Source organism: Heterodontus francisci, chromosome 40 (genome assembly GCF_036365525.1).
Source record: "Heterodontus francisci isolate sHetFra1 chromosome 40, sHetFra1.hap1, whole genome shotgun sequence".
Classification (NCBI taxonomy): domain Eukaryota; kingdom Metazoa; phylum Chordata; class Chondrichthyes; order Heterodontiformes; family Heterodontidae; genus Heterodontus; species Heterodontus francisci.
The window spans coordinates 11,762,524-11,834,063 of NC_090410.1; the positions used below are offsets into that span (position 1 = coordinate 11,762,524).

General features: G+C 47.4%; 1 protein-coding gene across 1 annotated transcript; it reads left to right on the plus strand.

The window, feature by feature from the left end:
- Positions 1-1,800: 1,800 nt before the first annotated feature.
- LOC137353080 (forkhead box protein A2-like) lies at positions 1,801-30,497 on the plus strand. The gene is made up of 2 exons (XM_068019050.1): positions 1,801-2,306; positions 20,534-30,497. Exons 1-2 carry the CDS (start codon positions 2,235-2,237, stop codon positions 21,716-21,718), a joined length of 1,257 nt encoding a protein of 418 aa, XP_067875151.1. The 5' UTR covers positions 1,801-2,234; the 3' UTR covers positions 21,719-30,497.
- Positions 30,498-71,540: the final 41,043 nt, after the last annotated feature.

Consider the following 71,540-nt stretch of genomic DNA (forward strand, 5'->3'; position numbering starts at 1 on the left):
ATATGTAACAGTCAGATAACAATTCGCATGATAGAGACTTCGGCATTAACTCTGCTTAGCCCCTTGCCTCACTTGGTGAATGAATTGCTTGCTGGGAGTCTGAACTGCACAACGCAGGAAGCTCGCAAAGCAAATCCAATCCCTGTTCTGTGCCGAGGGAGCTGACCTCAGCCAGGGCAGGAGGAATGACAATGGGTCTCTTTGGCCCTGGTAAAAACCAGTCAGCGTTCCAGCTGGTAGTGAGCAATGTTGGAAACTGTGTGGGTGTGTATAAGGATGGGTTTGTAATCAGGTATAATGGTCAGCTGTGGCTCAGTGCAATACTGAGGGAGTACTGCACTGTCAGAGGTGCTAGCTTGCAGCTGAGACATTACACTGAGGCCCTCTCAGGTGGATGTAAATGATCCTGTGGCAATATTCTGAAGAAGAGCAGGGGAGTTCTCCCCGGTGTCCTGGCTAATATTTATTCTTAAGCAACCTCACAAAAAAAAAAGATCTGATCTTTATAAAACACTGACTCGGCCTCAACTGGAGTACTGTGTCCAAATCTGGGCACTACACTTTAGGAAGGATAGAGTTGTAGAGTTATACAGCACAGAAACAGGCCATTCAGCCCATCATGAAGGCATTAGAGAGAGTGCAGAAAAGATTCACAGAAATGGTTCCAGGGATGAGGGATTTCAGTTAATGTGGATAGGTTGGAGAAGCGGGAGTTGTTCACCTTAGCAAAGAGAAGGCTTAGAGGAGATTTGATAGAGGCATTCAAAATCATGAGGAGTCTGGATAGAGAGAAACTGTTCCCATTAGCAGACGGGTCGAGAACCAGGGAACACCGATTTAAGGTGATTGGCGAAAGGGGACATGAGGAAAAACATTTTTTTTATGCAGCGAGTGGTTAGGATCTGGGATGCACTGCCTGAGAGTGTGGTGGAGGCAGGTTCAATCGAGGAATCCAAAAGGGAATGGGATAATTATCCAAAGAGAAAAAATTTGCAGGGCTATGGGGAAAACGCAGGGGAGTGGGACTAGGTCAGTTGCTCTTCCAGAGAGCTGGCACAGACACAATGGGGTGAATGGCTGCCTTCTGTGCTGTAACCATTTTGTGATCATCACATTAGTGTTTGTGGGAGCTTGCAGTGAGCAAATTGGCTGCTGCGTTTCCTACAACAAATGACTGCACTTTTCAAAAAGTCCCTTCATTGGCTTGTAGAGCACTTTGAGACGTCTGGTGGCCGCCAAAGGGGCGCTATATAAATGCAAGTCTTTTGCACAGTAGTTGGATAATCTACTGACACTCAAGTGTGCAAGTTTACACCCAACCCGCTTCCACACTCACCGCTGGGATCATTCTGGGAGTGGAATCAGTGCTCCAGACCAGGCGGATGTGAAAGACTCCGGCGGGGTGGGTGGGGGTTCTGTTTGCAAAGTTTATCCGTCTTGCAAAGCAACATTTGGCGGAGGGAATCGAAGAGCTTGTTTGCTTTTTTGGGGGGAGGGTGGGGGGGAGGTGGATGTGGAATGCAAACAGGGATGGTCTTAATTCATATTTGGAAATGGTTGAACGCACTCGACAGTACTGCACGTCCTACAGCAGGCAGCCAACGTGCAGTGGTCAATAGTGTTCCCAGCCCGGGGCTATTGCCAGTCCAGACTTGCCTGCCCTGCAGTCTCTGGGACGGTTCAGGTTGGGCAAGAGGCAACTTTCTACTGCAGGCACCAGAGGACGCTCCCGTTGTTTAACTTGTCCATTCAGTCCTTCTCAATTGACCTCCCGCTGAAGCAACACAACTTGGCATCACAACTCAGTTAATCAGTAACTTCCCAACAGTCACACATACACACACTTGTATTGCAGAGGTGCTCCCTCAGTGGCAAGAGAAAAGCAGAGCTGCAAACACAGGTTAAACTGCTGAAGGGGGAACTCTCCAACTTAACAAAAACCTACCACTTGATTCTGGGCAAGCCTGAAGCTTCGGACTATATAGGGAGCCCTGGAACTCCAACCGGATCCTTTCAACTCGGGACTGTCACTCCTCTCCCCTTGGTATATTTCTACTGAAAGGGGGTTGCTTTCGTCTCGGAGTGTCTCTACCTGCTTGAGGTTCCCCACAACTTGCTGCAGTCGGGGACTGGAATACAGTTTGGGAGCCAAAGGATTTTTATTCACCGCTCCAATCTCCCTCCCTCAAGCGCCTTGCTTGAGCTCACTTTTACCCCAAAAAAGCAAAGGAACAATGTTGGGCTCGGTGAAAATGGAATCACATGAAGTGTCCGATTGGAGTAGTTTGTATCCAGACCCTGGAGAGGTCAGTATAACGCATTGCTTACCTGTCATAGTCAGGGTTGAGATCCTGACTGTCATTTTACTAAATGTTCTTCTATTTAATTTCTTTATGTGACACGGAAGGACCGAGGAAATGCTCGAGTAGCCTCTGAATTTGAGAGTTAGAGATTGTTTCTGCTGATGCTAATTCAAATCTGACCAGTTACAGCTCCTGCCGCTGTTTGGGAAGGCAACAGGCGCAGTGAAGATGGAGCATGTGACTGAAAATGACACCAAATCATCAGTCTTGAATATTCTCCCTCAAAAGTGCCAGATTCAAAATAGTTTCGATCTTAATGTAACAGACACCTCGCCGACTCCAGGCTGCAAATCACAACTTTCACTTTCAGGGCTTCACACGCACTGGCTGAAATTAAGTGTTAATTGATGCGGTTTCGCTGGAAAGATGAGCAATGTTCAGAGTGGTTTTTGCGTGTACATACATCAGTGTGTCAGCATGTGCATTTAAGTGTTTTAGTGTGTGTTTAAAGCAGAGTTTGTGATTGAACTTATATCAGTGTGTCAGTGATTGTATTTATATCAGTGTGCATGTTTAACGCAGGGTGTTAATGTATTTATATCGGTGTTTCAGTGATTGTTTATATCAGTGTGTCAGTCTATATCAGTGTGTTTGACAGTGTGTCATGTGTGTATGTTTATATCACTGTGTGTGTTTACAGCAATGTTTCAGTGTGTGTGTGTTTTAAGCAGTGTGTCAGTGTGTGTTTATATCACTGTGTGTGTTTTAAGCAGTGTGTCAGTGTGTGTTTATATCACTGTGTGTGTTTTAGGCAGTGTGTCAGTGTGTGTTTATATCACTGTGTGTGTTTTAAGCAGTGTGTCAGTGTGTGTTTATATCACTGTGTGTGTTTTAAGCAGTGTGTCAGTGTGTGTTTATATCACTGTGTGTGTTTTAGGCAGTGTGTCAGTGTGTGTTTATATCACTGTGTGTGTTTTAAGCAGTGTGTCAGTGTGTGTTTATATCACTGTGTGTGTTTTAAGCAGTGTTTCAGTGTGTGTTTATATCACTGTGTGTGTTTTAAGCAGTGTGTCAGTGTGTGTTTATATCACTGTGTGTGTTTTAAGCAGTGTGTCAGTGTGTGTTTATATCACTGTGTGTGTTTTAAGCAGTGTGTCAGTGTGTGTTTATATCACTGTGTGTGTTTTAGGCAGTGTGTCAGTGTGTGTTTATATCACTGTGTGTGTTTTAAGCAGTGTTTCAGTGTGTGTGTTTTAAGCAGTGTTTCAGTGTGTGTGTTTTAAGCAGTGTGTCAGTGTGTGTTTATATCACTGTGTGTGTTTTAAGCAGTGTGTCAGTGTGTGTTTATATCACTGTGTGTGTTTTAAGCAGTGTGTCAGTGTGTGTTTATATCACTGTGTGTGTTTTAGGCAGTGTGTCAGTGTGTGTTTATATCACTGTGTGTGTTTTAAGCAGTGTTTCAGTGTGTGTGTTTTAAGCAGTGTTTCAGTGTGTGTGTTTTAGGCAGTGTGTCAGTGTGTGTTTATATCACTCTGTGTGTTTTAAGCAGTGTGTCAGTGTGTGTTTATATCACTGTGTGTGTTTTAAGCAGTGTGTCAGTGTGTGTTTATATCACTGTGTGTGTTTTAAGCAGTGTGTCAGTGTGTGTTTATATCACTGTGTGTGTTTTAGGCAGTGTGTCAGTGTGTGTTTATATCACTGTGTGTGTTTTAAGCAGTGTGTCAGTGTGTGTTTATATCACTGTGTGTGTTTTAAGCAGTGTGTCAGTGTGTGTTTATATCACTGTGTGTGTTTTAGGCAGTGTGTCAGTGTGTGTTTATATCACTGTGTGTGTTTTAAGCAGTGTTTCAGTGTGTGTGTTTTAGGCAGTGTGTCAGTGTGTGTTTATATCACTCTGTGTGTTTTAAGCAGTGTGTCAGTGTGTGTTTATATCACTGTGTGTGTTTTAAGCAGTGTGTCAGTGTGTGTTTATATCACTGTGTGTGTTTTAGGCAGTGTGTCAGTGTGTGTTTATATCACTGTGTGTGTTTTAAGCAGTGTGTCAGTGTGTGTTTATATCACTGTGTGTGTTTTAAGCAGTGTTTCAGTGTGTGTGTTTTAGGCAGTGTGTCAGTGTGTGTTTATATCACTGTGTGTGTTTTAAGCAGTGTGTCAGTGTGTGTTTATATCACTGTGTGTGTTTTAAGCAGTGTTTCAGTGTGTGTTTATATCACTGTGTGTGTTTTAGGCAGTGTGTCAGTGTGTGTTTATATCACTGTGTGTGTTTTCAGCAGTGTGTCAGTGTGTGTTTATATCACTGTGTGTGTTTTAGGCAGTGTGTCAGTGTGTGTTTATATCACTGTGTGTGTTTTAAGCAGTGTTTCAGTGTGTGTTTATATCACTGTGTGTGTTTTAGGCAGTGTGTCAGTGTGTGTTTATATCACTGTGTGTGTTTTAAGCAGTGTGTCAGTGTGTGTTTATATCACTGTGTGTGTTTTAGGCAGTGTGTCAGTGTGTGTTTATATCACTGTGTGTGTTTTAAGCAGTGTGTCAGTGTGTGTTTATATCACTGTGTGTGTTTTAGGCAGTGTGTCAGTGTGTGTTTATATCACTGTGTGTGTTTTAAGCAGTGTGTCAGTGTGTGTGTTTTAGGCAGTGTTTCAGTGTGTGTGTTTTAGGCAGTGTGTCAGTGTGTGTTTATATCACTGTGTGTGTTTTAAGCAGTGTGTCAGTGTGTGTTTATATCACTGTGTGTGTTTTAAGCAGTGTTTCAGTGTGTGTGTTTTAGGCAGTGTGTCAGTGTGTGTTTATATCACTCTGTGTGTTTTAAGCAGTGTGTCAGTGTGTATTTATATCACTGTGTGTGTTTTAAGCAGTGTGTCAGTGTGTGTTTATATCACTGTGTGTGTTTTAAGCAGTGTGTCAGTGTGTGTTTATATCACTGTGTGTGTTTTAAGCAGTGTGTCAGTGTGTGTTTATATCACTGTGTGTGTTTTAGGCAGTGTGTCAGTGTGTGTTTATATCACTCTGTGTGTTTTAGGCAGTGTGTCAGTGTGTGTTTATATCACTGTGTGTGTTTTAAGCAGTGTGTCAGTGTGTGTTTATATCACTGTGTGTGTTTTAGGCAGTGTGTCAGTGTGTGTTTATATCACTGTGTGTGTTTTAAGCAGTGTGTCAGTGTGTGTTTATATCACTGTGTGTGTTTTAAGCAGTGTGTCAGTGTGTGTTTATATCACTGTGTGTTTTAGGCAGTGTGTCAGTGTGTGTTTATATCACTGTGTGTGTTTTAGGCAGTGTGTCAGTGTGTGTTTATATCACTGTGTGTGTTTTAAGCAGTGTGTCAGTGTGTGTTTATATCACTGTGTGTGTTTTAAGCAGTGTTTCAGTGTGTGTTTATATCACTGTGTGTGTTTTAAGCAGTGTGTCAGTGTGTGTTTATATCACTGTGTGTGTTTTAAGCAGTGTGTCAGTGTGTGTTTATATCACTGTGTGTGTTTTAAGCAGTGTGTCAGTGTGTGTTTATATCACTGTGTGTGTTTTAGGCAGTGTGTCAGTGTGTGTTTATATCACTGTGTGTGTTTTAAGCAGTGTTTCAGTGTGTGTGTTTTAAGCAGTGTTTCAGTGTGTGTGTTTTAAGCAGTGTGTCAGTGTGTGTTTATATCACTGTGTGTGTTTTAAGCAGTGTGTCAGTGTGTGTTTATATCACTGTGTGTGTTTTAGGCAGTGTGTCAGTGTGTGTTTATATCACTGTGTGTGTTTTAAGCAGTGTGTCAGTGTGTGTTTATATCACTGTGTGTGTTTTAAGCAGTGTGTCAGTGTGTGTTTATATCACTGTGTGTGTTTTAAGCAGTGTGTCAGTGTGTGTTTATATCACTGTGTGTGTTTTAGGCAGTGTGTCAGTGTGTGTTTATATCACTGTGTGTGTTTTAAGCAGTGTTTCAGTGTGTGTGTTTTAAGCAGTGTTTCAGTGTGTGTGTTTTAAGCAGTGTGTCAGTGTGTGTTTATATCACTGTGTGTGTTTTAAGCAGTGTGTCAGTGTGTGTTTATATCACTGTGTGTGTTTTAGGCAGTGTGTCAGTGTGTGTTTATATCACTGTGTGTGTTTTAAGCAGTGTGTCAGTGTGTGTTTATATCACTGTGTGTGTTTTAGGCAGTGTGTCAGTGTGTGTTTATATCACTGTGTGTGTTTTAAGCAGTGTTTCAGTGTGTGTGTTTTAGGCAGTGTGTCAGTGTGTGTTTATATCACTGTGTGTGTTTTAAGCAGTGTGTCAGTGTGTGTTTATATCACTGTGTGTGTTTTAAGCAGTGTTTCAGTGTGTGTTTATATCACTGTGTGTGTTTTAGGCAGTGTGTCAGTGTGTGTTTATATCACTGTGTGTGTTTTAAGCAGTGTGTCAGTGTGTGTTTATATCACTGTGTGTGTTTTAGGCAGTGTGTCAGTGTGTGTTTATATCACTGTGTGTGTTTTAAGCAGTGTTTCAGTGTGTGTTTATATCACTGTGTGTGTTTTAGGCAGTGTGTCTGTGTGTGTTTTAAGCAGTGTGTCAGTGTGTGTTTATATCACTGTGTGTGTTTTAAGCAGTGTTTCAGTGTGTGTGTTTTAGGCAGTGTGTCAGTGTGTGTTTATATCACTGTGTGTGTTTTAAGCAGTGTTTCAGTGTGTGTTTATATCACTGTGTGTGTTTTAGGCAGTGTGTCAGTGTGTATTTATATCACTGTGTGTTTTAAGCAGTGTGTCAGTGTGTGTTTATATCACTGTGTGTGTTTTAAGCAGTGTGTCAGTGTGTGTTTATATCACTGTGTGTGTTTTAAGCAGTGTTTCAGTGTGTGTGTTTTAGGCAGTGTGTCAGTGTGTGTTTATATCACTGTGTGTGTTTTAAGCAGTGTGTCAGTGTGTGTTTATATCACTGTGTGTGTTTTAAGCAGTGTTTCAGTGTATGTGTTTTAGGCAGTGTTTCAGTGTGTGTTTATATCACTGTGTGTATTTTAAGCAGTGTGTCAGTGTGTGTTTATATCACTGTGTGTGTTTTAAGCAGTGTTTCAGTGTGTGTGTTTTAAGCAGTGTGTCAGTGTGTGTTTATATCACTGTGTGTGTTTTAAGCAGTGTTTCAGTGTATGTGTTTTAGGCAGTGTTTCAGTGTGTGTTTATATCACTGTGTGTATTTTAAGCAGTGTGTCAGTGTGTGTTTATATCACTGTGTGTGTTTTAAGCAGTGTTTCAGTGTGTGTGTTTTAGGCAGTGTGTCAGTGTGTGTTTATATCACTGTGTGTGTTTTAAGCAGTGTTTCAGTGTGTGTGTTTTAGGCAGTGTGTCAGTAGGTGTGTTTATATCACTGTGTGTGTTTTAAGCAGTGTGTCAGTGTGTGTTTATATCACTGTGTGTGTTTTAGGCAGTGTGTCAGTGTGTGTTTATATCTCTGTGTGTGTTTTAAGCAGTGTTTCAGTGTGTGTGTTTTAGGCAGTGTGTCAGTGTGTGTTTATATCACTGTGTGTGTTTTAGGCAGTGTGTCAGTGTGTGTTTATATCACTGTGTGTGTTTTAAGCAGTGTTTCAGTGTGTGTGTTTTAGGCAGTGTGTCAGTGTGTGTTTATATCACTGTGTGTGTTTTAAGCAGTGTGTCAGTGTGTGTTTATATCACTGTGTGTGTTTTAAGCAGTGTGTCAGTGTGTGTTTATATCACTGTGTGTGTTTTAAGCAGTGTTTCAGTGTGTGTGTTTTAAGCAGTGTGTCAGTGTGTGTTTATATCACTGTGTGTGTTTTAAGCAGTGTTTCAGTGTGTGTGTTTTAAGCAGTGTGTCAGTGTGTGTTTATATCACTGTGTGTGTTTTAGGCAGTGTGTCAGTGTGTGTTTATATCACTGTGTGTGTTTTAGGCAGTGTGTCAGTGTGTGTTTATATCACTGTGTGTGTTTTAAGCAGTGTGTCAGTGTGTGTTTATATCACTGTGTGTGTTTTAAGCAGTGTTTCAGTGTGTGTGTTTTTTAGGCAGTGTGTCAGTGTGTGTTTATATCACTGTGTGTGTTTTAAGCAGTGTGTCAGTGTGTGTTTATATCACTGTGTGTGTTTTAAGCAGTGTTTCAGTGTGTGTTTATATCACTGTGTGTGTTTTAGGCAGTGTGTCAGTGTGTGTTTATATCACTGTGTGTGTTTTAAGCAGTGTGTCAGTGTGTGTTTATATCACTGTGTGTGTTTTAGGCAGTGTGTCAGTGTGTGTTTATATCACTGTGTGTGTTTTAAGCAGTGTTTCAGTGTGTGTTTATATCACTGTGTGTGTTTTAGGCAGTGTGTCAGTGTGTGTTTATATCACTGTGTGTTTTAAGCAGTGTGTCAGTGTGTGTTTATATCACTGTGTGTGTTTTAAGCAGTGTTTCAGTGTGTGTGTTTTAGGCAGTGTGTCAGTGTGTGTTTATATCACTGTGTGTGTTTTAAGCAGTGTTTCAGTGTGTGTTTATATCACTGTGTGTGTTTTAGGCAGTGTGTCAGTGTGTGTTTATATCACTGTGTGTTTTAAGCAGTGTGTCAGTGTGTGTTTATATCACTGTGTGTGTTTTAAGCAGTGTGTCAGTGTGTGTTTATATCACTGTGTGTGTTTTAAGCAGTGTTTCAGTGTGTGTGTTTTAGGCAGTGTGTCAGTGTGTGTTTATATCACTGTGTGTGTTTTAAGCAGTGTGTCAGTGTGTGTTTATATCACTGTGTGTGTTTTAAGCAGTGTTTCAGTGTATGTGTTTTAGGCAGTGTGTCAGTGTGTGTTTATATCACTGTGTGTATTTTAAGCAGTGTGTCAGTGTGTGTTTATATCACTGTGTGTGTTTTAAGCAGTGTTTCAGTGTGTGTGTTTTAAGCAGTGTGTCAGTAGGTGTGTTTATATCACTGTGTGTGCTTTAAGCAGTGTGTCAGTGTGTGTTTATATCACTGTGTGTGCTTTAAGCAGTGTGTCAGTGTGTGTTTATATCACTGTGTGTGTTTTAGGCAGTGTGTCAGTGTGTGTTTATATCACTGTGTGTGTTTTAGGCAGTGTGTCAGTGTGTGTTTATATCACTGTGTGTGTTTTAAGCAGTGTTTCAGTGTGTGTGTTTTAGGCAGTGTGTCAGTGTGTGTTTATATCACTGTGTGTGTTTTAAGCAGTGTGTCAGTGTGTGTTTATATCACTGTGTGTGTTTTAAGCAGTGTGTCAGTGTGTGTTTATATCACTGTGTGTGTTTTAAGCAGTGTTTCAGTGTGTGTGTTTTAAGCAGTGTGTCAGTGTGTGTTTATATCACTGTGTGTGTTTTAAGCAGTGTTTCAGTGTGTGTGTTTTAAGCAGTGTGTCAGTGTGTGTTTATATCACTGTGTGTGTTTTAGGCAGTGTGTCAGTGTGTGTTTATATCACTGTGTGTGTTTTAGGCAGTGTGTCAGTGTGTGTTTATATCACTGTGTGTGTTTTAAGCAGTGTTTCAGTGTGTGTGTTTTAAGCAGTGTGTCAGTGTGTGTTTATATCACTGTGTGTGTTTTAAGCAGTGTTTCAGTGTGTGTGTTTTCAGCAGTGTGTCAGTGTGTGTTTATATCACTGTGTGTGATTTAAGCAGTGTTTCAGTGTGTGTTTATATCACTGTGTGTGTTTTCGGCAGTGTGTCAGTGTGTGTTTATATCACTGTGTGTGTTTTAGGCAGTGTGTCAGTGTGTGTTTATATCACTGTGTGTGTTTTAAGCAGTGTTTCAGTGTGTGTGTTTTAAGCAGTGTGTCAGTGTGTGTTTATATCACTGTGTGTGTTTTAAGCAGTGTTTCAGTGTGTGTGTTTTAAACAGTGTGTCAGTGTGTGTTTATATCACTGTGTGTGTTTTAGGCAGTGTGTCAGTGTGTGTTTATATCGCTGTGTGTGTTTTAGGCAGTGTGTCAGTGTGTGTTTATATCACTGTGTGTGTTTTAAGCAGTGTTTCAGTGTGTGTGTTTTTAGCAGTGTGTCAGTGTGTGTTTATATCACTGTGTGTGTTTTAAGCAGTGTTTCAGTGTGTGTGTTTTAAGCAGTGTGTCAGTGTGTGTTTATATCACTGTGTGTGTTTTAAGCAGTGTGTCAGTGTGTGTTTCTATCACTGTGTGTGTTTTAAGCAGTGTTTCAGTGCATGTGTTTTAAGCAGTGTGTCAGTGTGTGTTTATATCACTGTGTGTGTTTTTAAACAGTGTGTCAGTAGGTGTGTTTATATCACTGTGTGTGTATTAAGCAGTCTGTCACTGTGTGTGTGTTTAAAGCAATGTTTCAGTGTGTGTGTTTTAAGCAATGTGTCAGGATACAAGAATAATAAATTGGAGCAGGAATAGACCCTTCGGGGGAGAACTTTGTCAGCATTGTGCTGCTTCTGGAGATGATACACAGACTTGTGTCAATTCTTTGAAGGAAGACAGCGCGTGGCCCTCTACCTGTGCATGCACGATGATATCAATGACAAACACTACATGGGTATGGCTCACGGACTGAATGCCTGTAGGGAATTGACACAAGTCTGCCTAGTGCTGCTATAAGTAATGTTTCATGAATGAATTTCTCCCCCTTAGTACCCACAAATCTATCAATCGCAGTCTTGAATATACTCAATGACAGAGCAGCCACAGCTCTCGGGGGTAGAGAATTCCAAAGCTTCACAACCCTCTGAGCAAATGAATTTCTCCTCATATCAATCCTAAATGCTGAGCCATTATTCTGAAATTGTGACCCCTAGTTCTAGTCTTCCAAGCCAAGGAAACATTCTCCCAGCATCTACACTGTCAAGTCCATTAAGAATTTTATATGTTTCAATGAGATTGTCTCTCATTCTTCTAAATTCCAGGGAATTCCAGGGCCCATGCTACTCAATCTTTCCTTATAGGACAATCCCATCATCCCAGAAACTAGTCTAGTGAATCTTCGATGCACTTCCTCCAAGGCTGGTATGTTCTTTCTTAGGTAAGGAGACCAAAACTGTACACAGTTCCCCAGGTATGGACTCACAAAGGTCCTACACAATTGCAGTAAAATTTCTTCACACTTATACTCTTTGTACTAAATGCTAACATACCATTTGCTTTCTTAATTGTTTGCTGTACCTGCATGTTAATTTTCTGTGATTCATGTACAAGGACACCCAGATCCCTCTGAATACCAACATTTCCCAGTCTCTCACCATTTAAAAAATATTCAGCTTTTCTATTTTTCCCTTCCAAAGTGGATAACTTCACACTTCCACACATTATACTCCATCTGCCATTGTCTTGTCCACTCACTTAACCTGTCCATATATCTTTGCAGACTCTTTGAATTCAAAACATACTTTGTATCATCAGCAAACATGGATCATAGAAAGTTTATGGCACAGAAAGAGGCCGCTTGGCCCATCGAGTCTGTGCCAGCCAAAAAACATTCCCCCCCATTCTAATTCCACCTTCCAGCATTTGGTCCCTCGCCCTGCAGAATACGGCACTTGAGGTGCATATCCAGACTCCTTTTGAGTGAGGTGAGGGTTTCTGCCTCAACTACCCTTTCAGGCAGTGAGTTCCAGACCCCCAACACCCTCTGGGTGAAAAAACCTTTCCTCATCTCTCCTCTAATCTTTCTACCAATCACTTTAAATCTATGCCCCCTAGTCACTGATGTCTCTGCTAAGGCAAATAGGCCCTTCACCTCCACTCTATCCAGGCCTCTCAAAATTACATTACATTCGGTTCCCTCACCTAAGTCAATGATATAATTGTAAATAGCTGAGGTCCCAGCACTGATCCTGTGGTACCCAACTAGTTTACAGCCTGCCAGTTCAAAAATGACTCATTTATTCCTACAATCTGTATTTGATCCATTAACCAATCTTCAGTCCCATAAACTCTGATTTTGTGTAATAACCTCTTGTGAGGCACCTTATCTAATGCTTTTTGAAAATCCAAATACACTATATCCACTGGTTCCCTATTGTCTACCTGCTGGTTACAACCTCAAAAAACTCTTAACAGATTTTTCAGACATGATTAACTTGTATAAATCCGTGTTGACTCTGCTTAATCATTATGATTCTCTAAGTGCTCTGTTACCTTGTCCATAATAATAGATTCTAGCATTTCCCCTCCTCCTGATGTCAGGCTAACTGGACTATAGTTCCATGTTTTCTCTCTCCCTCCTTTCTTGAATAGCAGGGTTACAACTGCTACCTTCCAATGCATGGAGAATTTACTAAATTCTGGGGAATTCTGGAAGATTACCACCAATCCATCCACAATCTGTGTAGCTATGGCTTTTAAAACCCTAGCATGCAGGCCATCAGGAGCATGGGATTTGTCGATTTTAAGTCCCATTAATTTCTTCACAAATCATAAAATGCCTAAATTCCTCATTTTCACTAGACCCTTGGATCCGCGTTGTTTCCAGAATATATTTTGTGTCTTCTACTGTGAAGACAGATGCAAGGTATTCATTTAATGATTCTGCCATTTCCTTATTCCCCACAGAGTAGAGTCATAGAGGCATTACAGCACAGAAGGCGGACATTCGGTCCATTGAGTCCGTGCTGGCTCTCTGTAGAGCAATCCAGTCAGTCCCATTCCCCCGCTTTATCCCCGTAGCCCTGCAAATTTATTTCCCTAAAGTGCCCATCCAATTTTCTTTTGAAATCGTTCATCTCCGCTTCCACCACCCTCGTAGGCAGCGAGTTCCAGGTCATTACCACGCGCTACATATAATAGTTCTTCTTCACGTTCTCCCCTCCTACCACCCCTGCATCTCTTACCCAAAACCATAACTCTGTGTCCCGTGGTCCTTGTACCATCAACAGCTTTTCTTTGTCTACCTTATCTAAACCTGTCATAATCTTGCACACTGCTATCAAATCTCTTCTTAATCTCCTTTTCTCGAAGGAGAACAACCCCAACTTCTCCAACCTAACCTTATTGCTAAAATCTCTCATTCCTGGAACCGTTCTGGTAAATCTCCTCTGCACCCTCTCAAGGACCCTCACATCCTTCCTAAAGTGTGGCGACCAGAACTGGAAGCAATACTCTAGTTGTAGCTTAACCAGAGCTTTATAAAAAGGTTCAGCATAACTTCACTGCTTTTCTACTCAATACCTCTATTTATGAAGCCCAAGATCCCATATGCTTTGCTAACTGCTCTCTCAATATGTCCTGCCACCTTCAAGGATCTATGCACATTCCTCCAGGTCCCTCTGTCCCTGCACACTCTTTAGAATTGTGCCATTTAGTCTATATTGTCTCTCTCTATCCCTTTTGCCAAAATGCAAGACCTCACACTTCTCTGTATTAAATGCCATCTGCCACTTGTCTGCCCATTCTGCTAGCCTATGTCCTGTTGCAGTTGATTGGTATAATCCTCACTGTTTGTCACATCTCCAAGTTTGGTATCATCAGCAAATTTTGAGATGTTACTCTGTATTCCAATACCCAAGTCATTTATATATATCAAAAAAAGCAGTGGTCCCAGCACTGACCCTTGGGGAACACCACTATCTACCATTCTCCAGTCTGAAAAACAACCATTTACCACAACTTGCTGTTTTCTGTCCTTAAGCCAATTTTTTATCCAAGCTGACACTGACCTTATTCCATGAGCCTCAACTTTGTTAATCAGTCTTTTATGTGGTACTTTGTCAAATGCTTTCTTAAAATCCTCATAGACAACATCCATTGCTTTCCCTTCATCAACCTTCTCTGTTATTTCATCAAAAAATTCAATTAGATTAGTCAAACATGATTTGCCTTTTACAAATCCATGCTGGCTCTCCTTAATTAACTCAAACCTCTCCATGTGCCTGTTGATATTTTTCTCTGATTATTGTTTCTAAAACCTTACCAACACTGATGTTAAACCAACTGGCCTGTAGTTACTAGGAATATCCTTGTACCTTTTTCTTGAATAAGGTTATCACATTTGCCACTCTCCAGTCTCAGCTCCTCCCCCATATCTAGGGAAGATTGGAAGATTATGACAAGCCTTTCCGCTATCTCCACTCCCATTTCGTTCAGCAACGTTCGGACCAGGCAACGTATCCACTCTAATCATAGCCAGTCTTTCCAGTACATCCTTCCTATTAATTTTCACCCCATTCATTACCTCTGACACCTTTGCTTCTACTTGTGTTTTGTCAGCATCCTTGTCCATAGCCTTGCCCTGCGCTTCTAAGCACATATCACCTTCTTTGTCCCTAATTGGCCCCACTCCACCTTTTACTACCTGCTTACAATTTACAAGCCAGTAGAAGATTTTTGGGTTCTCTTTTATGTTAACTGCCATTCTATTCTCATACTCTCTCTTTGCCAGTCTTATTTTCCTCTTCACTTCCTCTCTTAACTTATTGTATTTGGCCTGATTCTCGCTTGTAGAATTCACCTGACATGCATCACACACCTTTTTTTTTGTTTCATCATATTCTCTATCTCCCTCGTCATCCAAGGAGCCCTGGCTTTGGTTCACTTACCTTTCGCCTTTGTTAGAATGTACCTAGCTGTACCTGAACCATCTCTTCCTTAAAGATCACCCATTGTTCTGTTACTGTTTCTTTTGTCAATCTTTGCTTCATTTTACCCTGGCTAGATCCCTTCTCATCCCATTGCGGTTAGCCCTCTTCCAATTTAGAAGTCTACTTTAGATTGTTCCTTGCTATTCTCCATTACTAATCTAAACCTTATGATACAATGATCACTGTTATCCAAGTGCACCCCCACAGACACTTGGCCCACCTCATTCCCCAGCACCAGATCCAGCAATGCCTCCTTCCTAGTTGGCCCGAGAACATACTGGTCAAGGAACTTCTCCTGAACACATTTCAGAAATTCCTCCCCTCCTTACCCTTTAATCTAACATTAACCCAATCAATATTTGGGTCATTAAAGTCCCCCAATATCACCACTCTATAGTTCTTGCATATCTCTGCGCAGATTTCCTTGCAGATTTGCTCCTCTATCTCTCTCTATCACTATTTGGAGGCTGAAGAATATCCCCAGTCGTGTGATCTTACGCTTTTTGCTTCTCAACTGTAACCAAATTGATTCTGTCTTTTCCTCCTCAAGGACATCCTCTCTTTCCAACAATACAATGTCTTCCCTAATCAGTACTGCTGCCCCACCTCCCTTTTTCCTTCCCTATCTTTTCTGAACACTTTGTCTCCTTGAATATTAAGCGCCCAGTCCTCACCATTTTACAACCACCTTTCCATTATTGCCACAACAGCATATTCCTATTTGGCCATTTGTGCTTGTAGCTCACCAACCTTATTCACCACACTTTGTGCATTGACACACATGCATTCAAAATCTGTCCTTGTATTCCTCGTTGTCCTTCTTAGTGTGCTCCTATCTGCTGCCTTCTCTGGTACTATCCAACACTGTCACTCCTTTATGCACCTTATTGCTCTTTTCTACTTCTATATGCTGTGTTCACCCCCCTGCCACTTTAGTTTAAACCCTCCCCAACCACACTAGTGAACCTCCCCACGAGGACATTGGTCCCAGTCCTGTTGAGGTGCAACCTGTCCCTTTTGAATAGGTGCCTCCAGCCCCAGAACTGACAATGCCCCAAGAATCTGAAGCCCGCCCTCCTGCACTATGCCTCAAGCCACACAATAATCTTCCTTATCTTCCTGTTTCTACTCTTGCTACTGCATGGCACTGGGATTAATCCAGAGATTACTACCTTTGAGGTCCTACTTTTTAACTTCCTCCCTAGCTCCTGTAGGATCTCAATACCTGCCCTCTCTATGTCAATGCTACCGATGTGTACCACAACCTCTGCCTCACTCCCATCCCCCTGCAGAATATTCTGCCGCTTTCCGTGATCATATATCAGTGTGTCGGTGTGTGTGTTTATACCAGTGTGTCGGTGTGTGTGTTTATATCAGTGTGTCGGTGTGTGTGTTTATACCAGTGTGTCGGTGTGTGTGTTTATACCAGTGTGTCGGTGTGTTTGTTTATACCAGTGTGTCGGTGTGTGTGTTTATATCAGTGTGTCGGTGTGTGTGTTTATATCAGTGTATCGGTGTGTGTGTTTATACCAGTGTGTCGGTGTGTGTGTTTATATCAGTGTGTCGGTGTGTGTGTTTATACCAGTGTGTCGGTGTGTGTGTTTATATCAGTGTGTCGGTGTGTGTGTTTATACCAGTGTGTCGGTGTGTGTGTTTATACCAGTGTGTCGGTGTGTTTGTTTATACCAGTGTGTCGGTGTGTGTGTTTATACCAGTGTGTCGGTGTGTGTGTTTATACCAGTGTGTCGGTGTGTGTGTTTATATCAGTGTGTCGGTGTGTGTGTTTATATCAGTGTGTCGGTGTGTGTTTATACCAGTGTGTCGGTGTGTGTGTTTATACCAGTGTGTCGGTGTGTGTGTTTATATCAGTGTGCGCATTTAACACAGTGGGCTGAATTTTACAGGCCCCCACCGATGTCGGGGGTCATGCCGGGGTGGGGGAGGAGCAGAAAATGCCTCCGGCACTGGGAAGGCCCGGTACGATATTGCCGGCAGCAGCGAGGCCTCATGGTGCCCACCACCCCCACCCCCCCAGTTCCTCGGCGACAGGAGCCAAATTTAAATATGTTAATTCATTTAAATGAACTATTATATTACCTTCTCACTCCTGCCGTCTGTCCCAGTAGCCAGGGTTCCGAGGTGGAACACTGGTGGGGAGGGGGAGGGGGAGCGGCGTCTGGGTCATTTCATTGGTGTAGGGGACGGTGGGAAGGGGTAAAGTGTACAGTTTATGATCTTTGTGGGGGGGGGGGAAGGTCAAATCTATGGTTGTTGTGGGGGGTGGGAGAGGGGCAAGATCGATTTATTTCATTTTATAAGTTCAATTCTCCTTTAAATATTTAAATGTCACGATAGGGCTCGAAATCCTTTAAAAATGGCACCAGCTGCCTTTGCGCAAAGGCAACTAACACCATTGCAAGGAACGGACCGCCCGCCCCTCCACGTCATCGGCGGGGGAGGGGAGGGGAGGTGGGGGGGGGGGGGGGGGGTGGGACGTGGGGTGGTCCGCCCTGGCCAGTCATGCAGATTAGAATGTAAATAGCTGAGGCCCAAGCACTGATCATTTTTTTTTTCCAAAATATACTTTATTCATAAAAATTACATTCCCAAACAGTTTAAAACAGCATCAAGTCAAAGAATACAGACAGTGCAAAGGTGATCAGTTACCTTCAATACAATCATGAGTTGCCTCACAACCCTTCCATTTCATTGTCATGCCATATACATTTTTACATTTACAGCACACAAAATTTTCCCGATACAGTTCGAGGGGTTTCCCATGGATCCAGCCCCTCAGTTCAGCTTGGTGGGGGGACCTTACACTGTGGTCTTTCCCCATTGAGCCTTTGCTGCGGCCGCCCCAAGCTTTAGTGCGTCCCTCAGCACGTAGTCCTGGACCTTGGAATGTGCCAGTCTGCAACATTCGGTGGTGGACAACTCTTTGCGCTGGAAGACCAGCAAGTTTCGGGCAGACCAAAGGGCATCTTTCACCGAATTGATAGTCCTCCAGCAGCAGTTGATGTTTGTCTCGGTGTGCGTCCCTGGGAACAGCCCGTACAGCACAGACTCCTGTGTTACAGAGCTGCTTGGAATGAACCTCGACAAAAACCACTGCATCTCTTTCCACACCTGCTTTGCAAAGACACATTCCAGGAGGAGGTGGGCGACCGTCTCTTCCCCACCACAGCCACCGCGGGGGCATTGCTCGGAGGGGGCGAGACTTCGGGCGTGCATGAAGGATCTGACGGGGAGGGCCCTTCTCACCACCAGCCAAGCTACGTCTTGGTGCTTGTTTGAAAGTTCTGGTGATGAGGCATTCCGCCAAATGACTTTGGCAGTCTGCTCGGGGAACCATCCGACAGGATCCCCCGTCTCCTTTTCCCGTAGGGCCTTGAGGACGTTCCGTGCAGACCACTGCCTGATGGATCGGTGGTCAAAGGTGTTTTCCCGCAGGAACTGCTCCACGAAGGATAGGTGGTACGGCACGGTCCAACTGCTTGGAGCATTCCGCGGCAATGTGACCAGGCCCATCCTTCGCAACACCAGGGACAGATAGAACCTCAGCACGTAGTGACACTTGGAGTCACTGATCATTGCATTACCACTGCCAACCTGATAATGGTCTGTTTATGCTTCTCTCTGTTTCCTGTCCATTAACCAATCTTCAAGCACTGCAAATATATTACTCCCAATGCCATAAGTCCTAATTTTATGTACTAAATAACTACTTGTGTGGCAGTTTAACGAATGTTTTTTGAAAATCCAGTGTGTGTATATCAGTCTCAGTATATATATAGCAGCATGTCACTGTGTGTATATCAGTGTCAGTATGTATATCAGTGTGTCAGTATGTGTATATCAGTGTTAGTATGTATATCAGTGTGTCACTGTGTGTATATCAGTGTCAGTATGTATATCAGTGTGTCAGTATGCATATCAGTGTCAGTATGCATATCAGTGTGTCAGTGTGTGTATATCAGTGTCAGTATATATAGCAGCATGTCACTGTGTGTATATCAATGTCAGTATGTGTGTCAGCATGTCACTGTGTGTATATCAGTGTGTCAGTATGTGTATATTAGTGTCAGTATATATATCAGTGTCAGTATGTATATCAGTGTTTCACTGTGTGTATATTAGTGTCAGTATGCATATCAGTGTGTCAGTGTGTGTATATCAGTGTCAGTGTGTCAGTGTGTGTATATCAGTGTCAGTATGTATATCAGTGTTTCACTGTGTGTATATCAGTGTCAGTATGTATATCAGTGTGTCAGTGTGTGTATATCTGTGTCAGTATGTGTATATCAGTGTCAGTATGTACATCAGTGTGTCAGTGTGTGTATATCAGTGTCAGTATGCATATCAGTGTGTGTATATCAGTGTCAGTATGTACATCAGTGTGTCAGTGTGTGTATATCAGTGTCAGTATGTACATCAATGTGTCACTGTGTGTATATCAGTGTTCGTATGTATATCAGTGTATATCAGTGTCAGTATGTACATCAGTGTGTCAGTGTGTGTATATCAGTGTCAGTATGCATATCAGTGTGTCAGTGTGTGTATATCAGTGTCAGTATGTACATCAGTGTGTCAGTGTGTGTATATCAGTGTCAGTATGTATATCAGTGTGTCAGTGTGTGTATATCAGTGTGTCAGTATGTGTATATCAGTGTGTCAGTGTGTGTATATCAGTGTCAGTGTGTTTGTTTCTCTCAGAATGATGTACATGTTAAAACAGTGACACTGCATGTTTGAGAGATTCAGCTGCTGTTCAGCAGGCAGGCTGCAGACTTGCACTGTTTCTCCTGCATGGATACAATGGAAAGTCAAATTGTTGCTGTTTGTCGATTTGTATCTTTCTTTCCATGGGAACAGAGATGATGGTGGTCCTAGGCATTAAGAAATTACAAAAAGGAATTCGTTTTATCCCTTGATAGAATCAGATTCGCTCCTTGCTATCTCTGTAGTCTCCTCCAGTTCCACAACAGTCTGAGCTATCTGCCTACCTCTAATTCTGGCCTCGCAAGCAACACGATTTTAATCATTGGTGGCCATGCCTTCAGCTGCCTGAGCTCTAAGCTCTGCAATTCCCTCCTTAAACCTCTCCACCTCTCTGACTTGCTTTCCTCCTTTAAGACACCTCTTAAAACCTATCTCTTTGACCCAGCTTTTTGTCCTCTGACCTACTATCTCCTTACATGACTCGGTGTCGTATTTTGTTTTATAATCTTTCTCTATCTTAAATATATAAGTTGTTGTTGTTATAACGCTCCTGTGAAGCGCCTTAGGGTGTTTTACTACGTTAATGGTGCCATCTAAATACACGTTGTTGTTGTTTTTGTTAATTAAATCTGTGTAGGACATCAACTGAACTGAGCAGAGCTTTAAGTGGCCTGAACATGCAGTTGGAAAATTTTGACACCTCCAGTAGGATCCAGTTTGGCTTAACGTGCTGACATATATACAGCACTAGCATGTGCAATATTTACTGCAACACACATGTGCATCCTTCAATATATGTACAGAACATAAATGTAATTATCACTGAAGCTTGGATGCATGTATCTATCAACATACATATAGCACCAACATGTGCTAAGATAACTGTACCCTTCAACACTTATACACAATGAATGCTTGTAACAAACTGCAACATGCAGCCACACTTCAAAAATAATTCAATTGCTTTGGGATGTCCTGAGGTTGTTAAAGTGATGCTGTAGAAATACATGAAATCTTATTCATCTTACATTGATATGGAATTTCTTTATCTTCCCAAAGATCTATCCTGTGGCGAACAGCATGAATCCCAGTCTGGGGCCCATGAACACAATCAACAGTTACATGAGCATGAATTCCATGGGGTCTGTTGGAAACCTTTCTCCCGCCTCACTCAACATGTCCTACACCAATCTCAGCCCACCTCTCTCAGTCTTGCCAGGCACTGTCAGCCCAATGACCAACGGACTCTCGTCGATGCAAAGCTCCATGAGCCCCAGTATTGGTCCAGCAGGAGGTCAGACTGCCCCCATCAACTCGCTGTCTCCATATCAGCCCATGAGCCAACCCCTGGGGCCGTTGGCTTTATCGCCAGTGCTGAACAGGGGGAAAGATTCGAAACCGTACCGTCGAAATTTCAGCCATGCAAAGCCCCCGTACTCCTACATCTCCCTGATAACCATGGCCATCCAACAGGCTTCCAATAAGATGCTGACTCTGAATGAGATTTACCAGTGGATCATGGACCTCTTCCCATATTACAGGGAGAACCAACAGCGGTGGCAGAATTCCATTCGCCATTCCCTGTCGTTTAACGACTGCTTTGTGAAGGTGCCCCGATCCCCAGATAAACCCGGGAAAGGCTCGTACTGGGCCCTGCATCCTGACTCGGGGAACATGTTCGAGAATGGCTGCTACCTCCGACGCCAGAAACGCTTCAAGTGCCAAAAGGAGAAACTCTCCTCTCGGCCGGCTCTGGAACCAGGCGCCAAGGGATTAGAGAACGGCCCAGACGGAAAGAACTCGAGCCCCAGCTCCGAGGATGCTGAATCCAGTCAGTCTGACACCTCCCCAGGCTCTGACGAGCAGAGGACCCTGACTGAGCTCGGGTGTCGCAGCATGGACAACACATCTTCAGCTTCTGGACCCTCGCCAGTCCCGGCCTCCTTGCATCAAACGATGCTCCATCACCTTCTCCCACCTTCGGTTCAGCACCTGCCCGACCTCCAAAACGAGCTGAAGATGGACCCTCACTACAGCTTCAACCATCCGTTCTCAATCACTAACCTGATGTCTTCGGAGCAGTCCCACAAGATGGACCTGAAGCTCTACGATCAGCCAGTTCACTATAACAACACATACAACTCATTGCTGAGCAAAAGTGGGTTTGAAACACCAGGAGCAATGAATGATTCTGGCTCCTATTATCAGGTGATGTACAACAGATCTGTCCTGAACACCTCGTAACGGCAACAACTCCCAGTCCCCTCCATCGCAAGCCCGCAGACCACAGCTCGGGACAAGACGTGCAAAGTATTCCGATCTTGCACTGACCCTTGGCAGCCTCTCCCTGTTTGTGTTTAGTGTGGGCTCACTGCCCCCTCCTTCATAGTCATTTTGTGATATTATTTTCATATTGTTCTGTTTGCAACGTTTTTTTTGAAAAAGAGACAGGATCCCAACGACTGGATCCCTGGACAGGATCCCAGTTTGAGGATTTACGAGGCAGCATCTACCAAACGGGCTTCCCGAGGTAGGATCCCTGACATGGGATCCTTAAACATAATGCAGACACAATCCCTAAGACAGGATCCCTGAGGCAAGATCCCAGAGACATTGTTCATGAACTAGCATCTCTACTACTGGATCCCTTTAAATGGTTGACATAGGATTTGAAATCCAGAGAGAAACCCCCCCCCCCCCCCCCCACAGTTAAAGGCTTCTAATGATCTCCAGGTTGGATACAACTCATGGATGCTATTGGATGAAGCGAGTTGAAAGTGAGGAATAGACTAGAATCTGCCGATGGCAGTTCCATGCATTTCCTACCTGGCCAGTCCCACTGGGTAAGTGCGGACTTTGATATAAGAACATAATAGGAGCAGCAGGAGGCCATTCAGCCCCTTGGGTCTGCTCCACCATTCAATAAGATCACGGCTGATCTTCCATCTCAACTGCACTTTCCCACCCAATCCCCATAAAACTCTTAACGAATGGGATTTTATAACAGGAAATTGGCACACAATGTAATTTGGGAAGTATTAAGGGAACGCAGAGCCAAGGAAACCCTTAATGGCAGTGAGAAACCTAATCTGGGGGCCAGGGGACATACAGGGGCCTTGCTAATGATACCTGGGCTCCAAGGGTTAAATTACAAAGAGAGATTACACAAACTAGGGTTGTATTCCCTGGAATTTAGAAGGCTAAAGGGGTGATTTGATCGAAGTTTTCACAATATTAAGGGAAACACATAGGTTGGATAGAGAGAAACGATTTCTGCTGGTTGGGGTCTAGGACTAAGGGGCATAGTTGAAAAATTACAGCCAGACCATTCAGGAGTGTGTTACCTCTGGACAATTATTCCTATGCACTCCTGGCCAGGTTCCCATATTCTACCCTTCGTAAACTTGATGTCATCCGAAATTCTCCCTCCTGTGAAGCACCCCTTTGCTTGCTGAGCTACATTGGCTCCCAGTTAAGCAAAGCCTTCTAAAATAGCCTTGTTTGCAAAACTCTCCATTGCCTCGCCCCTTCCTATCTCTGTCATCTCCTCCAGCCCTACTGTTATAGAACTTCTAGGCCTGCTTGTGAAAAAGACACTGAGACCAGGAGGCTTAGGCAGAGACTTTTTATTGCTTGCCACAGAGCTTAATTCTCCACTCCGAACACACAGCCAGTGCTGGCTGGCTCTTCTTTATATATACACATTTGAATACAATTAACTAATTAACACCCAACACCTGTTCACCCTATTGCCTTGAACTACTAGGTATTTATCATCCATTAACAGAACTTCAGACACGAACACTTACAACCCTCTGAGATATCTGTGCTCCTCGAATTCTCGCTTCTTGAGCATCCCGACTTTAATTGCTCTACCATTTGTAATTAGAAGCTTTTTACGTTGTCTGATGCAACATAAATGAGATGCATGGAATTCATGTTGTTGAAGATCTCAAACAGGTTTATTAAACAACTAAGTAGAGACAGTGCAGAGCTATCTATTTACAGGACTTGCCTCTTGGTGATACAGTAGCAGAGTGAGACTGGCATGTAGTCACATGACCACATCCTGGTACTTAGCTCATTATCATATTAAGATCTTAAAGGGGCATCACTCTTAAAGGCAATCACACAACACCATTGGTGGCCGTGCCTTCAGCTGCCTAGACACTAAGGTATGGAATTCCCTCCCTAAACCTCGCCGTCTCTCTAATTCACTTTCCTCCTTTAAGATACTCTTTAAATTCTACCTCTTTGACTAAGCTTTTGGTCATCTGTCCTATTGTTGCCTTATGTGGCTTGGTGACATATTTCGTTTTATAGTGCCCCTCTGAAGCATCTTGGGACATTTTATTACCTTTAAAGGTGCTATATAAATGCAAGTTGTTGTTGAGTGAAATTGGGAACATTTCTACACACAAAGGACCATAAAAGTTTGCAACTCTCTTCCACAAGCGGCAATTGTGCTAGATCAATTAGAAACATAGAAAATGTATGGCACAGAAGGAGGCCATTCAGCCCATCATACCTGTGCCAGCCGAGGAAGAGCTATCCAGCTTCATCTCACATTCCAGGTCTTGATCCATAGCCCTGCAGGTTACAGCACTTTAAGTATCTTTTAAATGTGATGAGGGTTTCTGCCTCTACCACCCTTGCAGGCAGTGAGTTCCAGACCCCCACCACCCTCTGGGTGAAAATATTTCTCCATAATTCCCCTTTAGTCCTTCTACCAATTACTTTAAATCTATGCCCCCTCCCAGTTATTGACCTCTCTGCTAAGGGAAATAGGTCCTTCCTATCCACTCTATCCAGGCCCCTCATAATTTTATACACCTCAATTAAATCTCCCCTCAGCCTCCTCTCTTCCAAAGAAAACAACCCTAGCCTAACCAATCTTTCCTCATAGCTGAAAATCTCCATTCCTGACAACATCCTCGTAAATGTCCTTTGTACCCGCTCTAGTGCGATCACATGCTTCCTGTAATGTGGTGACCAGAACTGTACACCATTCTGCTGCTGTTGCTTAACTAGTGTTTTATACAGTTCTAGCATAATCTCCCTGCTCTTATACGCTAAGCCTCAGCCAATGAAGTGAAGTATCCCGTATTACCTTATCTACCTGTACTGCTACTTTCAGGGATCTGTTGATATGCACTCCAAGATTCCTCAGTATCCTACCAGTGGTAGTGTATTCCCTTGCCTTGTTTGCCCTCATCAAATGCATTACCTCACACTTCTCCGGATTGATTTGCTACTTTTCTATCCACCTGACCTACAGTGTACAGCTTTCTTCACTTTCAACCATACGGTCAATTTTCATATCATCTGCAAACTTCTTAATCATGCCCCCTACATTTAAGTCTAAATCATTGATATATACCACAAACAGAGTGAGGGACCCACTACTGAGCCCTGCGGAACCTCATTGGAAACCGCCTTCCAGTCACAAAAACACCCGTCAGCCATTACCCTTTGCTTCCTGTCTCTGAGCCAATTTTAGATTCACCTTGTCACTTTCCCTTGGATCCCATGGACTCTTACTTTTCTGACCTGTCTGCCTTGCCAAAATCCATGCGGACTACATCAACTGTGCTACTCTCAATGACCCTTCTCTTTACCTCCTCAAAAAATTCCATCAAGTTAGTCAGACCTGACTTTCCCTTAATAAATCCATGCTGACTGTCCATGATTAATTCGTGCCTTTCTAAATAACCATTTTTACTGTCCCTCAGAATTTTTCCAATAATTTTTCCACCACTGTGGTTAGGCTGAGTGGCCTGTAATTACTCAGTCTATCCTTTTCTCCCTTTTTAAACAACGTTACAACATTAGTAGTCCTCCAGTCCACTGGCACCATGCCTGTAGACATATAGGTTTGGAAAATGATGGTCAGAGCCTCCACTATTTCTTCCCTTGCTTTTCGTAGCAGCCTGAGATATATTCCATCTGGGTCTGGTGATTTTTTTCACTTTCAAGGATGCTAAACCCCTTAATATCTCCTCTCTCACTGTGTTTATACCATCCAATATTTCATGCTCCTCCTCCTTAACTACAATGTCTGCATTGTCATCATGTAATTGTGAAGAAAATGCAAAGTATGCATTGAGACCCATACCAATGTCTTCCTCCTCTATACAAGTTACTTTTCTAGTCTCTAACAGGCCACACTCTTGCCTTAGTTATCCTCTTGTTCTTTACGCATTTATAAAATATCTGGGTTTTCCTTGATTTTACTTGCCAAATGTTTTTTCATGCCCTCTGTTTGTTTCCTAATTTCCTTTTTAATTTCATCCCTGCACTTTCTATACACCTGAGGGATTTCTGCAGTATTGAGCTCACAGTGTCTGACATTAGGTTACCTTTCTCACCTTAACCTGCTCTGTATGTTAACTGACATCCAACAGGGTGGGGGAGGGGGTTTGGGGGGTCTAGGTTTGGTAGTCCCACCCTCCTTCAACATATTTGTTCTGAACGGTCTCTATCTCCTTTTTGAATGCCTCCCACTGCTCTGACACTGATTTGCCCTCAAGTAGCTGTTTCCAGTCCACTTTTGCCAAACCACATCTCAGCTCAGTAAAATAGGCCTTTCCCCAACTTAAAACATTTACTCTTGGTCTGTCTTTGTCCTTTTCATTAACTACACTAGATCTAACTGAATTATGACCACTACCATCAAAGTGCTTTCCCAGTAAAAGGCCCTCCACCTGCCCAGCTTCATTTCTTAAAACTAAGTCCAGAACTGTCCCCTCTCTTGTTGGGCTTGCTACGTACTGCCAGAAAAAGTTCTGCTGAATGCATTTTAAGAATTCTGCTCCCTCTGTGTCTTTCACATTAATTCTATCCCAGTTAATATTAGGGTAGCTGAAATTGCCCACTATTACTGCCCTATTGTTTTTGCACTTCTCAACAATTTGCCTACATATCTGCTCTTCTATATCCCTCTGACTGTTTGGGGGTCTATAGTACACTCCCAGCAGTGTGATTGCCCCTTTTCCTCAATACAGCCCAAATGGCCTCATTGGATGCTCCTTCAAGTATATCATCCCTCCTCACAAGCTGTGATTGTTTCTTTAACCAATATTGCAACCCCTGCCTGCTTTTTCATTCCCCTCTCTATCCCATCTTAAACACTGTAACCAAGCTGCCATTCCTGCCCTTCTTTAAGCCACATTTCAGTAAGAGCGATGCCACATTTCCCAGTCTCTTTCTGTGCCCTCAGCTCATCTGCCTTGTTCAGTAGACTCCTTGCATTGAAGTACATACCATTAATCACTGAACAACAAGTTTGTTGTCTATTTTCTAGCCTTTGCTTTTTCTACCTTCCATACTCGCTTGCTAATTTTCTGCCTTCTGTTTTCAGCTTTGCTTTGCCCCCTTCTGAATCTACACTCAAGTTTCCATCCCCCTGCCAAGCTAGTTTAACCATTTCCTAACAGCACAAGCAAACCTCCCTCCCAAGATATTTGTCCCGGCCCCGTTGAGGTGCAACCCATCAAGTTTTTACAGGTCCCACCTCCCCCTGAACCGGTCCCAATGCCCCAGGAATCTAAAGCCCTCCCTGCTGCACAATCTCTCCAGCCATGCATTCATCCTCACTATTTGCCTATTTCTGTACTCCCGAGTGCATGGACCCGGGAGTAATCTGGAGATTACCAGCTTTGAGGTCCTACTTTTTAATTTCTTTCCTAATTCCCCAAAACCTGCCTGCAGAACCTCATCCCTCTTTCTACCTCTGTTATTGGTACCGATAAGGACCACGACCTCTGGCTGTTCACTCTCCCCTTCAGAATTTTCTGCAGCCACTCGATGACGTCCTTGACCCTGGTACCCGGGAGGCAACCTGGAGTCAGATCTGTAGCTGTAGAAATGCCTGTCTGTTTCCCTAATTATTGAATCTCCTATTAGCATTGCGTTTCTGACCTTTCTCCGCCCTGCATCCACCCATCCTGCACAGCTGAGCCACCTTTGGTGCTGTGTCCTTGTCTCCAGCTTCACCAGTATTCAGAACTGAATTCCGGTTAGATCGTGAGGTGCACTCAGGGACCTCTGCATTATCTGCCTGGTCCTCCTCGTCAGTCTGGCAGCCAGCCATTCCATCTCTGCCTGCACACTCTTAAGCTGTGGGGTGATCAACTCCAGAAATGTGTTATCCATGTAGCTCTCAGCCTTGCAGACGCACTGCAGTGATGCCAGCTGCTGCTCAAGTTCTGAAAGCCGGAGCTCCTCCAGCTGATGACACTGCCTGCACGTGATTGTCCAGGACATAAGAAGCATCCTGGAGTTCCCACATGGCACAGGATGTGCATTCAACGGGACTGAGGTGTCCTACTAAGCATGTATTTGTTGGACTGTTCACTAACTTAAAAATAAACTTAAGACTTGTCCCTGATCTGGACAAAAAGAAACAGTCCTCAGCAACTCATCAGTCACCTCACGCTCCCTTGTGCTGACGTCAATTTAGGTATCTTTTACCTCTCTCCCTGACACATGCACCTCCTTATCTCTCTATATTTATTGATAGAATCCTTTTAGCTTTTAGGTTAATTAACTGGTTAGCTAACAGCAAAACACTAACCACTAAAAACACTAAACAATAAAGTTAATACTGTAACTTGGCTGCACCACTTCACTGTGTGCTGACTATTATGTCACCTTTTGAGTATTTCCCTCTGTTTGTCTGCTGCTGTTAGCTCTCCTGCACTGTGTAAATCTTACACTCTGTTTCCCCCCCCCCCCCCCCCCACCGCCCGATAGCCTCTGCTGCTGCTGCTAAAATTGTTAATTTTAAAACTGAGATTGACAGATTTTTGTTAACCAAAGGTATTAAGGGATATGGGGCAAAGGCGGGTGTATGGAGTTAGGTAGCAAATTAGCCATGGTCTCGCTGAGTGGTGGAACAGGCTGTTCCTATGCTGAGGGTTAATGGTCCAGGTTGGAGCAGTACACTTACTTTAGCTGTTTATAGGGTTGCATAGTGATGTGGGGGAGGGGGAGGTTGGTAATGAGGGAATAATTGGTGCTGAGGGTGGTGAGAGCATGGAGGTGTGCAGTGTAAGCTGCAGCTAAGTCTCTGCTGTTCTTACAGCTAGGGAGGGAACCTTTCAACTATTCCAAAATATGTGTGAACCATCCCTTACACAGAGACCAGTCTGTTCCCAGCAACAGATTGGGACAAAATGGTCACCTTAAGCCAGTGCTTTCTGACAGAGGAGCCTGGTACTTTCCTACAGACAGAAGAATACGATACCCAACATCTCTGCAACTGTTCCCTAGTAATGATCAGCATCCCTGCAACTGTACCCCGAGCAAGCCGGCATGTCTGGAACTGTACCTTAGCAACAATCAACATCCCTGGAACTGTATCCTAGCAACAGACAGCAACTCTGGAACTGTACCCTAGCAACAGTCAGCAACTCTGGGACTGTACCCCAGCAACAGTCAGCAACTCTGGGACTGTACCCCAGCAACAGTCAGCAACTCTGGAACTGTACCCTAGCTATAGTCAGCAACTCTGGAACTGTACCCTAGCAACAGTCAGCAACTCTGGGACTGTACCCCAGCAACAGTCAGCAACTCTGGAACTGTACCCTAGCTATAGTCAGCAACTCTGGAACTGTACCCTAGCAACAGTCAGCAACTCTGGAACTGTACCCTAGCAACAGTCAGCAACTCTGGGACTGTACCCCAGCAAGAGTCAGCAACTCTAGAAGTGAATCCCAACGTGAGAAAACATCTTCAGGAGAGAGGAGAGAAAGCCTGGGGGGAGTCCCCATCGCATTTACTTTCAGGGCTCAATCCAGTTTTCACAAAACTGAAAGTGCAGCATCTCCCTTTTGCATTGTCACCATCTGCATTTTTGAAGCTCGTGATGGACAAATTTCCAGTTCTTTCAGTGGTTGGTTTGTGAGGTGAATGTGGATAGTGTCTTTCTCGTCTAAATGTGTAAAACAGGTTGAATATAATTTTATTAAGTACATTGTAAATCTTAAACCACCTTTAATGAGTGGAGCTGGGTCACTGAGATCAGTTGCTGTATTTAAGAAGTGTGTTAGCAATAATTTTCGTCATTAGTATCTTTAATGTATCTTAGTGTAGATGGTTTAATGTTTTATTTAATTAAATGTGGAGAGGGAGGTAGGTTGCAATGATAAACCGATTGGTATCAAAGGCACCCTCAATAACTAGCCTGTACATCACAGGCATTGTAACCGGGCCTAGTACTGCAGGCTCTGTAATTGGGACTGTGCTATAGGTGCAGTAACCGGGACTATAGTACCACAGGCACTGTAACCAGGCCTAGTACTGCAGGCTTTTAATTGGGCCTGTGCCATAGTTGCTGTAACCAGACCTAATACCGCAGGCTCTGTAATTCGGCCTAGTACCACAGGCTGTGTAATTGGGACTGTGCCTTGGGGGTTTAACCAGGCCTAGTACTGCAGGCTCTATACTTGGGCCTAGTACCACAGGATCTGTAACCAGGTCTAGTACTGCAGGCACTATAATTGGGCCTGATACCATAGGTGCTAGCCAGGCATCGTACCGCAGGCACTGCAACTGGGCCTAGTACCACAGGCTCTCTAAACCAATACTGCCCATGTGCCCAGGCCTGTGGCACCTTTGTACTGCAAACAGGTAGCCATTGCTCAGACTGTAATGTATTTGGTGTGGCAGATAATGGTTTAGATCCAGTGTGCACCAGTGCAGATAACAAGCAGACTTCGCAGGAGGGCCACATCAGTCTGTGCTCACACAAGGTTGCGATAAGTTGGGACCCACATCAGTTCCAATTCCAGCTACCCATCTGCTCTGCTCAGTGGAGTTGACAATAAGAGGTAAAAGACTGCTTCAGCCCCAAGGGGTTTTGTGCCTTCCAACTGATGCACTTTCGAGTAAATGAGGATGCAGAAGAATGTCAATACGCTGGGCAAAAGCTTGGTCTCAATTGCTCCTCACAGGTTTAATCACAAGTGATGCATCCTATTAAATTTGTGATGGGAATTATATTAAGAAATAAATGCAATTATTTTCAGTAGCGACAGTCTCGTCTGGTTATATTCTTGTCGCTTGAACCTTCCTAAGTCTTAGCATTATAAGAGGTAACTGTCACCACAAAACTGCAACAAACTGTACCATCAGGTAGAGGGAATGTGAGACAGGTAGAGAGAGGGCAGGCAGATAAATAGAGAGAGAGTCAGATAGACAGGGAGACAGAGACAGTCACCTAGAGGGACAGTGATACAGATAGAAAGGCAGACAGACAGCAAGGAGATAGAGAGAGAGATAGAGAGATAGAGGCAGGCAGAGAGATAAAGAGTGAGATAGAGAGACAGCCAGACAGATAGAGGGCAGGATTTTCTCAGCCCTGTGGATACAGCTTTGGAGGCTGGTGATGGGGTTGGGGGGAGTAGGGGAGAGTGCCGGGAAAATCTGAAAAAAAATGTCAGGCTGGCTCCCGATGTCTTCCTGCCTCCTCGTGCTTTTCCCATGAAGGCAGTTACCGTGCATTTTTAGAAGGCTATGGAATTTTACCAGTGATGCATGGAACTCCCATTATGTCTGCAGCTCGTCTACTGACAGGAGGTGAGAGCAGAGCGGGAGTTCAAAGAGATTCAATGAGATTCATATGCAGTGGCCACTTTAAAGGACAAAATTGGTGATCCTCAGGACGTCCGCAGGCAAATGCTCACAATTGTTTACTCGTCGCCTACAGACGGATCCACCGGATAGTGCTCGGCATGAGGAATTGGTTGCTGGCACCTCTATCTATTGCGACCCTCTCCTCCTCCGATTAACTCAGCAGCAACCGGCATTCACAGAGGCCCAGCCAGCCGCCCGTTACTTCGGGTGCTTTGATTGGTGCTCTCGTGTCCTCAGGCTACCTGCCGTCTAATTGGAAAGCACTCCCAAAAGCAGATTCTTAATTGGCCTCCTTTGGGAAGATCACACCCGTTGTCCCACCATGCACCTGTCTAGGTTCACAGCCCAAAAATCAGACGCCGCCTTGTGACTCAATGGGAAGTTCAGATAGAGAGACAGAGAGACGGAGAAATAGAGAGAGTAAGCCTGAGAAATAGAGACAGAAATAGAGACAGAGAAATAGAGAGACAGAGAGAGAAACAGACAGACAGAAAAAGACTGAGACAGAGAAATAGAGAGGCAGAAATAGATAGTGAGACAGAGAAATAGAGAGAGAGTGAGACAGAAATAGAGACAGGGAGACAGATTGAGAAATGGACAGACAAATAGAGAGATAGAGAAATAGAGAGAGACTGAGAAATAGAGAGACAGACAGAAATAGAGAGACAGTGAGACAGAGAAATTGACAGAGACAGAGAGATAGAGAAATAGAGACAGAGAGATGGTTGGATAGAGAGAGTGGGACAGAAAGATTCAAAATGCCTCATTTGCTCAGTTTTGCAGACTTGGTGCTAACTTTTCTGATTGATTGAAACATAATCTGTTTGTTGATCAGATTCGCACGTTAATAATTAAACAGTTTCCAGGATATCGGACACATGTCACAGTGAGTATGCAAAGTTAAATGTCAGGATCACTCACGGTGAGTCACTCGACCAAAATAAGCGCCCATTGTTCCATTGACTGTGGCCCTGGTAAAATTCGCGTTGGCGGACCCTCTCAGGTGTGTCCTGCCCCCTCCCCCATCCATGCTGTCAGCTTCACACACTTGTTTCCTGCTCTCAATTTAAGCGGATAGGTGGGCCCTGTCAGCTTTACTAGCTGGTGGGTGACCACCCACCACAACTCCATGCCCCCCACCACATCACCCACATTCCCTATTTCCCTCATCTTCGGGGTCGTGCAGCGAGGCAATATGGGTGGAGCTCAGGAATAGGAAGGGTGCAGTCACGGTGTTGGGGGTTTACTACAGGCCTCCCAACAGCCAGCAGGAGGTAGAGGAGCAGATATGTAGACAGATTTTGGAAAGATGTAAAGGTAACAGGGTTGTAGTGGTGGGTGATTTTAACTTCCCCAATATTGACTGGGACTCGCTTAGTGTTAGCAGCTTGGATGGGGCAGAATTTGTAAGGAGCATCCAGGAGGGCTTCTTGAAACAATATGTAGATAGTCCAACTAGGGATGGGGCCGTACTGGACCTGGTATTGGGGAATGAGCCCGGCCAGGTGGTCGAAGTTTCAGTAGGGGAGCATTTCGGGAGCAGTGACCATAATTCCATAAGTTTTAAGTTACTTGTGGATAAGGATAAGAGTAGTCCTCGGGTGAAGATGCTAAATTGGGGGAAGGCTAATTATAACAATATTAGGCAGGAACTGAAGAATTTAGATTGGGGGCGGCTGTTTGAGGGTAAATCAACATCTGACATGTGGGAGTCTTTCAAATGTCAGTTGATTAGAATCCAGGACCAGCATGTTCCGGTGAGGAAGAAGGATAAGTTTGGCAAGTTTCGGGATATTGTGAGCCTAGTCAAAAAGAAAAGGAAGCATTCGTAAGGGCTGGAAGGCTAGGAACAGACGAATCCCTTGAGGAAGTGCAGAAGGTTTTAGTTTAGGCAGGCATCAAGATCGGCGCAGGCTTGGAGGGCCGAATGGCCTGTTCCTGTGCTGTACTGTTCTTTGTTCTGTCCTACCTTTTCCCACTGTGTATTTTCCCTGTACTTTAATCATCAAATCTGACAGTGCAGAAGGTGCATTCGACCTATCCTGCCTGTGCAAGCCATTTGAAAGAATTATCCAATTGGTTGCCCCTGCCCTCCCCCCATAGCCCTGTACATTTTTCCTTTTCAGGTATTTATCCAATTCCCTTTCAAAAGTTACTATTGAATCTGCTTTCTCTGCCCTTTCAGGCAGCGCATTCCAGATCACAACAACTCGCTGTGTCAAAAAATTCTTTTCATCTCGCTTCCTGGATCTTTTGCCAATTAACTTAAATCTGTGTCCTCTGACCCTCCTGCCAGAGGAAACAGTTTTGCCTTATTTGCCCTATCAAACCCTACATGATTTTGAGCACTTCTAATAAATCTCCCCTTAACCTTCTCTGCTCTAAGGAGAACAATCCCAGCTTCTCCAGTCTCTCCACATAACTGAAGTCCCTCAATCCTGAACAAAAGGGTTTCTCAATTGGAAAAAGAGCTGTGTTAAGTTGGGCATGTTGACTCTCTGCTATGCTTCAGGAATGAGTAGCACAAGAGATAAGGTCATAAATATTGCGGTTTAGCAGGTGACCCTCCCTTCAGACTCTCCTACAGAGAATTCACAGTGAAATAACACACAAGCCGCAGCTATCCAAAGATTTCTTCTTCAACAAACAAACCTTGGCAAAAAGATTGTCCATTGACATGGAGTTCGCCTGAGCCTCGTTCAAATACCTCAGTTGGCTTTACAGAGGTGGCTCAGGCTCCTGTGCTAGTTCAATCGAAACTAAAGCCTGTATTGAAACACTAACCCAGACAAACTCTCTGACGTCGGAGACCCAAAAATATATTGCACAATGGGAAAAAGGAGTTGAGATAAATGGGGAGGTGGGTGGGGTGGGGTGGAGGAGGTGGTGGGGGGGGGGGGGGGGTGGAGGGGAAGAATTCTTAGCATGCTCTGTGAAGCAAGCTGGTAACTGTGTTCACATAATGTGTAGAGCAACATGAAGATAAGAACTTTGTCGGTGCATTTTGCTCAAACATTCTTTCCATTTGAACTCCAGTTTCCTCAGCAAGTCCCCACACCGCAGTAAGGAGACTGGGCAAAGCCAGGAGGTTCTGGACCACTGGCTGTTCACCTCAGTGGTGGCAATATTCCAGAGTTGATAATTCATGTATCCATCGTGTTCTGCCCCCAGGGCAGGTTCTGAGTTAAGTCTCACACACGAGGTTCTTCAACCACTCAGGAGGAAAGACTAGCTTAGGTGGTTTTTGCATTGGCTTCCTCAAAGTTTCTATCTTCAAAGTGGGCGTGTTTCCGGGCCTGTGAGAACAGATTTCTAAATGGCTCACCTTGTCTGATCAACTTTACAGAATTTGAAGAAAAAAAAAGAGAGAGAAAGGAGATACAATTGACGTGGCTTATATGGAATTTCAAATAGTATTTGATCAGGTGCCACATCAGAAACTTTATGCCAAAGATAATGGCTCTAAGAGGAGTGTGGTTAAAGATGTCGGTGTCAGCCTTGGCTCACAGCAGCACACTCACTCCTCAGTGAGAATGGTGGTAGGTTCAAGTCCCACTCCAGTAACTTGATCACACGAAGAACACTGTTCGATCCACCTTCGTCCTTTCTTCCAGAGACATCCTTGCAAAACACAAAAGTAAGGAGGCAATGTTGATTTAGAAATGTAAAATATTTATGACACAGGAGTCCATTGGATCCATTGTGTCCAAACCACCTGAGAAAGAGCAATCCAGCCAAATCCCACTTTCCATCTCTTGGTCTGTAGCCTTGCAGGTTATGGCACTTCAAGTGCATTTAAGGTAATTCTTAAATGCAATAAGGGTTTCTGGCTCCACCAACTTTTCAGACAGTGAGTTCTAGATCCCTACCGCCCTCTGGGTGAAAAATGTCTCCTCGACTCTCCTGTAATCTTTCTGCCAATTACTTTAAATCTGTGCCCTCTGGTTATTGATCTCTCTCTGCTGAGGGAAATTGGTCCTTCCTATCCACTCCATCTAGGATCCTCAAAATTTTATACAATACAATTAAATCTCACCTCAGCCTCCACTGTTCCAAAGAAAACATACTCCGGCCTATCCAATCTTTCCTCATGGCTAAAATTCTCCATTCCTGGCAACATCCTCGTAAATCTTCTCTGTACCCTCTCGAGTACCCTCTCCATTTCTTAGCTGCAGAATATTCCCCAAGGAGCAGATTAATTTACTGGGAGCTTTGTTTGACTCAGGGTTCAGAAAAGTTGACAATCAATAAAACTTCTGTTTCTGACTGATTTGCATCCAAGCCAATGGTCTTCACCTACCCCTCCCTGGAATTCGGCCTCCGACTTGCCCTCAGCTGAAAGGTTCTTTCACTAATGTGGCTACAGAAGAGATTGTTGCAGAAACTGCCTGTTGGGACATGTGGCTGTAATCCATTAGATGTGCCCAACCCACAAGGGAAACTTGTTGCTTTGTGCAGGCAAATTCATTCATCAGAGACTCTTGCAAACCTGATCCAGCATGCTCACCTGGTGTTCATAAATGCAAGCTTCAGTAATCTCACAGATGACACGCAGAAGACAGAACAGGACAGTTCTTACAATCGGAGATTCATGGATTACCACCGACAACAGAATGATATAGTAAAATTGGCACTGCCAATCCAACAGAACTTGGGGAATATTTGAGTTATGACATGTTCTGACTTTCGTAACAACGTTCTCCCCATTAAAATTAGGGGGGCGGGGGGCGGCATTAAGAACACTTTGCAATTCAGGCAGTCTGACAGCATCCAGCACTCCTGCATCAGATACAGCACAGAATAGATACAGGACTAGAAATTTGTTAAGGCTTGTCTTTGGGTGCAAAGGTCGTGATTTGTGATCTGCCCGCACCTGTTCCCAATGAGGCAGGCAGCACACAAATTTGGTGCTGCCCCCACCCCCCACCCCTTGTTTGTAGGACTGAAGCATTGGCCCAAGTGGGGCCCGCGCTATTGGCTGTCTGGGTGTTCGGCAGGGGGCCAAGCAGTGTGCGTTGATATTACATGGTGCAGTCAGCCTGCTCCTCTTAAAGGCAGTCTGTCCCTCTGAAAGGGGAGCTGCACTCAGTAGAAGGGAGCTGCTGCTGCTGACTGTATTGACACTGGTTGCAAGTAGGAGCTGCACAAACTGAGAACCAGGGACGAAAGAGGGCTCCTAGGTTCATGGATGCAGCGCTGGAGGCCTTAGTGATGGAGGTTGACAGGAGGAGAGAGGTCATGCTTCTGCAGGAGACCAGGAAGCCCTCAAGGCAAACCCTCGGAAGGGAATGGGAGCAGGTGGCCAGGGAAGTCAATGCCCAGAGTCTGGTCCTGAGGACCTGGCAGCAGTGCAACAAAAATTACCAAGAAGTTCAATGACCTCACATGGGTGATCTAGGTCAGTGAATGCACTTTTGAAGGAAATCTCCGACCCACTGCACCACCAATCTCTCACGCTGCTCAATGCAACACATTCCCATCACTCACCCATCAGCAGTCCCTTGCACTCAGGACATGGACATACGAACATACAAATTAGGAGCAGGGGTAGGCCACTCGGCCCTTCGAGCCTGCTCCGCCATTCAATAAGTTCATGGCTGAACTGATCACTCCACATTTCCACCTACAGGAATAACATCCAGATAAAAAACAGGAAATGCTGGAAATACTCAGCAGAGCCGGTAGCATCTGTGAAGAGAGAAACAGAGTTGACGTTCCAGGTCTGTGACCTAGCATCGGAACCCATGGACCTGAATCGTTAACTCTGTTTCTCTCTCCACAGATGCTGCCTGACCTGCTGAACGTTTCCAGCATTTTCTGTTTTATTTCAGACTTCCGGCGTCTGCAGCGTTTTGCTTTTCTAACCTACCCTCACAACCAACTCCCATTGCTTCCAAATACCTCCAGCTATTCAACAGTGGCCGGCACGTCACCCAAACGCGGTGCAACACAACCCTCCCTCTCCCTTCAAGGACAAAATGGCCCATAATGATTGGGAGCAGAGCAGAGCAGAACCAGTGGGGGACAGGGACACCTGAGCCCTATGGAGGAGATGGTTCTCCATGTCATGGGCCCAGCTGCAACAGCCTGTGGCATCCAGCGTCACTGAGAATATTAAGGATATCTGTATGTTCCTACCTTATTTCTCTTCTCAACTCCAACCTCAACCTCATCCTGCTAAATGTTATGATGTGCTCCTGATAGTGTGACCGTGGACCACTTGCTTTCCAACCCACCCTCCTACAGTGACCCCAACCTGCCCCTTTCTGATTTTCTGTTTTCAGACTCCCAAGAACTGCCACCTGCCCAGCCACAGCAGACAAGGAGAAAGAGAGAGACAGCAACAGCACCAACACTGATGAAGAGGCCCAGTCACTCGATCAAACACTCAGAGCCGCCAGTTCTGTGTCCCTTATCTGAGGCACTACGTGTACCTTAGAGGCTCGTACAGAGTCAGGATCTGCAAGTGGTGAGTCACCAGGCACAAGTGCGCTGCAGCCAGGCCAGGTGAGGAAAGGATACTGTGTGTGTGCCGGCTCACTCGAGGGCGAGGTTGCAGATCAGTTCTGCTACAGGGGACACAGGTGGTGAGGCATACAGGAGAATGCTGATGACAATGCGCACCGCGATGCTGGCTGCACTGGCTGGCCTGCCAGAAGGCCTCCTGTCACTGTCAAGGAGCATGGAGGAGTCTGACTCCGCCTTGGCAACGGGCCTGCCCTTTCTGCAGCCACTGCTCCATTTATCTGTCATCCTGCAGACCCAAAGGCACAGCAACTGCAGCCCCCGTACCTGAGGCAGCCTTCGTGTGAAAACAGGTCACCAAGTCCTCTGCCCTCCCTGTAAGCTACACCCTTTGTCAAATACAGCAATTCACCACAGCCCCTCCAAAATGACTCCTCCGTATTTACACAACCTTTGCAGTAGCAGATCTTAATTTAGAGTCACAGAATCATAGAGTTATACAGCACAGAAACAGGCCCTTCGGCCCATTGTGTCTATGCTGGCCATCAAGCACCAAACTATTGTAATCCCATTAAATTGAATGCTATGGCATTTCAGTTGCTCATCTAAATACTTCTTAAAAGTTTTGAGAGTTCCTGCCTCTACCACCTCTTCAGGCAGTGCATTCCAGATTCCAATCACCTTCTGAGTGTGGTGCCCAGAACTGTACACAGTACTCCAGCTGTGGCCTAACTAGCGTTTTATACAGCTCCATCATAACCTCCCTGCTCTTATATGCTATGCCTCGGCTAATAAAGGCAAGTATCCCATATGCCTTCCGAACCAACTTATTTACCTATGCTGCTGCCTTCAGTGATCTATGGACAAGTACACCAAGGTCCCTCTGACCCTCTGTACTTCCTAGGGTCCTACCATCCATTGTATATTCCCTTGCCTTGTTAGTCCTCCCAAAATGCATCACCTCACACTTCTCAGGATTAAATTCCATTTGCCACTGCTCTGTCCATCTTACCAGCCCATCTATGTCGTCCTGTAATCTAAGGCTTCCCTCCTCACTATTTACGACACCACCAATTTTCATGTCATCTGCGAACTTACTGATCATACCTCCTATATTCACGTCTAAATCATTAATTTAACATTTAAATCGTCTTACCTGCAAATTGGATGGCTGGTCCTTTAACTAACATGAGGGAGGGTTCCCTCTTGCAGCTGAACACATATTCTTTGGTGAGTGACACTGAACGGAATTGCGTGGTCCAAGTTTGGAATATGTACATCAAATCAGCAGGAAGATCGATTTGACGTCACAATCTGATTTTTTGGGAAGCATCCAGCGCATGACATCCCCGCGCAAGCGCCCTTCCGAGCGTGATGTGACCCGCGGACTGTGCCAGAAACTGCCGGAAATTCTGAGTGTCCCGCTCCGAGAATCTCCAGCTCCAGCGGCACTACAGATCTGAGTTTTTTTGGCCACAGAGTAAAGCTCCCGCTACACTGTCCCATCAAACACTAAAACAAAAAAAGAAAAAGAAAAAAAAAAAACGGGGTTAGATACGGAGTAAAGTTCCCTCTACACTTTCCCCATCAAACACTCCCAGGAAAGGTACAGCACTGGGGTTAGATACAGAGTAAAGCTCCCCCTACACTGTCCCATTAAACACTCCCAGGGCTGGTACAGCACGGGGTTAGATACAGAGTAAAGCTCCCTCTACACTAAATAAACATTTTTTTTTTAAAAATGGGTTAGATACATTGGGGGCCTGAGTAATAAAGGCCCCCTCGACATGAAATACAACAAAGGGGCCTGGGGTATAAAGGCCACCTCTAAAATAAAAAGGGAAAAAATGGGTTAGATGCAGAGTAAAGCTCCCTCTATTTTTCTCTCTTTGTTTTCTATTTAAGCATCTGCAATATTTTGCTTTCAAAAGTTACTTAAAAAGTCTGGTTACTATCTTTAACTCAATCTATTTGAGCAAATACCTCACTAGAGGGCATGGGTTAATCTAATCTGCTCTGCTGGCTAAGGAAACAAAAGAAGAAAAAAAAGCAAAAAAATGGATTAGATACAGAGTAAAGCTCCCTCTACACTGAGTTAGTGAGAGGGTCACGGAGGCAGTGCTGGAGTTAGTGCGAGGGGTCTTGGGACAGTACTGGAGTTAGTGGGAGGGGTCTTGGAGACAGGGCTGGAGTTAGTGAGAGGGGTCCCAGAGACAGTGCTGGAGTTAGTGCGAGGGGTCCCAGAGACAGTACTGGAGTTAGTGAGGGAGGGGTCTTGGAGACTGTGCTGGAGATAGTGAGGGAGGGGTCTTGGAGACTGTGCTGGAGATAGTCAGAGGGGTCTTGGGACAGTACTGGAGTTAGTGAGAGGGGTCTTGGTGACAGTGCTGGCGTTAGTGCGGGGGGTCTTGGGATAGTACTGGGGTTATGAGGGAGGGGTCTTGGAGACAGTACTTGAATTAGTGAGAGGGGTCTCGGAGACAGTGCTGAAGATAGTGCGAGGGGTCCCAGAGACAGTGCTGGAGTCAGTGAGAGGGGTCTCGGGACAGTACTGGAGTTAGTGAGAGGGGTCTTGGGACAGTACTGGAGTTAGTGAGAGGGGTCCCAGAGACAGTACTGGAGCTAGTGAGAGGGGTCTCGGAGACAGTGCTGGAGTTAGTGAGGGAGGGGTCTTGGAGACTGTGCTGGAGATAGTGAGAGGGGTCTCAGGGACAGTGCTGGAATTAGTGAGAGGGGACTGAGGGACAGTACTGGAGTTAGTGCGAGGGGTCTTGGGACAGTACTGGAATTAGTGAGAGGGGACTCGGAGACAGTACTGGAGTTAGTGCGAGGGGTCTTGGGACAGTACTGGAGTTAGCGAGAGGGGTCTTGATGACAGTGCTGGCGTTAGTGCGGGGGGTCTTGGGATAGTACTGGGGTTATGAGGGAGGGGTCTTGGAGACAGTACTTGAATTAGTGAGAGGGGTCTCGGAGACAGTGCTGGAGTTAGAGAGAGGGGTTTTGGGATAGTACTGGAGTTAGTGAGGGAGGGGTCTTGGAGACAGTGCTGGAGATAGTGAGAGGGGTCTTGGGACAGTGCTGGAATTAGTGAGAGGGGTGTCAGGGACAGTACTGGAGTTAGTGCGAGGGGTTTTGGTGACAGTGCTGGCGTTAGTGCAGGGGGGTCTTGGGATAGTACTGGGGTTATGAGGGAGGGGTCTTGGAGACAGTACTTGAATTAGTGAGAGGGGTCTCGGAGACAGTGCTGGAGTTAGTGAGAGGGGTTTTGGGATAGTACTGGAGTTAGTGAGGGAGGGGTCTTGGAGACAGTGCTGGAGATAGTGAGAGGGGTTTTGGGATAGTACTGGAGTTAGTGAGGGAGGGGTCCTGGAGACAGAGATGGAGATAGTGAGGGAGGTGTCTTGGAGACAGTGCTGGAGATAGAGACAGGGGTCTTGGGACAGTGCTGGAATTAGTGAGAGGGGACTCAGGGACAGTACTGGAGTTAGTGCAAGAGGACTTGGGACAGTTCTGGAGTTAGTGACAGGGGTCTCGGAGACAGTGCTGGAGTTAGTGCGAGGGGTCTTGGGACAGTACTGGAGTTAGTGCGAGGGGTCTTGGAGACAGGGCTGGAGTTAGTGAGAGGGGTCTTGGAGACAGGGCTGGAGTTAGTGAGAGGGGTCCCAGAGACAGTGCTGGAGTTAGTGCGAGGGGTCCCAGAGACAGTACTGGAGTTAGTGAGGGAGGGGTCTTGGAGACTGTGCTGGAGATAGTGAGGGAGGGGTCTTGGAGACTGTGCTGGAATTAGTGAGAGGGGACTCAGGGACAGTACTGGAGTTAGTGCGAGGGGTCTTGGGACAGTACTGGAATTAGTGAGAGGGGACTCGGAGACAGTACTGGAGTTAGTGCGAGGGGTCTTGGGACAGTACTGGAGTTAGTGAGAGGGGACTCGGAGACAGTACTGGAGTTAGTGCGAGGGGTCTTGGGACAGTACTGGAGTTAGTGAGAGGGGTCTTGGTGACAGTGCTGGCGTTAGTGCGGGGGGTCTTGGGATAGTACTGGGGTTATGAGGGAGGGGTCTTGGAGACAGTACTTGAATTAGTGAGAGGGGTCTCGGAGACAGTACTGGAGTTAGTGCGAGGGGTCTTGGGACAGTACTGGAGTTAGTGAGAGGGGTCTTGGTGACAGTGCTGGCGTTAGTGCGGGGGGTCTTGGGATAGTACTGGGGTTATGAGGGAGGGGTCTTGGAGACAGTACTTGAATTAGTGAGAGGGGTCTCGGAGACAGTGCTGGAGATAGTGCGAGGGGTCCCAGAGACAGTGCTGGAGTTAGTGAGAGGGGTCCCAGAGACAGTACTGGAGCTAGTGAGAGGGGTCTTGGGACAGTACTGGAGTTAGTGAGAGGGGTCTTGGGACAGTACTGGAGTTAGTGAGAGGGGTCCCAGAGACAGTACTGGAGCTAGTGAGAGGGGTCTTGGGACAGTACTGGAGTTAGTGAGAGGGGTCCCAGAGACAGTACTGGAGCTAGTGATAGGGGTCTCGGAGACAGTGCTGGAGTTAGTGAGAGGGGTCTTGGGACAGTACTGGAGTTAGCGAGAGGGGTCCCAGAGACAGTACTGGAGCTAGTGAGAGGGGTCTTGGGACAGTACTGGAGTTAGTGAGAGGGGTCCCAGAGACAGTACTGGAGCTAGTGAGAGGGGTCTCGGAGACAGTGCTGGAGTTAGTGAGGGAGGGGTCTTGGAGAATGTGCTGGAGATAGTGAGAGGGGTCTCAGGGACAGTACTGGAGTTAGTGCGAGGGGTCTTGGGACAGTACTGGAATTAGTGAGAGGGGACTCGGAGACAGTACTGGAGTTAGTGCGAGGGGTCTTGGGACAGTACTGGAGTTAGTGAGAGGGGTCTTGATGACAGTGCTGGCGTTAGTGCGGGGGGTCTTGGGATAGTACTGGGGTTATGAGGGAGGGGTCTTGGAGACAGTACTTGAATTAGTGAGAGGGGTCTCGGAGACAGTGCTGGAGTTAGTGAGAGGGGTTTTGGGATAGTACTGGAGTTAGTGAGGGAGGGGTCTTGGAGACAGTGCTGGAGATAGTGAGAGGGGTCTTGGGACAGTGCTGGAATTAGTGAGAGGGGACTCAGGGACAGTACTGGAGTTAGTGCGAGGGGTCTTGGTGACAGTGCTGGCGTTAATGCAGGGGGGTCTTGGGATAGTACTGGGGTTATGAGGGAGGGGTCTTGGAGACAGTACTTGAATTAGTGAGAGGGGTCTCGGAGACAGTGCTGGAGTTAGTGAGAGGGGTTTTGGGATAGTACTGGAGTTAGTGAGGGAGGGGTCTTGGAGACAGTGCTGGAGATAGTGAGAGGGGTTTTGGGACAGTACTGGAGTTAGTGAGAGGGGTCTCAGAGATAGTGCTGGAGTTAGTGAGGGAGGGGTCCTGGAGACAGAGATGGAGATAGTGAGGGAGGGGTCTTGGAGACAGTGCTGGAGATAGTGAGAGGGGTCTTGGGACAGTACTGGAGTTAGTGAGAGGGGTCTCAGAGATAGTGCTGGAGTTAGTGAGGGAGGGGTCCTGGAGACAGAGATGGAGATAGTGAGGGAGGGGTCTTGGAGACAGTGCTGGAGATAGAGACAGGGGTCTTGGGACAGTGCTGGAATTAGTGAGAGGGGACACAGGGACAGTGCTGGAGTTAGTGCGGGGGTCTTGGGATAGTACTGGAGTTGTGAGGGAGGGGTCTTGGAAACAGAACTGGAGTTAGTGAGAGGGGTCTCGGGACAGTGCTGGAGTTAGTAAGAGGAGTCTCAGAGACAGTGCTGAGTTAGTGAGAGGGGTCTCGGGGACAGTGCTGGAGTTAGTGAGAGGGGCCTCGGGACAGAGCTGGAGTTAGTGAGAGGGGTCTCGGAGACAGTGCTGGAGTTAGTGAGAGGGGTCTCGGAGACAGTGCTGGAGTTAGTGAGAGGGGTCTCGGAAACAGTGCTGGAGTTAGTGAGAGGGGCCTCGGGACAGAGCTGGAGTTAGTGAGAGGGGTCTCGGAGACAGTGCTGGAGTTAGTGAGAGGGGTCTCGGAGACAGTGCTGGAGTTAGTGAGAGGGGTCTCGGAGACAGTGCTGGAGTTAGTGAGAGGGGTCTCGGAGACAGTGCTGGAGTTAGTGAGAGGGGTCCCGGAGACAGTGCTGGAGTTAGTGAGAGGGGTCTCGGGACAGTGCTGGAGTTAGTAAGAGAGGTCTCGGGACAGTGCTGGAGTTAGTGAGAGGGGTCTCGGAGACAGTGCTGGAGTTAGTGAGAGGGGTCTCGGAGACAGTGCTGGAGTTAGTGAGAGGGGTCCCGGAGACAGTGCTGGAGTTAGTGAGAGGGGTCTCGGGACAGTGCTGGAGTTAGTAAGAGAGGTCTCGGGACAGTGCTGGAGTTAGTGAGAGGGGTCTCGGAGACAGTGCTGGAGTTAGTGAGAGAGGTCTCGGGACAGTGCTGGAGTTAGTGAGAGAGGTCTCGGGACAGTGCTAGAATTAGAGAGAGGGGTCCGGAGACAGTGCTGGAGTTAGAGAGAGGGGTCCGGAGACAGTGCTGGAGTTAGAGAGAGGGGTCCGGAGACAGTGCTGGAGTTAGTGAGAGGGGTCTTGGAGACTGTGCTGGAGTTAGTGAGAGGGATTTCGGGGACAGTGCTGGAGTTAGTGAGAGGGGTCTCGGGGACCCTGCTGGAGTAAGTGAGAGGGGGCTGAGAGACAGTGCTGGAGTAAGTGATGGAGGGGCCTCAGACAGTGCTGGAGTTAGTGAGAGGGGTCTCGGGGACCCTGCTGGAGTTAGTGAGAGGGGGCTGAGAGACAGTGCTGGAGTTAGTGAGAGGGGGCTGAGAGACAGTGCTGGAGTAAGTGATGGAGGGGCCTCAGACAGTGCTGGAGTTAGTGAGAGGGGTCCCGGAGACAGTGCTGGAGTTAGTGAGAGGGGGCTGAGAGACAGTGCTGGAGTAAGTGAGGGAGGGGCCTCAGACAGTGCTGGAGTAAGTGATGGAGGGGCCTCAGACAGTGCTGGAGTTAATGAGGGAGGGGTCTCTGCTGCACTGCTATGATTAGTGATGGGGTGGGGAGGTGTTCGTGGTAGTGCTATCGTTAATGAGTGGTTGGGAGGGGGTGTCTGAGATATGGTTGAGTTTAATTAGGGAGAGTGGGTTTTTTTCAGTGCCTATGTTGTTTCACAGGCCCTCGGTCAGATGGTTGTTAAAGGTGGCGACTTATTTTTCTGAAGATTTTAACTCGCTTCATCCACTTACTGAGCAATACATTCTCCTGATCCCAAGGGGAAGTTTGTTTATTTTTACTGAATATCTCCGATGAATGCATGATGCTTTGCCTTGGAGAGACTCCCCTCAGCTTTCCTGTTGTGCTTGAGTCTGGTATTTGGGGTCGGGAGTGGGGGTTGTGGGGGGGGGTGGTGGGGAGGTGGGCGGAGATGGGACGGGTTGTGGGGAGGAGATTTCTGTTCACCTGGCATCCAGATGTGACGGTGGCTAGCTGCAGACACCGACAGGCCACCGTCTGAGTGGGGAGATGCTCCCTGCCCTCTGTCCCTCAAAGCATTTCCATAGACTGTTCCAAACCTGGATTCGGTGTGGAAGAGAAGCAGCCAGACCTGAACGCAGCCAGCCAGCAGCAGCTGAATGCTGTCTGTGTCCTGCCTCAGCGTTAACATTCCTGCAGGAAGAAAGCTGCACTGTTTATCGCAGGCTCCCCAGCTCGACCCAGACTCTATCCTAAGGAATCATAAACCCAAAAAAGCCGCGTGCAGCAGCTGTTGAAATGTCCTCCCTCATTCTTCAGGAATTCAGTTAGTTTCCTTCCTGCCTCGAGTCTGAGAGGGGAATTCACTGACGATCCTTCCCTCTATCTTTCTATGGGCTGTGGATGCCTTGGGCTTGATGGAATTTACATGTAAGTATCTCAAGGGGGCTGGAAGGGGCGGGAGGGGGTCCAGCAAATATAAACAATAAACCTAGTGATACTTTTGGGTTGCAAACAAAATCTTATTGAGCTGAGTAACAGCAGGGATTGGGAGCAGTGGCTGTGGCTCAGTAGGTAGCACCCCCGCCCCCCCCACTCTAATGTCAGAAAGCTGTGAGTTCAATTCCCACTCAGGGCACTTAAGCATAAAGTGTACGCTAATACTCCTTGTGCAGCACTGCCCTGACCAATATTTATTCCTCAAACAACATCACTACAGCAGATTATCTGTATGCAAATTGACTGCTATATTACAACAGTAACTGCACTTACAAAGTACTCTCGACTGCCCAAAGCCTTTCCACCATCTACAAGGCACAAATCAGGAGTGTGATGGAATACTCTCCACTTGCCTGGATGGGTGCAGCTCCAACAACACTCAAGAAGCTCAACAGCATCCAGCGCAAAGCAGCCCGCTTGATTGGCATCCCCTCCACCACCTTCAACATTCATTCCCTCCACCACTGACGCACAGTGGTAGCAGTGTGTACCATCTACAAGATGCACTGCAGCAACGCACCAAGGCTCCTTAGAGCACTTTACAAACCCCCAACCTCTACAGCCTAGAAGGACAAAGGCAGCAGACGCATGGGAACACCGACGCATGGGAACACCACCGCCTGTAAGTTCCCATCTAGTTCACACACCATCCTGACTTGGAATATATCACCATTCCTTCACTGGTGCTGGGTCAAAAACCTGGAACTTCTTCCCTAACAGCACTGTGAACTACAGTGGTTTAAGGCTGTGACTCACCACCACCTTCTTAAGGGCAATTAGGGATGGGCAATAAATGCTGGTCTAGCCAGTGACGCTCACATCCTGTGAACAATTAAGAATTTCTTTTTTAAATCGTTGACTGTAAAGTGCTTCAGGAGGTCCTGAGGTTGTGATAGGTGCTATAGAAATGCAAGTCTTTCTTTGGTTAAGAATGTCTTATTGAAGGAAACTGGTGTTGGCTGAGACAGTCAGCGTTTCACTTGTAGGATGAGTGAGAAGGATTTGTAATAGTTTATAGGCAGGTCATCTCTCAACTTTAGGACTACTGTTTGTGAATCTGTCCCACTGCAGGAGGGCAGAGGTAGTCAATCAAATTTCTACCGGCAAACACTAAGTCTATCAGAGAGTATAGGATACAACGGAAATCAATAGGACCATTGGAGCCCAGGGTCTATCAGAACAATGGGAGTCCATTGGAGATGGCGATGGTCGAGCAGAAGAAGAACCTGCATTTATATATCATCTTTTGTATCTTCAGGACGTCCTAAACTGCTTCACAAAAAAATGGAGCCCTTTTGAAGACTATCACTGTTATATTGTAAGCAAACATCATAGTCAATTTGTACACATTAAGGTCCCAGAAACAGAAATTAGGCAAATGATCAGATAATCTGTTTTACTGATGATGATTGAGGGATAATTATTGGGCAGGACACCAGGGATAACTTGTCTTCTTTGAATAATGTCACGGGATATTTTACATCCACCTGAGAGCTGCAGATAGGACCCTGGAGTATCATCTCTCCCAAATGATGACACCTCTGACTCCCTCGCTCCTGCGCTTGGAATGACAGCCTAGGTTATGTAATTAGCATCTTGAACCCATGATCTACCAAGACAGCAGCAAGTGCGCTATCACTGAGCCAAGGTTGATACCCTATCGGAGATTGTATAGTTATCAGAGACCATAGAGCCAACAAGAGATCGTGTGGTCTTCTGGAATTAATGGAGCTTATCAAAGACTGCAGGACATCTGGGGTGGGTCAGTCGGATGGCTCAGGGATACCAGAGACCACCAAGTGTACAGAGGAGTTACATTACGAAAGGTATGTCGCTTCCCAACAAAGAGCATTTTCTCAGATAGGACCAACACATCTGCTGTAGACAATCCTCCGATATCTGCACTCCTTCAGTTCTGGCCTCTTGCGCATCCCTGATTTTCTTCGCTCCACCATTGGCGGCCATGCCTTCAGCTGCCTGGGCCTTAAGCTCTGGAATTCCCTCCCCTAAAGATCTCTGCTTCACTTTCCTCATAAAAGATAGTCCCTAAAACCTACCTGTTTGACCGAGCTTTTGGTCCCTTGTGCTAATACCTCCTTACGTTGCTCAGTGTCAAATTTTGTCTGATAACCCTCCTGTGAAGTCCTGGGACATTTTTCTACATTAAAGGCGCTATATAAATGCAATTTATTGAATCTCAACACCTTATCCCACTACCCACCCCCCACCCCCACCCCCCCCAACCCCTCTCATGGCAGATTTACCACTCTAGGTCCCATCAATGAGGCTGGGTCATCAATGGCCAAAAGTTCCCTGGAGCAATGTAGACTTGCTGGATTCAGTTTATCAGATTACAGTGTCTGCCAAGGAATGGCAAAGGGTTCCAATTGCCCATTCCCAACTGTGTTGCCTTGGAGCCAACTTGAACCTAAAGACTCCGCCTGTCTCTCCACCAAGGCGGCTAATCACTAACTAGTCTATAAAAGTGTGGCGGGGGCAGGGTGGAAGTGGAAAGAAATTCTAATTGAACAGAAGGTCAAAGTGAAATGTCAGTGGCATGTTATGCAACCTCAGGCAGTGAGAATGTCTTAAGGTAAACAGCAGGAATTGGGAGGGTCCAGGATAACGTGATTCCTCTACGTGCTTCCTACAATCATTTCTTTCACTCATTCATGACTTCTGCTTATTTAACCAGAGAGGTTTGTTATCCTCAGTCTGACCAGCTCCCAGTTACTGGTTTAAAAATAGCCCCCTTTGATTTGAATTGAGAAAACTAGGATGTTTTTCTGTGATAAATTACCGCACTTCAACAGAAATCATTTCATCTTCTTGGTACAGTTTTCCAAAAATAGTGAGACTATCAATTCCTGAGAGCAACCAGATAAAATCCAACTCAGGGCAGTATTCCTTGGGGATAAATTTTATGCCCCTTTTTATAAACTAATTTAAAAATACTTGTTTGTACTTATTTTATTTCTATTCATTCATGGGATGTGGGCATCACTGGCAAGGCCAGCACGTATCGCCCTTGAGAAGGTGGGAGGAGAGCTGCTTTCTTGACTACAACTGAGTGGCTTGCTACGCCATTTGAGCATCAACCAATTTGCTGTGTAGTTGGACTAACATAGAGGCCAGACTGGGTAAAGATAGCAGACTGCCTTCTTTAAAGGACATGAGTGAACCGAATGGGTTTTTACAACAATCCGGTAGTTTCACAGTCACCATTACCGATATGAGCTTTTTATTCCAGATTTATTTAATTCAAATTCCCCCAGCTGCCATGGGGCTCATGAATCCAGAACATTGGTCCAGGACCTCTAGATTACTAGCTCAGTAAGACAACCAAAATGCTACCATTCCTCTTAACGCTGAAATAAATTAAAATTGTCCAGGCAGGAAAATTCAAGAATCACCAAATTCAAGGAAGGGTCACAGCTGACCCTCTTCATCGCGATTTTGTCTCCAGTTTCATTGTTAAATTGATAGGTCAGTTGGGCAACTGGGCCCCCCATCAAAGCCGGGAAGGGACTTGTGCTGATTCACCGTGCTTCCCGTCTGCTTACACGCGCTTTCCATTATAAGTGCTGTGGAGCGATTGAGAGCAGAAATCCTGCACGAGATCAGCTAATTGAGAACAGCTCAGAGATGAGACTTGGGTTTGTCACCTCTGGCTGAACGCATCCCCGGAGATTTTCATCATATGATCTTCCGCCTCCAACTGCTCCACCCCTGCCCTTCCGTCATTGGTCACCCAACACATCCAATCGTGTGGCACACTGCCTTCCCGTGGCCAATTGGAAAGCACACAGCCTCATTGTTAGCTGATTGATTGACAGTCAAGAATCATCCAAACAACCTTTACCCTATCGCCAATATATTTAGAAACAACATTGCTCGAAGAAGATGGGAAAAAAAAGCACGCCATTCTTTTAATGGCTCAGAGACACGGGGTAAACTTTTATCTTCACCTCATGGGGTGGGACTGCCTGCCTGAACCATCTGATTTTCACACCATCGAAATCGATGTTTTGATAATTGGACAGGTTTTATAATGGATGAGCAATCCCCTGTGCCATTACTGCCCATGAGTTGAAGGCAAAAAATTACCCCAGCATTAGATTGTGCTCCTAGGCCGGTTTCCTGCTGGAAGTGTCTTTCCAGCTGTTGGTGTTACTCATATGAAGGACTGCGAAAGACACTCTGGTTCATCCAGCCAGTCCACCACAACAGTGTATCACAAGATATAGACTCTACTCATAAAACGTGATCGCTTGGAAGCCAAGTCCGCCTTTCCCTGATGGACCTTCATTCAATATTCAGGGTGGTCTACCAGGGCTGTTAGTGCCTTCCATTGGGGCACCACCACCAGCCCCCACCCCCACCCTGGAGGGAGTGCAGGAAAATGCAGTGCTGCAGTAGTAAAGTGGCTGCAGCAGCTTCGAAGAGTGGGCTGGCCATTTGGTCGTCAGGCTGGTAGTTCTTAAGGGCACCGAGCCCCAGAATTACTGTTGCTTTGCCTGAGCCCCTCTGAGGAGGGACAGGATCCAGTCTCTGAAAGATGAGGCAGCCATGGTAGTGTCTGCCACCCTCATCACCCCTCCCCCACACAAACACTCAATGATCTCACCAGGACAGCCAAGATAAAAGTTAGAACCATGTTTCCTATCACCACTTACCTTACGCGTCCTGTCTTGAACACCAGGTTCAGGTATTCCAGAATTTTCACGCATGACCGTGAGACACCCCTTCCATGTACTGCACTCACAGCACCAAAAGACTCACAGGAAATGTATTCACTTCTTTCCCGCAGGAAAAGTTCCAGAATATTTATTCGGCGAGAATCTGTTCCTGGGAATAAAATGCACATCAATACTGACAGAATTTACAACTGACACCGGCAGTGCAAATACAGTTTCAATCAACTGCTCTACACTGTCCCATCAAACACCCCCAGGGCAGGTATAGCACAGGTTAGATACAGAGTAAAGCTCCCTCTACACTGTCCCCATCAAACACTCCCAGGACAGGGACCACCTCGCTCCCCAGCACACGCTCTGAGTTTCGTACCTTCCATTGGGACTCCGTAAGGCTGGTCAACAACCACCAGCTCCTCATCGCCAAAAAGTATCCCGTTCTTAAGGACCTTGGCGAAAACGTTGGGGTGAACCCGCTGCAGACGCTGGCTCAGACGCTTCAGCTCCTGGACTCGCCCAGACAAGGGTGTCTGCGCAGCCCCGGCCTGGATGGGAAAGAAAAAAAAAAAAGGGGTTAGATACAGAATAAAGCTCCCTCTACACTGTCCCATCAAACATTCCTAGGGCAGGTACAGCACGGGGTTAGATACAGAATAAAGCTCCCTCTACACTGTCCCATTAAAAAAAAGAGTTAGATACAGAGTAAAGCTCCCTCCACACTGTCCCCATCAAACACTCCCAGGACAGGTACAGCACTGGGATTGGCTGCTCTCTGATTTGGGATCCTGAGTGCATCAACGAGGTGCAGCTGACTGTGGCTGTGTGCAGAGGTTGGAGGCTGCAGGCTGTGTGACTGCTGCAAGAGGGAGAGACTGAAAGAAGGGTTTTTTCCACATTTTCAACAAGGGAAGGAAGGCAGTGAACTGGAAGAACTGGAAGCTCTTTTTGTGAGTTTGCTTGGTACTGAAAGTCTTTTTCATTGATTGTTGGGGGTGGGGAAAGAAGAGACCTGAAGACCTTGGGTGGGGCTGTATTGTTCAATAGGGAGCTCCTGTGTTTAACATCTCTGGATAGGGAGCTCCCTCCCCACCCCAACTATTAAGCCTGGGACAGCTGGAGCTGCCCAGGTGAAGAGACTTATTATCTGAACATCGAGTGAGGCGTGTGCCTGGGCAGCTTACAGCTGACCCAGGTGAAGACATCACCCCACCCCACCCTCCCAACTGGAAGACCAGCTACAAGACTTGTGCAATACGAACAAAGACTGATTCCTCTTGGCCTTCCTCTCCCTCAGCCTCTTCCCCTGTGCTACATCCTTTAAGTGTTACATTTTTGATTTATTGTATTTGCTCTTTTCTTTTTTTTTTCTCTCAGCAAAGTGCCTGTAACTCTTCCACCCCATGACTTCTCAGTCCTCTCCGGTGGTGGGGCCCTCCTATGCTGCAGCAGCTGCGACAGCTGCTCCTGTGGCCCCGTCACCATTTAAAATCTTAACATCAAAGCATGGGGTGAAGAGTTACACCCATCCTAATATGACTATTGAGGCTTGTGTTAAGGCAATGGCCGTGGTTGTCGGCCCCTCGGCCATTGTTGCAGCCTCAAAGATGTATGGGAAGGCTGTGTTCTTCCTGAAGACCGAGCGGGCTGTGTCCCTCGCCCTAAGTACGGGGCTCACAGTGGGTGGGATTTTCCTGCCAGTGGACCCTCTGGGGGCCACTGCACATCGGGTAACCTTGTCGAACGTCCCACCCTTCATTCCTGATGAGCTCCTCCTCCCCCATCTACACTTTCTGGGGGAGGTGAGGTCAGGGATCACCCCAGTCCCGCTTGGTCTTCGGGAGCACAGCCTCCGACATGTCTACTCCTTCCGCCGCCAGCTATTCATGCAGCTGGCGCGGGAGGAGGTCTTGGAGGGCCACTTCAGTATAGAGTTTCAGGGGACGGCCTACCGCGTCTTCTGGACCTCGGATGGAGCGCGGTGCCACGTCTGCAAGGGGGTGGGGCATGTTCGTAAGAACTGCCCCAACCTCCCGGCCGCCAGCTCCACCTCGGCGGCCCAGAGTGGTTCCACAGCACCTCCTCCCACTCCCCCCGCAGATCCAACAGACACCGCTCAGTCGGTTCCGGAGGCTGTGGTTTTCACAGCCTCTGGTGGGGAGGGGAGCGTCCGTCCGAGCAGAAGGAAGACACGGGGAAAAAAGAAACATCATGAGGCGCGTCCCCTGGACACTTTGACACAACCCGAGCCTGAGCTCAGCCCAAAGCCCATTCCCATGGAATCCACCTGTCCCAGGGCTGGGCTCAGGCCCAGGGTGACTAAAAAGGGAAAAAAGGGTGCGGAGGCCTCTGATGACATGGAGGTCTCTGAGTCTCCGCGCCCAAGTGCGAAAAAGAGGAGAAGGCACCCCTCCACAGAAATAACACAGGGCCCTGAGGTGCAGGGCCCATCTGTTGGAGGGGAGCTGCCTCCTGTTTCTGGTCCTCAGGTTCCCCCTACCGCCACCACCAAGGCTGCAAAGTCCGGGCAGGAGCACTCTATTCCTCAGGATAGAGGGGAGGGGATGGCCCCGGTACATGAGGCCCCTCCTGAAGGAGTAAGTGGGGCCCTGCTTGTGGTGGGGGAGCCTGGGGAAACCGCCCATTCCGCCACTGCTACTGGGTCGGGTGCCCTGAATGAAGGGGAGGGCGAGGCCCCAGAGGGTCGGGCCTCCCAGCCGGAGTCCACCACCAACCAGGAGACACCCGACCCAGTTATAACTGAGAATGCTGCCCCATCTGCTGGGCCTGTGGGTGCTGGCGGAGCGGGAGATGGCCTCCTCTCGCCGCCTCCAGTCTCGGCTCCGGCTGGTTTCCCGGAGTCCGGAACTTCTGTCTCCCCTGGACCAGTCATTGGCCTGGGGATGGAGGTGGAGGGGGGTCCTGAACCGCTGGTGCCTACAGGCTCCAGTTTCACAATAGAACCCAGAGAGGACTCCTCCGCCATCGATCCTGGGGGTGGGATCGTGACGGAGGCGGGACCAGCTGGCGCGGCCGGGGCGTCCGCCCCACAGTGTGTGGTGGATGTGTCGGCCGCTGGCGGTGACGACCCGGAGGAGGATGGGGATTCGGTGCGGGGCACGGAGGATGATCTTGATTCCATCGCCAGTGAGGTGGTGGAGTCCCTCGTGCCTCCCACCGAATCTCCTCTCATCCCCACGGCGGAACTCCGGGATTTCCTCGCGGCTTGCAGAGGTTGTCGCAATAAAGTTCAGCTGGCCCTCGACCGTTGGTCGAATCTGGCGCTGATCATCCAGTCCGTCCGTGCCGCCCTTAAGATAGCGGGCAAGCGCGCGGACGTGAAACTGGTTGAGAGGCGCCGTTTTAATGTGTTCCTCAATGGGTTGCTGGGGGAGTGGAGGGCCAGGTGCACTTCCACTCCCTCCTCACAGTGAGCTGTTGGTGACGGGTTTTAAGTACCTTTGACATGAAGATAACCATAGCCAGCCTCAACATCAACGGCAGCAGAGGGGCTCACCGCAGATTTCACAATCTCTCAGTCCTTAGGGAAGGGAGATACGCGGTGAGCTTTCTGCAGGAAACCCACACCGTTCCGGGAGACGAAGCCACCTGGCTCCTGGAGTGGCAGGGTGGGGTCTACATGAGTCACCTCACCCCTATTTCTAGTGGGGTGGCTATCTTGTTGGCCCCGACTTTTCAGCCGGAGATCTTGGGGGTCAAGGAGCTAGTGCCGGGTCGCTTGCTCCACCTCGCCGTTCGCCTGGGTAGCGTGCCGCTCCACTTTGTGAACGTGTACGCACCCAGGCCCGGCGCGTTGCAAGCGCGCTTCTTTGAAGAAGTGTCCGCTCTCTTGAGCTCCATCGATAGCGGCGAGTGCATCATCCTCAGGGGTGGGAGGGGGATTTCAATTATACTCTCGAGGTGGGGGATCGCTCCGGTCCCCAGCGCGGCCAAGCGTCGGTGGAGAAGTTGAGGGGACTGATCAGCTCCCTTAACTTGGTGGACGTCTGGTGGAATCTCCATCCCGACTCCAGCGCCTTCACGTGGAGGTCTGGAGGAGGGGGGTCGCGAATCGACCGCCTCTACATTTCGCAGGCGTACGTCTCCCGCGTTTCGGCGGCCTCCATGCGGCTGGTGCCGTGCTCGGACCACCGCCTGGTGTGGGCGGAGTTTACTCCGCTCCGCATGCGGGCGGGGTCCGCGTACTGGCACTTTAACAACCGGCTGCTGGAGGACGTGCGATTTCGGGACTCGTTCTGTCGATTCTGGGCCGACTGGAGAAGGAAGCAGGGGGGCTTCCCCTCCTTGAGGCTATGGTGGGATGTGGGCAAGACTCACATCCGCGTCTTCTGTCAGGAGTACGCGAGGGGGTCGACCAAGAGGCGGGAAGCCGAGATCGGGCGCCTTGAGAGGGAGGTGCTCGACTTGGAATCCCGCCTCGGTCATGCCGTCGCGGACCCGGCCCTGTGGCAGGCGTACAAAGAGAAGAAGGGCGCGCTGAGGAACCTGCAGCTCATAGGGTCCCGAGGCGCGTACGTGAGGTCGCGGATCCAGATCCTGGAAGATTTGGACCGCGCCTCACCCTTCTTCTACTCGCTGGAAAAATGGCGGGGGGTCCGTAAGCAGCTCGTCGAGCTGCTGGCCGACGACGGATCCTCCATCACGGATCCGGAGGGAATGGGCCTCCTGGTCCGGACGTATTACAGTGCGTTGTTCTCTCCGGATCCGTCCAGCGAGGATGCGTGCAGAGTTTTGTGGGAGGACCTGCCGCAGGTCAGCCCGGAGGGCGCCGAAGGATTGGAGGCTCCGCTCACGCTGGCGGAGCTGACTGGCGCCCTCCACCAGCTCTCGAGGGGCAAATCCCCAGGGCTGGATGGGTTGACCGTGGAGTTCCTCAGGGCGTTCTGGGACGTCCTGGGGGACGATTACGCGCGGGTCCTGGGGGAAAGCCTGGCGACCGGGGAGATGCCCCTCTCGTGGCGCAGGGCGGTCATCGTCCTGCTGCCGAAGAGGGGCGATCTCCGCCTGCTTAAAAACTGGCGTCCGGTCTCCCTCCTCAGCACGGATTATAAGATCTTTGCCCGGGCTATGTCTACCCGCCTGGGCTCCGTGCTGGCCCACATGATCCACCCCGACCAGTCCTACACGGTCCCGGGCCGGTCCATCCAGGACAACATCCACCTGGTCCGGGACCTGATCCATCTTTCCCAGAGGACTGGTTAGTCGGTCGCCTTTCTCTCCCTCGATCAGGAGAAGGCGTTCGACAGGGTGGATCACGATTACCTTTTCGGGACTCTGCGCGCTTTCGGACTCGGGCCGCATTTCGTGGCCCGGGTCCGACTTTTATACGCCGCCGCAGAGTGTCTAGTCAAAGTTAACGGGTCCTTGACGGCGCCCCTTCGATTTGGGAGAGGAGTGCGTCAGGGGTGCCCCATGTCCGGCCAATTGTATACCATCTGCGTGGAGCCCTTCCTGTGCCTGCTTCGCAGGAGGTTGACGGGATTGGCTCTGCGCGAGCCGGCCATGCGGGTCGTCCTCTCGGCTTACGCCGACGACGTGCTCCTCGCAATCACAGATCCCGTTGACTTGCGGAGGATGCGCGACTGCCAGCAGACCTTTTCTGCCGCGTCCTCCGCGAGGATCAATTGGGAGAAATGTTCCGGACTCCTGGTTGGTCAGTGGCGGGTGGACTCCCTGCCGGAGGAGATGACACCTTTTGCGTGGAGCACCACGCACCTCCTCTATCTGGGAGTCCACCTTAGCCCCGCTGAGGAAGCCTGGCCGGCAAACTGGCAGGAGTTGGAGGCGAAAGTCACCGCTCGGCTGGGGCGCTGGACAGGACTGCTCCGAGTGCTTTCCTACAGGGGCCGAGCGTTGGTCATAAACCAACTGGTGGCCTCCATGCTGTGGTACCGGTTGGTCACTTTGGCCCCGCCCCCTGTATTTGCCACCAAGATCCAGAAGAAACTCGTCGATTTCTTCTGGGGCAAGAGGAAACACTGGGTCTCTGCCGCGGTCCTGAGTCTCCCGATCGAGGAGGGCGGTCAGTCGCTGGTGTGCGTCCGCACCCAGGCTGCGACTCTCCGCCTTCGGACCCTGCAGAGATACCTGTACGTCGAGCGTCCTCCCAGATGGTGTGCGCTGGCGACGTATTTTTTCCGCCAGTGTCACTGCCTTCAAGACGACACGCAGCTCCCGGTGGAGTCCGTTAGCCGCGCCTCTCTGAGGGAGTTGCCTGTCTTTTACCGGGATCTTTTCCGAGTCTGGAACATGGTCGCCTCCAGTCAGGGCGCTCCCCCGCCGGCGGAGGAGAGCGCCTCGGCTGTCCGGGCGGCCGACTCCGGGGACGGTCCGGCGGGCGGAGGAGTAGCCGAAACCCCCGGGACGCCCCTCACTGCGGGTGGCGAGGGGGCTCGGGAGTGCGGAGCGATCCCGGCCGAGCTGACCCCCGCTCGGCCGGAACTGCTCATCGGACCCAGGCCCCGAAACCCTCCTCGGGAGCCGGTCCCGCACAACCCGAGCCGCCTCTCGGAAATGCCCTCCGTGCCATTCCAATCGGCGCGGAGGGGTTTCCTGTACGGGCTGCTCCTGCACACTCTCCACTTCCTCGCCCTCGTCAGCCGGCCGGACACGCCCTGGCGGTCCGCGTTGCCATCTGGCGGCGAGGGGAAACCCCGATGGAGGTCTCTCTACGCGGGAGTCTTCCCCCTTTACATCGGGGACCTGGGGTGGAGGGTGCTGCACAGAGCAGTCCCGTGCAATAGGCTTTTAAGTAGGTTCACGGACTCCCAGGCCAGCTGTACTTTCTGCGGCCTGGACGAGTCCGTGTTCCACATTTATACGGAGTGTGCGAGGTTGCAGCCCCTATTTGAGTATCTGAAGGGGCTGCTCCTCAAATTCTGGCTGCACTTCAGTCCCACGCTCCTGATCTTTGGGCACCCGGTGCGGAGGGGCTCGGGCCGGGGGGAGGATCTCCTCGTCGGTCTGCTCCTGGGCCTGGCCAAGGTGGCAATTCACAGGTCCAGGTTGCGGGCCGTCGGGGGGTCCGTCCTCCCCGATTGCCTGCCCCTCTTCCGCGGTTACGTTCGCGCCCGGGTGTCCCTGGAAAAGGAGCATGCGGTGTCCGCCGGTATGCTTGAGGCCTTCCGCGACCGGTGGGCACCGCAGGGACTGGAGTGCATCGTCGACGCCGAGAATGGCATTTTAATTTGAGTTTTTTGTTTATTTATCTGTTTTAATAAAGTTATTTTAAAACTGTAAATATGTACATAAAGGGGGCCTGAGGGATAAAGGCCCCCTCGATGTGAAAAATATAAAAGGGGCCTGGGGTATAAAGGTCACCTTGTAAAAAAAAAGGAAAAAAAAAAAAAAGGGGTTAGATTCAAGAACCCTTTGACAAAATAAAAAGGGACCTGAGGTATAAAGGCCACAGAAAAAAAAAACAGAGTTTGATACAAAGTAAAGCTCCCATCAAACACTCCCAGGGCAGGTACAGCTCTGGTTGGTGCATTTGGAGCATTTCCTGTCTGCAATCAGGGGAAGCAGCTGCACCTGTAGCAAGCAGGCAAAAAAAATAAAAAAAAATGGGGTTAGATACAGAGTAAAGCTCCCTCTACACTGTCCCCATCAAACACAAAAGAAAAAAAAAGGGGTTAGATACAGAGTAAAGCTCCCCTACATTGTCAATTTGCCTGAGGCTGCTGCTCACAAGAACTAGCCACATTTAACGAGTGTGACATTCATTCACTTTCTATACTAGCCCTTCTGTGTGGTTGCTTGCAACCGTAACAACTTGATGAGAGAGCCCCAAACCCATTTTACATGGGACGCCTGCAACCACTAGAGAGTGGAGACATTCCTCCCATTAAGCTAGCCTGGATTTGAACCTGTATGGCTGAGGTGAATGGATGGTTTCTGGCCTGTGCACAACTTAGACCCTCTTTTCCCCTCATAATCTGAGATTGTGAATATCTCCCCGAGCTTCAGTTCAGTCTTTGTGACCACTCCCACTGTGCAGCCCATCCATGATGAACAGAACTGTCAACCCATACTGCAAGACTGCAGAACTCCACCCTGTTCCCCACACTCATCGCCCATGAGTTCATTTAAAGCCATGATTACATTCTCCAAAAACAGACGGAATTCACTGCCTGACAGTTCCCCTGGCCACAGCTCCAACCCAGTCACTGTGGAGCTGAGCTCTTCCTCATTAGCAGTTAAACTGAGAGTTCACCCCTCTCAGCTCAGGGACTGTGAGCGAGATCATTAAAGAAAAAAAACTGTTGCATTTATGTAGTTCATTTGATGATCTCAGGAGGTCCTGACGCTCTTTACAGCCATTGCAATGTTTGCAAACACGGCAGCTAACTTGCGCACAGCAAGATCCCACATACAACAATATAACCAGATAATGCAGGTGGTGACAGGCTGTCTTCTTGAATCACTGATTGCAGTTTGATGCTTCAGAGGGCAGTTATGAGTCATCTCCTTTGGCATGGGATTGGAATCCCATATAGGCCAGCAGGTTTCCTTACCTAAACGTCATTGGTGAACTAGTTAGGTTTTTACAGCAATTCAACAGTGTCATGGTGACCATGACAGATATTTTCAGTTCCAGATTTTTTTAAAGACTGAATTCAAACTTCTTTGATGGGATTTGAACTCATATGCACGAAGTCATTCGCTGACTTAAGTACCACACTAATGTACATTACATCATTGGGCGGCAGGGACAGGCATACGAATTAGGAGCAGGAGTAGGCCCCTTGATCCCTCGAGTCAGCTCCGCTATTCAATAAGTTCATGGCTGAACTGATTACTCCACATTTCCTACCTACGGTAACGTTTGATCCCCTTGCTTATCAAGAATCTATCTACCTCTGCCTTAAAAATATTCAAAGACTCTGCTTCCACCGCCGTTTGAGGAAGAGAATTCCAAAGCCTCACGACCCTCTGAGAAAAAATTTCTTCTCATCTGTGTCTTAAATGGGTGACCCCTTATTTTTAAACAGTTACCCCTAGTTCTAGATTCTCCCACAAGGGGCAACATCCTTTCCACATCCACCCTGTCAAGACCCCTCAGGATCTTATGTGTTTCAATCAAATCGCCTCTTACTCTTCTAAACTCCAACAGATACAAGTCTAGCCTGTCCAATCTTTCCTCATAAGACAACCTGCCCATTCCAGGTATCAGTCTAGTAAACCTTCTCTGTACTGCCTCCAATGCATTTACATCCATCCTTAAATAAGGAGACCAATACTGTACACAGTACTCCAGATGTGGTCTCACCAATGCCCTGTATAACTGAAGCATAACCTCCCTACTTTTGTATTCAATTCCCCTCGCAATAAACAATAACATTCGATTAGCTTTACCTGCATACTAACCCTTTGCGATTCATGCACTAGGACACCCGCATCCCTCTGCATGTCAGAGCTCTGCAATCTCTCACCATTTAGATAATATGCTTCTTTTTTATTCTTCCGGCCAAAGTGGACAATTTCCCACTTTCCCACATTATACCCCATTTGCCAGATCTTTGCCCACTCACTTAACCTATCTATATCCCTTTGTAGCTCCCCACCCACCCCCCCCCCCCTTATGTCCTCTTCACAAGTTACTTTCCTACCTATCTTTGTATCATCAGCAAATTTAGCAACCATACCTTCAGTCCCTTCATCCAAGTATTTGGGGTACAAATGCAGGGGCTGGGTACAAATGCCTTTTAAATATTAGTCATTTAGGATCAAGAAACAAAGCAGGGGAAGAGTTGGAGGAGTTAGACATTGCTCCTTTAAACGATGTTATCATGGCCCTCTAGTCTTGCTGTATACAGATGGTTCACAAAGAGGGAGGGGCATGGGGTTTTATTAGCCAATTTACACTGGCATGCTGCCAATCACTAGGCATGAGTCATATCACAGAAGCTCTCACTAAACAATGGGTCACTTCAAAAGCTCCCACCCAAAGCTTTGATATGGGCACTCGACATGGTATCAAACAAAGATTGAATAAGAAGTAATCGGTGCAACTAGATCATCTTCCTACCGCCCTCTACCCTGAGTCATTAGTTCCCCCATCATCTCCAGCTCACCAGCTCCTTATTAGTCTTCACTGGGATCTTACTCCTGCTCCAGATCAGGATTTGCTTATTCGGTTAATTAGGTTCCATCGAGGTAAACTATTCTCTTCCAGATCTAATTTAGCAGAAGTGCAAGAAAACGATTTGCTTGAGTCTCTCCCACCCAGACTGGCTCTTCTAATTCTGCAGCTGGTCTACATTTATCCTAGTCTAGGGATTTCTGCCATGTCTTCCTGGAGTTTATAATTTCCTCGTTTTTTTCTGGCTCCAGGTGTAGTTTTGCCATGGCTTATCTTTTCACATCAGGTTTCACTGGAATTTCTCAATCGTGTTCTGCATTAGGTTTTGCACTTAGGTTTAACACAAAGCAAATTCTTCAGAAACTAGTGAAAGTATTTTATTCTATCTCTGTTTCGACAAAAAAAAGGGACAGAAGGATTTATTGCTGACTGCTCATTGTACCTGTGTTGTTCTGGGCATTAGTAATTCCGCTTTGCCACCATGCCTGTTTGAATAGAAATACTGTGCAATGTGCAACATACTACTAATCTGCCAACTCCTTCCAGTCACTCTGCCTTGTGAATGCGCATCATTGTAAACCCTTGCTTGCGAGTACTGGAGGTTCGACAGAGGTTTCATCGGCCACGTGTGGTCTGGCTAATCTGTTTCTGCCAACTCCCAACTTTGTCCTCCTCGCACAGTTGGGGAGTCATTAATTCCTTCAAAATATGTGGGCAATGGGCTTCCTTTCAGAAACGGGCCATTAACTTACCTTTCTGCTGGTGGTGTAGTGGTAATGTCACTGAACCAGTAACCCAGTCCGCCCAGGCTTAATGTCCTGGGGACATGAGTGCAAATCCCACCATGGCAGCTGGCGGAATTTAAACTCAATTAATTAGTAAAAATCTGATATTGAAAGCTAGTCTCAGTAATGGTGCCATGAAGCTATCGTTGATTGTTGTAAAAACCCATCTGGTTCACTAATGCTCTTTAGGGAAGGAAATCTGCCGTCTTTACCTGGTCTGACCCACATGCGACTCCAGACACAGAGCAATGTGGTTGACTTTTAACTGCCCTCTGAAATGGCCTAAACAGCCACTCAGTTATCAAGGGCAATTAGGGTTGGGCAATTAGCCTTGCCAGCGATGCCCACATCCCATGAAAGAATAAAAAAAAGTCTCAGGATACGGAGTTGGCCATTTAGAACTGAGAAGAGGAGAAATTTCTTCACTCGGAGGGTTGTAATCTTTGGAATTTTCTGTCCTAGAGATCTGTGGATGCTCAGTCATTGAGTATATTCAAGACAGAGATTGATAGATTCTTGGGAACAATGGAATCAAGGGATATGGGGACAGTACGGGAAAGTGGGGTTGAGGTAAATGGCTGAGCAGAGTCAAGGGGCTATATGGCCTACTCCTATTCCTATTTCTTACGTTCTTATCATGGAGGAAGAGCAACACAGGAAGGAGCAAACACATACACTGCAAGGGCTGTCAGAGCTCATCTGATCTCTGAAGCCTTCGGTTTGATGCAATCTGCCGTCGCCTTTCCCCCTTCTTTGCAAATAAAGCAACAATCCTTTAATCCAGTAGCCATCCTATAACACGTCAGCACTGTTTGCCTTTGTGGCTGTGCCAATAATAATCACCTGATTGAATGAGTCAGCAGCAATGCCCCCTTCCTGTGTGGCTGCTAACTCCAAGAATAACAAAGCTCAACATCAGTGTATGTTCTATTTTAATACTATGAAGTCTAAAGTGAGCACAAGCGAACGCACTCTTTCTCAATACTGGGTGGCTATGTGCACCTTTCGATCACGTATTCCCATACATCTCCTAGATGTAACCCGAGGACAAGGGAGGTGGATGATTGCTCACATTTCACAAAAATGTCTCGAGTCTGAGGTGGCCCCACCTCTCACAGCAGTTGACTTCTGGAAGGTAGATACTGTTGGTTGTATCTCTGGAGCTTGCTCCTGGGCAGCCTGGTCTCGCCTCCCACACTCCGCTGACCTGGGGCTCTGCAAGGGGAAAGGTCGGAGGCCAGACAATGTGTCACTGTCCTGAGAGACGCTAACCAGGCTCTAGCACACCGGGCCCTGGATCAATGCCCCACTGACCAGTGGGACGGCGGGTCTCATGCCCGCTCTCAGATCCTGAAAGCCCAGAGAGGCAGTAGCCTGCGTTGGGCCAGCCATGGTCTGGAAACCGGGAGTGGTGGCGTTGTCTCCATTGTAGCAGCCATTGTAGAGGTGGAGACACCAACTGACCCCCTGGAACCTAAGTGGGTGTCTGCTGCAGATTTCAGTGAAACTGCCATACACTTTGTGAAATTGTTGCAGCTTCCTCACTGGCCATGCCATGCCAGACCCTGATTCTGTACTTGGCTGTCTGTTTTTGACATTCTTGAAAAGTACCAGAGAAAGATTGATGAGACATGCCATGAGGGTATCGGAGAGTGGTGAGACAGCCCAGGCCTGCTCTGTCCTTACAGTATTTCCCCTGTCTCTTGCTGAAGTGAGTTGTGTTTTTAAAGGTTGCTCTCAAATTTCCATGCAGATTACACTGGGTTTACATCATTCCCTACTCCAACGGGTATGCAAATGAGCTGACCAAGAAACCACTCATGCAAAAAAAGCTCCCCAGATCACTAGCGGGAGCAATTCGGTTTCTGTTGGCCTAAAGGATGTGCAACTCAGTGTGGAACTTTCCCCCGGTTCTGTCCAACCTGTTGAAAGGCTGAGGTTCGGGACAAAGGCTTCAGTTCGTTCATTAAATATGTCAGGGTGGAATTTCCACAGAGGTTATCTGATCTACCGCTGGCTGTTGCAACTTCCGTCAAATTCTCCGGAGTTCCTCCTATTTTTTGCCAAAGTTATGACAGGAAGAACTTTGTGGCAATTCCATGTGACCCCCATCTAGAATCTTCAGCAGAATGCTTTATCTGTCAAGGCTTGATAGCTCACGTATCTACTGCACACACACTCCCCCAAGTTTTCTCCCCTTCGCACCCTGCCTTGGGTACCTGCCTCTCTTGATACCCAAATGGTCACTTTACCAAGTCACTTTAATATCGTGAGCTATTCCGCTTTCTAAAGAAGCCTCACGGTTCAGCCTGATCCATTGCCAGGGTCACCAGTTAAAGATTGGGAGCAGGAGTTCTGACTGGCTTCCCCCTGCGCCTCCCCTCTCCAACCCCAGCAGGGGGTGGGGGTGGGGGGAGGGAAGTCTGAGACCACTGGGGTTTAAAACCTCACAGCTGCCAACACCAGAATCAAGCCAACAGAGGGAAAGGGCAAGGGCACGTGTTTCGCATTTGTCCTGAACCCAGCGCAATAAATGCAAAACCGATTTTCATAAAAATATTAGAAATAGGAGGAGTAGGCCATTCAGCCCTTCGAGCCTGCTCTGCCATTCAACGAGACCATGGCTGATCCACTTCAACACCATTTTCCTGCACTATCCCCGTAACCCTTGATGTTTTTAATATGTAGAAATCTATTGATCTCTGTCTTGAACATACTCAATGACTGAGCCTCCACAGCCCTCTGGGATAGAGAATTCCAAAGATTCATCACCCTCTGAGTGAAGAAATTCCTCATCTCAGTCCTAAATGGTCTACCCCTTACTCTGAGACTGTGTCCCCTGGTTCTAGACCCCCAGCCAGGGGAAACATCCTTCCTGTATCAACCCTGTCGAGCCCTGTAAGAATTTTGTATGTTTGAGTAAGATTACCTCTTATTCTTCTAAACATCAGAGAATAAAGGCCCAGTCTATTTAATCTTTCCTCAAAGGACAATCCCTCCATCCCAGGTATTCGTCTGGTGAACCTTCATTGCACTCCCTCTATGGCAAGTTTATCTTTCCTTAGGTAGGGAGACCAAACAATGAAAGGTCACTGACAAAGAACAAAGAACAGTACAGCACAGGAACAGGCCATTCGGCCCTCCAAGCCTGCACCGATCTTGATGCCTGCCTAAACTAAAACCTTCTGCACTTCCGTGAACCGTATCCCTCTATTCCCATCCTATTCATGTATTTGTCAAGATGCCTCTTAAACGTCGCTATCGTACCTGCTTCCACCACCTCCCCCGGCAACAAGTTCCAGGCACTCACCACCCTCTGTGTAAAGAACTTGCCTCACACATCCCCTCTAAACTTTGCCCCTCTCACCTTAAACCTATGTCCCCTAGTAATTGACTCTTCCACCCTGGGAAAAAGCTTCTGACTATCCACTCTGTCCATGCCGCTCATAACTTTGTAAAGCTCTATCATGTCACCCCTCCACCTCCTGAAATGTTAACACTGCTTCTCTCTCCACAGATGTTGCCAGACCTGCTGAGTATTTCCAGCACTTTTTGTTTTTATTACTGCACACAATAGTCCAGGTGCTGTCTCACTAAGGCTCTATATAATTGCAGTAAGAATGGACTGAGCGTTGGGGAATAATTTTCCTTCTCGACTCTGAAAATTTGATTTGATTGGATTCAAGTTTTTAAGATGGAAAGGGGAACTGATAGTGTAGATAGAGAGAAACTATTCCTGCGGGTTGGGGACTCTAGAACTCGGGGACATAGCCTAAAAAATTAAACCAGGCCGCTCAGGATTCTGTTTTTCCCGCTTACACCTCCTCTAGACTCATCTTTTGTTTCTTTACTTGTCACACTACCACCCCATTTTGCCTTGTACCATTATCCCTTTTGTCATTTAATCTCTCCTGCCTTCCATCCTATCACAGACCCTTCTCTGTTGTCCTTCCCCCCCTTTCTCTGCCTCTGTACTTGTTTAAAACCTGTCACATCTCTAACTTTTTCCAGTTCTGACGAAAGGTCATAGACCTGAAATGTTGGGCTGAATTTGTGCCACAGAGGTGGGAAACAGCAGCCAGGTTTGTTTTTGGGTCAGGATCCCGCCTCCGAGGGGAAACTGATTAAAGTTAAGATTTTCATTGGGGGTGAGCCCTTAATTGATATTGAGTTAGATTTCCTGTTCAGTTACAGCTGGTGCAGGAACGGATCAGATGAAGTGTGGGATTGATTTAGACGCCTCATGTCAGCCATCACTGAGACTGTTGGTTGTCCTAAGAGAGAAATCTGCGGATTGTGTCAAAGCCCTTCCGCAGCACCAGAGGGAAGCGAGATATCACCACAGAGCTAGAGGCCTGGCACCCAGGGCAGGGCTGCCCCTCGCTTCATCGATACCGACCTAGATCTAATGTTGGAGGCTGTGAGGAAGAGGAGGGAGGTCCTCTTCCCGGTGGGTGGCAGGAGGTGTCCATTGTGTCACATGGAGCACTAAATGGGTCACTGGGGTATCTTCCTACTGTCTCTGTCTACTGCCTTCCTCTATTTGCATTGTATAAATGATCACACGTTAAGCCACATGTTTGGAACTCCTTTTGTTGCTGCTGTGATAGAAAAAATGGTATGAGGTGGTGAAAGGGATAATGGGATCCTCCACAGTGAGGGCAAAATCTCCGGGAAGATGTGCATCCTTCATTGGTGTTAAGTATTTAGATGTTCCAGGCTGCATCTTCCATGCATGTGTTAGCACGGGTATCTCAGACATGCTTCCATGCCATGCCCCTCAACCTGAGTCAGAGGGGCTCAGTTGAAATGTTCCTAGATCAGGAGATCCCTGACATTCATGGCATCCTCACAAGACCTTCGCGCCCCAAGCCATGCCTGGCCACCTTGCTGTACAGCCAGGGCACCTCTCTCTGTTCAACATCATCGCTCTTCGCCTCCACTTCATCCTCCTCTTTCATGTTCTGCTCCTGTTCTTCCCCTGACGAGCTGTCTCCTTCCAGGGCCTCACTGACCTCAAGGCCCAAACCTCTCTGGAGGGCCATGTTATGGAGAACCTAACAGACAACAACAATAACCAAGACCTTTGCAGGAGTATATTACAGGGCGCCACCCAACCGGTCCAGGCACTCTTCAGAAGCCCGATGGCCTTCTCAATGATGGTCCAACTGAGCAGGTGGCATTGGTTGTATCGCCTCAGTGCCTCTGTCTGGGACTCCTGTATAGGGGTGAGTAGCCATCTCTTCAAGGAATATCCCTTGTGCCCATCTATGCACTTTGGGGGTTGGCATGAAGATCTGAGGCAGCCCGGACTGGCAGAGGACGAAAGAGTCATGGCAGATGCCAGGAAAGTGAGCGTCTACATGGAGGAAGCTCTTGCTGTGGTCATAGACCAGTTGGACGTTGAGACAGCAGAAACCCTTCTTGCTTGATGGATTTCACTGGCCAGTCACTTGGTTTCTTGATGGTCACATGAATGCAATCAATGATGCCCTGCACCAGCGATGGAGGCCAAATCCAATGTCTCCTGTAATAAAAGCAAAATACTGCGGATGCTGGAAATCTGAAATAAAAACAAGAAATGCTGGAACCACTCAGCAGGTCTGGCAGCATCTGTGAAAAGAGAAGCAGAGTTAACGTTTCGGGTCAGTGACCCTTCTTCGGAACCCTTCTCCTGTACCTGCGAGGCTGTGTCTGTCGAGCTCTGGCAAAGAGGGCATCAGTGACCAACGTTTGCAAGATGTCACTAAGGTCCGCAGCTGATCCTTGGAAACAGCCTGAAGCAAAGACATTCAGGCCACAGTGACTTTGATGGCCAATGGCAGGGCATGGCGACCAGTGCTGTGAGGTGCAAAGTCTCAGGTAACAAGGTCAAAGATCTCTGTGACCATCTGTCCAGAGAATTGCAGTCTCCTGCGACACTGGGTCTCGGTCATCTCCAGGTAGCTCTGTCTTCGGCGGTAGATCCTGTGTTGAGATTATAGTCTCAGTGTCCTTCCTGCACCTCTTTCCTCTGCCACGCCGTCCTGTTCTTTGGGCTTTTGTCCCTCCTGCGGTGGGTTTTGCCACTCATTACTGAGAGTCGTTCTTCCATTGCCAGCTGCAGCTTTCCCTCTGGACAGGCAGTCGCCTGATTGTCCTTGGCAGTCTTGCCTCCTGCTCTTCTGCCCCCATGATGCCAAGGGGAATGGCAACCACGTTCAATGCCTGAGTGCAGAGTGCCCACTCTCACTGCCACGTGCCCAGCGCCAAGGGCACCTCCTTACGAAGTGTTGAATCCCCCTTTGCCCCGCTGACCCTCTTATGGGGCCAGGCTGATTGCCTCGGGCAGCCATGACTGGGTTCCCACTCTGTACACACCTCTGTTCAGTTGGACCAGACACCTCCCAAAACCCGCGAGCCCTCTTCAAAATTCCATCCTCCCCCTCCAACAAGCTCTTAACGAGCTTTTAAACTACTTTAATTGGCCTCAATATTGTGGAGAACGGGATCGCTTGTCCTGTCCTCCCCCCTGCCCTGGTTAACATTGCAGGCACCGAGAGTGGCAACTGAACCGACACGACGGCCGGCGCCGGTATTTTCGGGCCCTACCCCACCCCTTCAATCCCCACTTCGGGGGTGGGGCGGGGGGGCCCGAAAATTCATCCCGTTAACACTGTTTCTCTCTCCATGGACACTACCTGACCTGTTGAGTATTTACAGCATTTCTTTCAGGATCGAAATAAGGGAACACTTCTACAGGCAAAGGGTGGTAGACGTTTGGAACTCTCTTCCTCAAACAGCAAGTGGCACTTTGTCAATTATTAATTTTAAATCTGAGATTGATAGTTTTTGTTAACCAGAGGTATTAAGGGATATGGGGCAAAGGTGGGTATGTGGAGTTAGATCACAGGTCAGACATGATCTCACTGAATGGCAGAACAGGATTGAGGCGCTGAGTGGCCTCCTCCTCTTCTGATGTTCCTATGAAAATAAAGACAAGCATGTGATGCAGATTAATAAGGATATAAATAAAGCATTTCTAGAGGGATAGAATTGAAAAGCTGCTACTTATGTTCAACCTGCTACTTATGTTAGAACATTGCTTAGACAACACTTGGAGAACTGAGTTCTGGTCTCCGCATTGTTAAAAGGACATCGAGGCACTGTAGCCAGTGCAAAAGAGATTTACTAGAATGATACCATAACTGAGAGGTTTATACCTATCAGGAAAGATTAAACAGGTTGGGGCTTGTTTCTCTAGAAAACAAAGACTGAGAGGTGATCTGATAGAGGTCTTTAAAATTATGAAAGGATTTGATAAGGTAGATGTAGAGATGATGTCGCCACTTGTGGGCGAGACCAGAACTAGGGGCCGTAAATATGATAGTCACTAATAAATTCAATAGGGAATTCAGGAGAAACTCTTTACCCAGAGAGTGGCTAGAATGTGGAACTCGCTATCACAGGGGTAGTTGAGGCAAATAGCATAAGATGCATTTAAGGGGAAGTTAGATAAACACATGAGGGAAAGAGGATTAGGTTATTTTAATAGGGCAGGATGAAGGATGATAGGAAGAGCAAAAAACTGGTATGGACCTGCTGGGCCGAATGGCCTGTTTCTGTGCTGCAAGCACTTTGTAAGTTTAAAGCCTCCCAGATGCCACGTTGGATATTAGGAAATTGCCCACTGTCTGTGCAGCAAAGTCAACACAGAGCGGTCCCTGTGCGTCAACAATGTCTGGCTGCACTTGCAGAGACTCCTGATAACCCGGGCACTCTACAGATAAAGGAGCAGGGGTGGAGTTCAGCAGGAGAATGAACGTGGTGTCGGAAACCTGAGAGCTTCTTAAGTATGTGCGCCAATGATAAGGTCAGTTCTGCAAAGAGTTAATACGTGGCCCCAGGAACGAACGAGCGTGTCGTTTGTAACGCTGGGATTTCCTTCAGCCTCTTCCCTCAAAACATCCGCTGCATGAATTAGCGAGCTTGTGCGGCGTGGGTTTTCTGTTAAAGTAAACAGTGGAAGGTTTCTGCCCCCGAGCCACCCGCTTCGGATTGGGATGGGAAACACATTCCCTTTTGTGAAAGGGCACAGGGAGTCTCAGCCTTGACTGAAGCGAACCTTCCTCTCTGAATAAAGATGGTTCTGTCTCTCCCCACACCACTTTCCTTGCAAACAGTTGGCAAATAGATTTTCTTTGGGAGGAGGGAGCAGTGGGCACACAGGAGGTTTGAAACTTGGAATCAGGGAGTCAGTCGCATTGCTGATCTGGTCATCAGAAAGGTTTGGCTCAAAACAGATGTGGATTTATAAAATGCATCTTCTCCCAACTCGCAGAAATGTCTGAAGGAGCTTCACCTACACTGACTGTTGTTACCTCAGCAAACGCAGCAGTAGGTTGCACACAGCAAGATCCCACAAGCAGCAATCAGATGGGTAACCAAGCTAATTTTACAGGTGGTGTTTGAGGAAAGGACTAGGGCACCGGGGAGAAGTCCCTATTCTTGCATCTTTAATGTCCATTTGAGAAAAGATTTAAAAAAAAAAGAACTTTCATTTCTATAGCACCTTTCACGACCTCAGGACATCCCAAAGCGTTTTACAGCCAATGCCAGACTTTGGAATTGTAGTCACTGTTGTAATGTAGAGAAACCTGGAACAGACAGATAGAGCCTCGATTTAACATCCTCATCCCAGTGACAGTAGAGAGTTCCCATTACACTGCCCTGGAATGTCAGTCTAGATTACGGGATCAAATGCTCAAGTGAGGCTCAAACCCATAGACTGGGAGTTTATCTGGACGACGGGAGTCTCGGCCACCAGCTAATGCACTGGCAAGAGCCCCACGTCACCTCCTCTGGGGAAGGCCTGCCGCATTATGTGCCAATTAGGCACTTAGGTTGACAGCCCACTGAGAGCTGCCGGCCCATCAGAGACTGGCAGTTTTTTTTGCAGAGCAGCGCCACTGTGGAGGCAGTTTTGCTGGTACTGGACTCACCAGTGGCAAGGGACCAAGGCCAGAGCTGAGTCAGGATGGGAGGGGTGTCACGGGGGGAGGGGGGGGTGTTGGGGGGGGTGGTTGGCAGTAAGGGCAGTGGTGTGGCTCCTGATGCCGGATCCCTCGAACAGGCCCACGCCCCACCAAAGCCGTCAAGCAACCTGCACGAGATTTCTTGACGTGCTTCCTGTGCAGCAACGCACCCGCCCGCCCGCCACTGGGCTAATACCAGCCGGGGTCCTTCCCGACCACCATCCTGCCCGATTATATGCTCTCCCCGCCTCGAAAGTTGCCACAGGGGAAGAGCATAAAATTCCCCCCATTGTGGCCCAATAGCGCCGAGCTCATCCCGCTACATCATCTAACATCGCAAATGCTTTCACTGACATGGGTCCATTCCCTTTATCTAACCCTTTTTAACCAACTAATTTGATTACCAGGAGAGAGGGATTGAAACATTCTCCCATATTGAGGGGACGATAGTGCCACCATTTCTCCTCTAGTTTTTTTGTGGTTACCATCACTAACCAGTTGAACCAGTGGGTAGGGATCTTTATCTATTGGTAAACATTACTAGATTGGGACGATGCAAGAGCTTCACAGTGAGGCCGATCAATATTTCCAGCAACATCTGTCACATACAATCTACAGCACAGAAACAGGCCATCTGTCCCAAATGGTCTATGCCCGTGTTTATACTCCACACGGCATACTTCCATTCAAAATACCTCTCGTCACCTTGCCCTATGTCCTTCTCTTTCCTTCTACCTCATGTTCCGTGCCCGATTTTTGATAGGCAAGGGTACTAAGAGTTACGAAACCAAGGCGGGTAGATTGTTACAAATCAACCATGACCTAACTGAATGGTGGAACAGGCACGAGGGGCTGAATGGTCTCCTCCTGCTCCTATATACCAGTCAAGCCTTTCCTTAAATGGTGGCAGGACCAGTTGATACTGTCTGTTAAAAGAAATCATACGGGATCCATGGCTTTATAAATAGAGGCATGGAGTACAAAAGCAAGAACGTTATGCTTAACCTTTCTAAGTCACTGGTTGGACCTCAGCTGGAGTACGGCATCCAATTCTGGACACCACACTTTTGGAAGGAAATCAAGACCTTGGAGAGGGCATAGAGGAGATTTACTAGAATGGTAGAAGGGATGAGGGGCTACAGTTTTGTGGAGAGACTGGAGAAGCTGGGGTTATTCTCCTTTGAGAAGATACAGGGGAGATTGAACAGAAGTGTTCAAAATCATGAAGGATTTTGAGTATAACAGGACAAGCTATTTTAACTGGTAGGAGGATCAGTAACCAGAGGACACAGATTTAAGATAATTAGCAAAAGAACCGGAGGGGAGATGAGGAGGATATTTTTACGCAGTGAATTGTGATCTGGAATGAACTGACTGAAAGGGCGGTGGAAGGAGATTCAATAGTAAC

What these genes read in the sequence shown, in the direction of transcription:
- LOC137353080 (XM_068019050.1), top strand. Translation starts at nt 2,235, where the DNA reads ATGTTGGGCTCGGTGAAAATGGAATCACATGAAGTGTCCGATTGGAGT. An exon ending in TGTATCCAGACCCTGGAGAG is followed by an intron (nt 2,307 to 20,533) that starts GTCAGTATAACG and finishes ATCTTCCCAAAG; the next exon opens with ATCTATCCTGTGGCGAACAG.